This window comes from Lepus europaeus, chromosome 9 (assembly GCF_033115175.1).
Source record: "Lepus europaeus isolate LE1 chromosome 9, mLepTim1.pri, whole genome shotgun sequence".
Taxonomy (NCBI): domain Eukaryota; kingdom Metazoa; phylum Chordata; class Mammalia; order Lagomorpha; family Leporidae; genus Lepus; species Lepus europaeus.
In genome coordinates, this window is record NC_084835.1 from 103,364,668 (window position 1) to 103,436,756 (window position 72,089).

Consider the following 72,089-nt stretch of genomic DNA (forward strand, 5'->3'; position numbering starts at 1 on the left):
CAGGTCTCTTTTCTTTGCAAAGATTCTTTGGGTCTATCTTGTGAGCCTCATCTCACTTGTGTTGTGAGGGAAAGCTAAGCGTAACTTAAGTTAAGGGTCTGAAAGTATCTGAGACAGCTGACAACAGGATGGAGAGTGGTCTAAGGGAGACACTTAGGTTGCATGGCTATTTCCAGTGACGTTGGAGGCACAACCACAGCTTGGACAAATGGAAGAACACAAGAGACATGACTTCTCCTTCCAGTAGGTTACCTCTAACATGTTAGGAAAGGGGCAAGAAACGTTGACAGTGGTCTGAGGGTTGATCATCAGGCCGGCAGGGTACTCAGTTCTTGAGATGCAAATGTATACATATTTTGACTAAGTTGTGACATTTGTACCTACAAGTGGATAAAGTTCAGAGATATGTTGGGTGAGTCACCCCTCCCTTTAGACTTTGTCGTGTAAATGCACAAAAGGTGCAGTGTGTTTCCACGCCACTTGAATTTGGACTTGGTCCTGTGACTTGCTTGGCCAATGAGATGTTAACACGTGTGACATAGCAGGGAGTCGGAATGTGCTTCAACAGCCGGCAAGGCTTGTCTACTTGCATTTTTGTCATCCCTATGAAAAGCACATGCCTGGGCTGGCCTGCTGGTCTGGGAATGAGAATGAGAGACAAGTGGGGCAGAGTCACCCCGGCTCCCCGACTGAATGAGCAATAAGCTCGTATTGTCGGAAGCCACAGAGATTTTGAGGTTGATTGCTATGAGGCAATAGGCAGACTAGTGCTGGAGGATGCCCGAATTATAGCTGGGAAGCTCAGCAGTTGCTCTGGGATGGGAAAACGGGGATTGAGATAAACTCATCCTCAGCACACAGAAAAGACAGAGCTCCTTGTGGGGAGTCTTCAGTGGTGGCAGGAGAGGGGAACGAAGGCAGGCCACTTCCTGCAGAACAATGAGGCGGTGGAACTTTCCCTAAATATTATGGATTTGGAGACGAGAGCCTGCATGGACGAGGCTTCTTCACTGTCATTTTAAGTGGATGAACTCCAGTAAAAATGAACAAATACGCAGACTTGAAGGAGAAAAGAAGAAAGACTGAAAAGAGAAGGAGAACAGTTCTACCTGCTTTATGGTTATAGCTTTAGGGAAAGAATAGAAGTTTCTAGAAGATTGCCACCTGGGAGAGGTCCTGCAAATAACCCCACTTTTCAAATCCTAAGTTCCTGTCATCTGATAACTCATCCGGCTGCAAACTCCATTTGCTGCCTTGCTGGGCTCTCACCCATTAACAATTGAGCATTCTCTTAGAGGCAGATTGGGCATTCACTGGGCAGGTTACACTGGGGGTGGTGAGAACAGAGGGGAGGCACGTTTCTTCTCTGTGGTGTGCTCCTATTTGATTTTCTCATTGTTAGAGAGAAAGGCCCTTGTTAACCCCACAACTAGGGATTAATGTGAAGACCATGACAGGTGGACGGCACAGAGAAACCTCCCTTCTGTTCCCGTCTAAAACTAAAGCAGCTGAAACAAACAAAAGGGGGCATGTGAAGAAAGCAAAGGCAAAGGTGGATCCAGGAAACAGGAGTTTGGCTGTTTCTACAATTTTTCAGTGTTTTGAAAACTGCTGCCATTATTGTGGAAAAATAAATTAGTACCTCCTTTACTTCTCCAAGTGGAATAATCCCAACTAACATCATGTATGAGGGTACTGAATGGCAATACCAGGCAATGGAAAATTCATTTTTGGAAGATAATTAAGTACAGACTTTTTGTGATATATTTATACTAAAGTACGATTCTTGGACAAAATAAATATATTGTATAATATTCCAAGTTACTTGTGCAAGAAAAGGATAATACATGTTTTTTTGTTGTTGTTGTTGTTAAAGATTTATTTATTTATTTGAAACTCAGAGTTACAGAGAGAGAGAGAGAGAGAGAGAGAGAGAGAGAGAGGTCTTCCATAAGATGGTTCACTCCCCAGTTGGTTGCAATGGCCGGAGCTACACCGATCTGAAGCCAGAAGCCAGGAGCTTCCTCCTGGTCTCCCACGTGGGTGCAGGGGCCCAAGGACATGGGCCATCTTCTACTGCTTTCCCAGGCCATTCCAGAGAGCTGGATCAGAAGTGGAGCAGCCAAGTCTAGAACTGGTGCCCATATGAGATGCCAGCACTTCAGGCCAGGGCACTAACCTGCTGCGCCACGGCACTGGCCCAACAATACATGTTTGAGTTACTTTTCTTTTTTCACATTAAAGTAAACAATCTGTGATCTTTTTCCAAGTAATCTTTTGGAGAGCTTACACACTTACTTAGAATACACAACTTTACTCAAAATATTAAATACATTTCCCTTTTAGAAACACCTTTAGAACTTGTAGTATACTAATATGAATATTCTTAATGAGGTATATGTTTATGCTTTAAGGGTGAATTTTATTTCTGAAAATAACTACTATTCATTTTGAGTTAAGTTTTTGGGTGTTCCAAAATAAAAGTTTTTAGGCTGAATTTCCTCATATTTTGAACATATTCGTTCAGATGCATTTGTGGAGTGAGTACCCTCAGGGAGACAAGCTTCATATCTCTGTTTATTTGTTAAAATGAAATTCGTCTCATTCTGGGGTCAGCTTTTGTATCTGAATCAACAGAGATCAATGATCATTTGCACTTCTTTTCAATTAGGACTCTTTTTTTAGTTAAATATAATACATTATTGCCCAAAGTATCTGAAGGACTCTAGTGATTAGAATGGGGTGGGAGAATGTCCAGCCCATTTGATATGGCCCTAGCAAAGTGACTGCAGATAGCTCTTAAAATTTATTAAGTCTAAAGCAGGCTAATTTTTTAGGTCATTGTGTATGGTGTGCAAATGATGTTATAAATATCCAGAAGGCCCTTTTCAGACAAGAGGTGCTCCACCCCAGAAGTTGGGTACTGTGTAGGGCAGGGGGCTGGGAAAACTTACCTAGAAGTAGGCTCACCCTTGAGTGACCCCAAACACAATCCAGTGTTCATCTTCCAAAGGGAACAGTAAGTTAAAGCTCAAGTTTGATGAGAACTGGTATTCAAGGAGGAAGTTTTAATACGTTGGGAAAGGCCAGGCATTCCGAGACAGAACACAACAGAAGTTCCAGCTGGGAGAGGAAGCAGCATGGGAGGAAGGATGTGTCACCCACAATGATGTGTCAGAACAGGGTCCAGACTTGGTGCAAAGCTGGCACGTTAAGTGGTGGAGGGGGAATGGAGATGCCTTGAAGAATGAACAGCGTAGTTGGGGGAGGGACGGTTGATCTTAAGGTCCAGGGCTTTCCTGAGACCCTTGGGTCCTGGGTCCTTGGCAGTTGAAGGACTTTCAGTTTCATCCATCAGACAAGTTTTTGAGCTCTCACTATGTGCTCAACACTGTACTTGTCAGTGAGGATGCACACGTTTGTAAGACCTAGCCTCAAAGTCTATTTCAAGGGGAAAGAGTTGAGTACCAACTAGATCATCACAACTCAGAGCACAACAGAGGCATTTCATTCAGGCTGGCCATGGAGAGTGAGGGTGAGGGAAGAAGTCCCTGAAGCTACGACAGCTAACCCAGGGCCTGATATACCAAAGAGGCATCATCCAGGAAAAGAGGTTAGGGAGAGGTGTCTGAATCAGAGGAAGAAGCAGGTGCCAAGGGGTGAAGATGTGAGAATGCTGTGTACCCCAAGAATTAAAAGCAAATGGCCCTGTATGACCGAAAAGCAGAATGCAATGGGGAAAGGTGCTGATGGCCATTCTAGTCACAAGTGTCTGTCACTCCATGGGGTCTGGGACCTTGCAAGTCCTACTTCTGTGGGATCAGGCCCTCGGTTTAGCTCTCTGGCTCAGTCTGAGGGAAGTGAACCATTGGATGCAGGGCATAAGTAACTTCATTTGGTAGATTTGGATAAGTCTAGGCATGACATTTGGTTTTCATCTTAGTAACTACTATATTGAGAATAGCATAATACTAAGTTATGTCCCTGAAGATTTCTGTTTAAGCAAAAGAAGTGAGTTGTCTTGATTTAGTGTCTTGGTTATCTACGATTTCAGCACATTAACTTTAACTGAATGTCTGCCAAGTTTATGTGTTATGGCTTCATCTACTTGTTGATAGATCTGTAAAATTCAGAATATATCTTAAACTTAGACACTACTCAGTGAAATTTTGCAATTTCTCTAACAGCTTAGTAATAGTTTTTTCCATTGTTTTTCAACATTAGGTTTATAAATAAATTTTAAGTTATAGTTTTGCCATATGGAAAGACTTTATTTCAGCTTTTTTAATGTAGAGACAATTGGACTAGTGTTAATAAAATATTCAAAGTGCATTTTGTAATTGGTTGTTCCTTTATAAAATTTTAGCATTATAAGCAAGAGAAGTAAGTTAAGTTTGAAGGAGAATTGCCAAGGTCATTTCCAAGTTTATGTGCTCTGGGGTTGGGAATTGAGACTAGATGTTTTATTGAGGAAATGCCTTCTCTCTAGGATAGCATGGCTATATTAAGAAGGCTTATGTGTTCTGATAACATTTTAATAGCAAATCATTCTGAATATTTCTAGAAGGTTGTTGTTCCAAAGAAATTTTCTAAATTATGTACTAACTTGTTTCTTTGCCAGCTTTTCAATTTTATGTCATTAAAGAAATAAATGCTGACACAGTAGCAAAATACAGCAGCATAAAACCCCTTTGTAACACCACATTCTACAAAGTTGAATGCAGAATAAAATAGAATAAGATATACTAGATAAAGCATAGTAAATAGTAAGTATATTGAATATATTGAATCTTGCCTAGAGAATTAAAGAGTGATTCTTGAATGGAAGTATTTTAGTGTGCAAATTATCTGAATAGTAAAAAACAAAACAAAACAACCACCAAGGCAACACTAAAAGGATTCACCGCTAACACATTACTCAGAAACAGTTTAACAGATTGTTTTATTCCAAGGTGATATGATAGTTATTCTGTTTCTCTTTGCACATCAAGGTGCCTCAAGGGAGCAAGGCTGTACAGGAATGTGTTTTTCACTGATGTACAACTCAATTGCTTGGATATGTCCAGCTGAAGGTTGAGGCAGGCCTCCTGAAGGTTATTTGCATGATATCCTGAGCACCATCTTGGGAGGGACACCATACAAAGGGCAGAATGAGCTCTGCGTACAAAACTAGCCCTGCAACAAAGACTTGGAAGAAGGATTCCTGCTTCTAAGTAGAGCAGGAATCCGCCTTTTGAATTTGGTTTCTGGCCCAGTCTTCCATGCCCTCTTGCGTGATCCTTATTTGGAAAATATCGTCTAGATGCTAAAATGGAAAGAGCTAAAGTCCTTGAAATATTTGGGCAACCGGGGCATTCCTTTGGTGGTCCCTATTAATCCTGATCAATTGTGAGGCCAACATATACTCTCCATTTGACCACTAGATAAGGTTCTATGAGTCTAGTGGTCTAGAATTCTGGATGGTATACCTGTTTCCTGTTGTGGCCCGAGAATCCAGCATCATACCAGAAAAATCAATAAACATTGGTTGAATGACTGCCTGAGTGCTGGAACTGGTAGCACAAAGGTCCCTGTCATCTAAAGTAGGCTTGATGGCAGAGGCAAGGGAAGCACCCAGAAGCGTGAGTTGGTGCCCTGGAGGTAGGAGATCCCTACTTTCAGGAGATCTTGTGCATAAAGGGGAAAGAAACTGGGAAGCCATCAGTGATGGTGGTAGGTCTTGCTTGTGAAAGGTCTCCTGGGTCTCTTGGAAATATTCATGGAAACTGTCACAAAGTTGCAGTTCCTTCAAAAGCAGGAGGGAATAAGAGCTGTTGAAATACAGGCTGTTAACCTAAGTGCAAAGTAAAGGGTTGTGGATGTTGCCTGGGAAGACGTGAGTTGCATAGTGGTTTGAATTGCAGTCATCATTCAGGTTGTGATAAACAGACTCCAAGATAGCTGCAGTAATCTCTGCTTCCTGGCATTCATGCCTTTGGGTAGCCTCTCCCAGTGTGATAGGGATAACTTGTGTAACCGCTAGGATGTTGTGAAATCATGCTCTGTGACTTCTAAGGCTGGATCATAAAAGACATCTTGGCTTCTTCCAGGCTCCTTTTCTTGGAACAATCCCCATGTTGTGGGGACCTTTAAGGGGCCCTATGGAGAATCGTGTAGCAAAGAACTAGGGCCACATGCCAATAACCAGAGAAGAACTGAGCCCCTCTAGTGAGGAGTCATCCTGCCTTCAGGTGAATGTGGTCCCAGCTAAAACCCTGCCTACATCCTCATAGGAAACTGTGAGCCACAGCCACATAGTTAGAGCACTCCAAAATTGATTGCTGTAAACTAATAAGTTTTAGAGCAACCAGAGACAAATAATACATGGGTAAATAAGTAAACTCTAAAAGTGACTATGTCCCATGTGGTGTAAATTTATCTTGCATTATTGCAAGATCCTAATATAGGCTAAAAAAGGGCAATGATGAGAACCCATAAAACATAGACTCTGATGTTTTTGTGCACTTACTATATATATATATATATATATATATATATATACATACATATATATAGTATATATATATATGGTAGACGGATGCCCCAATGTATTACAAAGGCTGAATTTTAATTTGCTCAGATACATGATATAAATGACTGTGGTTTGTTTTTGGATGATGTGGCTGCAAAAAAAACCATGAGTAAAGCAAATTAACTCCACAACATGAGATAATATTAGCACTCTTGACTAGGTGCTTTTATGAGAGTATAGGACACCAAGACCCTATGTGAATAATTACTAAAATATGTATCTGTGTTCCATATATTTTTACACATTTATATATATTTTTTATTTTTATGGGTTATGCAAGGGTTGAAATGCTGTTACTCATTTTATTCTTTTTTTTAACATGACCTGACAGTTTATTGTAGAGGCTATGCAGATGACATATAAGCATATGAAAAGATGTTTAACATTATTAGCCAGTAAGGATATATAATCACTACACACATCGTTTAGGATGGCTGAAGTAAAAATTATTGGCAGCACCAAATGCAGAATGCAGGAGAACTGGCCCACTCGTTCATCACTGGTGGTGATGTAGAATGGGTCGGTAATTTGATAGCACAGGTTTGCTATTTCTTTTTTTTAACTTTTATTTAATGAATATAAATTTCCAAAGTACAATTTTATTCTTAAAAATTCTTTCCACCAATCTGTTAATTTGACCAGGAAGAATATTATCACTCCATTTTATTCGTTTTTTATTTTTAAAAATGTATTTAAGTTTTACAAGTTTCATATACACAGATTTAGGAACATAGTGGGACTTCCTCTCCTTCCCACCCACATTCCAATCCTTCCCTCCTTCCCTGTTGGATTCATTTTCTTAATTTTTACAATAATCTTTTATCAGTATAATTAGTGATCATATAGTTAACCCTGCTCCAAGTAAAAGAGTTCAGCAAATAGTGTGAAGAGAAAGAAAACAACATAAAACTGTCTTCAATGGGAGAGACGAAAGCTATAAACAATCATCCATTCTCAAAAATATGTATTTCACTCCAATACATTACATTTCAGGTATTTTATTAGTTGCATCAGATCAGGGAAAACATATGGTATTTGTCTTTGGGGGTTGGCTTATTTCACTAAATTTAATGGTTTCCAGTTGTGACCATTTAGTTGCAAAAGACAGGATTTTTTTTTTTTTACAGCTGAATAGTGCTCCATAGTGTATATATATCATAATTTCTTTATTCAGTCAATAGTTGATGGACATCTGGGTTGATTCCATATTTTAGCTACTGTGAATTGTGCTACAGTGAACATGGAGGTACAGATAACTCTTTCATATACTGATTTCTTTTGGTTTATCATCCCCATTTTAAATAGTGGAAAACAATCTCAGGAATGGCCATCTCACCTGGTAGGCTGAGCTTTCAGACAACCCTCCTTAATGAGATTTTTTAGTGTCGTCATGATTGTTGGAGGCTCCCCTGTCCTCCAAGTCTCCCTTGTATCCAATCAGACTTTGTACCTGGCCCCTGGGAACTATCTACTTATTGTTTACTCTTCCATCTTTTGTTGACAGCCTTGTTCTCCTCCTCTCACCACAGTGCACCTGTCCTTACCCCTGATCCTGGGACCACAATCTCCCTACTGTCCCCACATCCACCTTCCTTTGCCTTTATATATACCTCTCCACTCTCTCTCTCTCTCTCAGACCTTTGACTTCTCTGGGTGCAGCAGATTTCTTCTCTATAATCTTGAACACAGAGGCGATCTAGTGGGCCACCTACATAATGCGTTCGTCTGACTTCTCAATACCTTACTGAGAACCCAGTCCGTACTGTGAGGTCATCCTGTGAAGTACTGAGAGGGATGGCACAGCACAGATTAGATTCCTGTGGCCAAGTAGGGAAAGTCCCACAGGGAGACACGATGTGTGCAACGATCACATGTTAAAGCTCGTTGTGATCAATGATAGAGGGTGGCCCTGCATATGGTGAAGAAGCCTGTGTGTACTCCACGCCAGAAGAGCAGGAAATGCTTCATAGAGATGGTGATGTTCCAACTGGGCTTTGAGGAATGAAGATTTTGATAGGTGAAGATGGTGGGGATGTTGGGATGGATGGGAATGGCAGGAAGGGGGAAAGCAAGAGTAAGGCAAGGGCTTGCATAGCTGGGGAAGAATGCCAAGACCAGACATGAGTTCAGAGAGCCCCATGGAAAGAGCATGGGATGCGCAATGAAAATTCTGGTTTTTAATTCAGATCTGGGCACTAAGTGGCTGTGGCAGCTTCATTTCATCTGTGAATTATGAGGACAGAGTGAGAATAAGGTGGCGAGTATCTGGGAAGTGCTGCTGCAAGGTAGCCATGCAATAAGTGCTAGTAAAATGCAGGAGAGAAATGGGAAATTGGGTTAGAAAGACAGGAGGAAGTCAGGTGATGGCCAACCTTGCCTTGCCCGTCAGGATGTGGAAACGTGGACAATGGAGAGCTGCTGACAATCAGAGGGAGAACTTGTGAGGATTTCAGTGGCAAAGGCATGCAATATGGTTTGTGGGAGGACTATTACCAAGGTGATTGTAACAAAATACCTGTGAAATTATAAATACCTGAACTATTTTGGTGAAAGTAGGAATGGAAAGAAGGGACAGATGTCCAAAGATACTGTAATAGAAGAGTCGGGAAATCTTTGCAAAACCCAGGATTCTTCCTCGATTTGCTTCTGTGTTTAGACTGAGACGGACAAGGAGAACAGGCCAGGTTGGATTCTTGAGATAATAACTGAAACCACAGCAATTTATTGAGCAACTACTGTTTGCTGGGTGTGGTTGGAAGCACCATGTGGGAATCATTGAATCCCTTACCACTGCCTAAGGAGGTAGATGCTAGTATGGCTCCCACTTCACAGATAAGAACACCGAGGTCTACAGAGGCAAAGGATGTTGCCCAAAGTCTCATACCTGATTAATGGCAGAGTCAGGACTTGAATCCAGGCCTGTCTGACTTTAAAGCTCACACACTGAGTCATTATACTCCCTTCAATTGCAAAACCAAGGTAATTACATTAAAATGATTCTTGCATTTACTTAATGCTGACCTTGTAGTTTATGGTTTATTAATTGTTGGGAGTTTGGATATTTAAAAACCATACCTCCTATGATGTACAGTTCGGCACATACTTACTCGGACTTATCCCTAATGGTAGAGCTAGAAACGTGCCAGGGGATTCCAATTCAATGCCATCAAGGTGGAAGTACCAATGCCATCTAACTTGTTAAAGCGATCAGTTTAAGTTCATAATTGATCAAAAAGATAGGATTAAGTGTCAAAGGGATTACATAAATAAGACCAGTGTCTGCAAATAATTGATAGAATTAAAAAGGAGAGAATGATTCTACATGGGAAGCAGGATACACAGCAGACTCATAGAATGGCAAATGCCCTGAACAGCAGCACTCTGGCCTCAGAATCAGCCCTTATGGTATTCGGGTCTGGCTAAAAAGCCCATGAGAGTATTTCAGGCATGGAAAGCCAAGACACTGTGGCAAAAAAAAAAAAAAAATAACCTAAATGAAAGTTCTCTGTGGGTGAAATCCCAGCGGAAAGAACGGGCCATCAAAGAAGGAAGTACCTTTCTCTGAAGGGAGGAGAGAACTTCCACTTTGAATATGGCCTTATCTAAATAAGATCGGAGTTGGTGAACTCCATAGCCTTGGCAGCTCATGACAAGAGCCTCGGGTCATAAATAAGAGTGTCAATTGTTAAATCAACAATGGGAGTCACTGTGCACCTGCTCCCCTTGTAGGACCTCTGTCCTTAATGTGTTGTACTATGCGAATTAATGGTAAAACTACTACTCAAACAGTACTCTATACTTTGTGTGTCTTTATGGGTGCAGTCTGTTGAAATCTTTACTTAGTATATACTAAGTTGATCTTTTGTATATAAAGATAATTGAAAATGAATCGTGATGCAGAATGGGATGGGAGAGGGAGTGTGAGATGGGAAGGTTGTGGGTGGGAGGGAGGTTATGGGGGAAAAGCTGCTATAATTCAAAAGTTGTGCTTTGGAAATTTATAATTATTAAATAAAAGTTGAAAAAAATGGGTAGGAACGAAATGGAAAAAATGTAAATTCAAAAAATAAAACAAATATTTTAAAAAGTGTAAAAAAAATCATGCCTCCTCTACTTCTGGCATTCAGGATAATAGCTACCATTAAAAGACAGGCAAAAGTAATGAGTTTTTTTTTTAATTTTCTCCAGAATCACTGCAGTCACTTTTTTTAAAAAAAGATTTATTTATTTATTTGAAAGGCAGAGTTACAGAGAGGCAGAGGCAGAGAGAGAGAGAGAGAGAGAGAGAGAGACAGATAGAGAGAGAGAGAGAGTCTTCCACCTGCTGGTTCATTCCCCAGATGGCCACAGTGGTTGGAGCTGGGCTTCTCCGAAGCCAGAAGTGAGGAGCTTCTTCTGGGTCTCCCACATGTGTGCAGGGGCCCAAGTATACGGGTCATCTGCTGCTGCTTTCCCAGGCACACTAAGCAGGGAGCAGGACTGGAAGCGGAGAAGCAGGCGCTTGAACTGGCGTCCATATGAGATGCTGGCATAGCAGGTATAGGCTGCTATACCACAGCACCAGTCCCTGGACTCCAATCTTTACCCAGGATCTGTACTGCTTTGTAGCATACTAAGCACTGCTGCCTCTTTTATAACTCAGGACCCACCCACCCTGCCAGGATCAGAAGCCTCTCCTCATCCCTTAGGAAGGAAGGAAACATTGGAGGCATTGATTCCTCCACTACTTCTCACTACCTCTTCTCCATAGAGACTTCACAAGCAGCCTCTTGACACATATATTGTGTCTATTTCTTTAAAAAGCCTGCCAGGAAGGTATTTTTATAGTCATCTCTGTGACTTCAGAGGGAAAGTACAGCTCAGAGAGTTTATGTGATTTTTTAAAAGATTTATTTATTTATTTCAAAGGTTGAGTGACTTACACAGAGAAGATGAGAAACACATACACACACATGCACGCACACACACATGGATCTTCCAGTTGGTTGGCTCTCCAAATTGCCACAATGGCAGGGGAAAGGCCAGGCTGAAACTGGGACTCTCATGTGAATGTCAGAGGCCCAAGCACTAGGGCCATCTTCTGCAGCTTTCCCAGGCTATTAGCCAGCAGGTGGATAAGAAGTGGAGCAGCTGGGACTTGAACTGGCACCGATATGGGATGCTGGCCCTGCAGGTGGCAGCTTAACCCAGCCCTAGCGTTTATGTGAGATCCTGGGTCTGTATGACTTTCTCTCTTTCTCTCTCCCTCTCTCTCTCTCTCTCTCTCTCTCTCTTTTTTTTTTTAAGATTTATTTATTTTAATTGAAAGGCAGAGTTACAGAAAGGGAGAGGCAGAGTGAGAAAAAGAGGGCTTCCCTCCAATGGTTCGCTCCCCAGATGGCTGCAACGGCTGGAGCTGCGCCGATCTGAAGCCAGGACACAGGAATTTTTTCGGGTCTCCCACATGAGTGCAGGGGCTCAAGGGGATGGGCCATCTTTTACTGCTTTCCCAGGCCATAGCAGAGAGCTAGATCAGAAGTGGAGCAGCTGGGACTCAAACCAGCACCCGTAAGGGATGCTGGAACTGCAGGTGGCAGCTTTACCAGCTATGAAACTGTGCTGGCCCCCTGTATGGCTTTCAAACCTGCACTCTTCCCCATACTCTGCTAGACCCTCCAGTAATAGTTGTCATGCATGGTGCTGGCCACTATGCTGGGCCTTTTGCCAATGCTCACTTCAAACTTCACATTAGCCCTGAAAGATGCCATCATTCCCATTTTAAACATGATGAAAATTGCTCCTTGAGGGGGAAGAAATGAAGGATATACCCAGGGTTTGGACTTGGGTCTGTTTCACCCTGGGTCTGTGGATTTTCCACATCGTAATATTTTGATTGTCCTTTATTACCATTCTAACGACAATTAAGGTATATTTGTATTATGCCTGACAGCTTATATTTGGGTATCTCTATATCGAGATAAAGATCATCTCTCTTCCATTTTTGAATGTTGCTAACTTATCACGTGACTCTTTGCGGTTGTTTGAACAAAGCATACACATTCTTATTTCATAGACACTATTTCGGAATGTCTGAGCTTTCTGCTTTAGGTTGTAAAGCTCTATTGCCTGGCTGGCGCCGTGGCTCACTAGGCTAATCCTCCATCTGCGGTGCCGGCACCCTGGGTTCTAGTCCCGGTGGGGCCACCGGATTCTGTCCCAGTTGCTCCTCTTGCAGTCCAGCTCTCTGCTGTGGCCCGGGAGTGCAGTGGAGGATGGCCCAAGTGCTTGGGCCCTGCACCCGCATGGGAAACCAGGGGAAGGCACCTGGCTCCTGGCTTCAGATCGGCGCAGTGCCGTCCGTAGAGACTATTTGGGGGGTGAACCAACAGAATAAGGAAGATCTCTCTCTCTCTCTCTTACTGTGTAACTCTGCCTGTCAATAAATAAATAAAATTAAAAAATTTTAAAAAAGCTCTATTGCCATAGAATCCCGCTATGAGGTGTGTGGGCTGTACCTAACTAGTTCACATAACCGCCTTTGCTGTAGCAATAAGGACACATTGTTCACAGATTAAAACCTGGTAGTTGAGTGAGGTGCTCGTACATAGTCTGGTGCATCGGTAAAATTCTGCAGAGGCTGGAGTGAAATCACCAAAATGACTTTTACAATATGTGAGACCCTCATTACCCAAGGGTCTTCAAAGCAAAGCAGTCCTTCCCCTGATGATGAAGTCCCCGCGAGGGGCTTGGTAAGACTGCCAGCAGTTCCTAATTGACATTTTCCCTTCCTGCTTCAGGTTTTTGTCACATCACAGCCTTGTTCTAAACATAACTGTTTGGTTCTCAAGACATTTCTTTTGAGCAAGTGGGAATCACCACTTACTGAAGCTTAAGTTAACTGCAAATTAAATTGGCTTTATACGGAGTAAAGTAACGTGTTTAAGATAATGTAGAAGAAGCATAAGAAATCACAGCTTTCTCAACACATAGGAAGATAGAAAGTTCTTCCTGGTAGATATTATTTTACATGGAATTTGTGCTACAAAGTCTGTACTAACCTGAAGAAAGTGCGTATTGTACAAAAGAAAGCTCAGTCATTATCAAGTGATGTGTCCTACAGGAAATCTGCCACGTAAAAGACTTTAAAACACATCTGGGAACTAGAGCCTATATATTTAAAATTTCAGATGATAGATTGAATATACTAAATAGAAATATGGGGAATATAATAATAGGTCAAATCAAACTTTTTGAGTTAAACCACAGTGTCAGAAGTGAAAAGTCACCAGTTGGAAATTGCAGCAGCTTAGACAGTGTCAGAAAACACTGGTGAGTTGGAAGACATAGCATAGCCACTACCCAGAAGGAAACCCAGGGGAAAAAGGACCAGAAAAATGAGTTGTGCATCTATGAGCTGTGGGAACACTTCAAGTGGTGTAATGTATGTTAGATTTGTGGGGGGAAAGAAAAGTCACTTAAAGAAATAGTGGCTGTAAATTTTTCCAAATTTTATGAAAATTAAAAACTCACAGATTCAAGATGCACAGTGAAATCCAATCATAAGAAACATAAAAAAAGATACCAACACAACATAATAAAATAGCTTATAAGAAGTGATAACTAGACATTTTAAAAGCAATGTGAGAAAAGCCAGGTTAACTACAGAGGAACAGAAGTAAGGATGCTAGATTTCTCATCAGAAACAATGCGTGCCAGAAGACCATTCATGTACCAAAAAACATAACCAAAGTCAACTTACAATTCTGTATGCACCAAAAATAGTTTTCAAAATGAAAACAGAACAAATAGTTTTTTTTTTCAGATATACAAAGGAGGTATGAAGAAATTGGACTTGTTGGAATAAGATGAAGTCTGTGTGATACAGGGGAGAGAATAAATGCTTTTGTTTAGCCTTTCAAATTGATAAGAATATTCTCCTTCATGGCATCAAGGACTGTGTGTATTTCATTCAGAGGTTTGGGTTCAAACTGGGATACAATTAAAAACACATTCGTGTGAGTCAGAATTCAGTTGTAAGCCTGACCTGCTCCAGGTATCTTAAGTGGAACGGGAATTAGGGGTTTCCAAAAGTGTTGGGAAGACTGGCACCTGCTAGCTCAGGGGTCACCACCACAACTATGTGCATTTTTACTTTATGGTGGAAAAGAGTGCTAGACTTTTTGGATACCTCTGTTTGCCTAGGAATCACACACACTAGGCACCCCCCACCCCCATGTAGAATAAACAAAAGAACCTATGTGAAGGTCAAGATTCCATTCATTCTTGAATCACTCAAGAGCCTTGCATAATGATGTACACATAGTAAAAAAGCTCATGAATATTAATGAATGGATTTCAGAAGAGATCTGATATTTATTATTATGGTAATTCTAAATAAATCAGATCTCTTTTTTTTGTTGCTCTTTATGAAGAATGATGTATATGTAGACTTGCAATCCTGTCGAATGCGTTCCATGATAGCATGCTTCCCCAGGAAAGTGAGGCTCCTTGTTTTTTTAAATCCAAAAGTGATGTCAAGGAAAAAGACTTGTAAGGCACTGAATGTTGATGTGTGCTGGTTTAAGAAATGTGCCTGAACACATTTGATCTTTTTCAGGTTGGGTGGCTGTCTCAACACAAACCCAGAAATGGGGGAAAACACTTGGCTAATAACATCCTAACTCCCCTTAATGTTTTTGTTTACTCCAGCCTTGCATGACCAGCAGCAGGGTAATTGTGTTAAGTTAGGGTAAAATCGTTCTCATCACACAGCCCCCCAGCAGGGCACAGGAAGTTACTTTAACTAAACTGTATCTGTTTTGGAACAGAAATACACATGCTAAAATAAAAAGAGAGCACCGTTTTCACATTAATCTGGGGAGTGGACCAGCTGATAGAAGATCTTTATCTATGTCTCTCTGTCTCTTCATCTCTCTGTCTCTCAAATTAAAAAACAAAACAAAAAAATAACTAAGGGAAAATAAGGGATGTCGAAAAGCCAAATAGATTTGGCTGGTGGATCAGTTTATAAAAGGTAAATGCCACTACTTAAAACTCATTATTTAGGAATTTTTTTTTTTTTTTGACAGGCAGAGTGGACAGTGAGAGAGAGAGACAGAGACAAAGGTCTTCCTTTTGCCGTTGGTTCACCCTCCAATGGCCGCTGCGGTAGGCGCGATGCGGCCAGCGCACTGCGCTGATCCGATGGCAGGAGCCAGGTGCTTCTCCTGGTCTCCCATGGGGTGCAGGGCCCAAGGACTTGGGCCATCCTCCACTGCACTCCCTGGCCACAGCAGAGAGCTGGCCTGGAAGAGGGGCAACCAGGACAGGATCGGTGCCCCAACCGGGACTAGAACCCGGTGTGCTGGCGTCGCAAGGCGGAGGATTAGCCTAGTGAGCCGCGGCGCCGGCTCATTATTTAGGAATTCTGAGAATTCCTCTCACATGTGACACACACACACACTTTCAAATTTATACTGTATATAAAACATATATCATATTTGATACGATATATTTTATATATAAAGCCCAAAGTCAAATATCAGCTTTTTAATATCCTTCGTAGTATCAGGGAAAAGGTCTCAGCGTCTATTTAGAAGAGCATTATTTCTAAGTAGCCCAGCACAGTGTCAGAAACAGTCTTTGAACTGGGAGTCAAAGCTAGTATGTAGTCTGGCTTCTCTCCACTTCCCTCAGTGATTTCAGCTCCTCCACTAAAAATAGGATAAAATGGAGATGGCATCACGTGCTTCCACCTCCCACATAGGTCCCAATCTCCTCCATCATTGGGTTTAAAAAAAATCTATCTGTAAATGAATCACTAAATCCTTGAAGGAGTCTTCTGTTTTCCTCCACACAGGTAATTTTTCTTTGCACAGATTCGAGTCACTAAGTATTTCAGGTTTGGCTTTTCTTATAATAAACCACATTGCTCATAAATATAAACGACGCTCTTGGTTGGTCGGTCCAATTTGTTTTCCTTTTTTGAATCGACCACTTTACTCTTGGCTTCAGCTTAAACCTGACACGCTGGACCCATCGGGTACCCCTGAAGGTGCAGCCCTTGCCACTGCGTGCTGATTGTGTGTGTATTTAGCTTCTCAGAAGCCTGGGAACATAACTGCTCTATGACTTTTCAAATCGTCTGAGTCAGGCTCAGATGATGTGTAGAGCTGAGTTTCCAACGAGGGAATTTGTAAATACTCCACGTCCCTCTCTCCCTGGCACTCAGGACCTCACCAGGGGAACTGACCAAGGAGGCAGCTTTCCCAAGCGAGTCTGGGCGCCTGTGTCCCTCACCGGGTTCACAGAGGAAGGGGGCCATTAGCTGGGCGCTCTGTTCGTTAGGAATACGGTGGGAACATCTCTATTAGGAACCAGAGAGCTCTGATGTGCTCAGTTGTGATAATGAGGGGAAGGGTGTGAACGGGAAGATAAGAGGCGCAAGTATTTAACTGGAAGCTTTCCACCTGGCTTCGGCTTCATTTGATTTAATTGGACGAGGAACATTTTCTGCCTGTGAAAACAGCCAAATGTCCCAGATTGGGAGTCAGGAAGCCAGGATTTGAGGATATCACTGACAGTAAAGCTTTGTGTCCCTCTACCTTCTCCCTGTGGGTGGCTTAGTAGCCCCAACTTTTAAAAGACCGCATGGACTCTGGGTAGGATAGTTGGAGTTTAGGTGGAAAGTTTAGGTGGAAAAGACAATTGTGGTCTTTTCACTGCCAGTCTTGAACAAAATTGTGAACTGGATAAACCCTGGATTCCGGCCTTTTAAAGTTGCCTGTGTTTCCGTTCCACTTTCAGCATCTCTTGGCTATATATCTGTGTTATTCGTACATCTCTCCTATTTAAAAAAACGTGACCCTTCCGTGTCCCATCCCTTTCTATTTGTGCCCTATCATGTTACAAATTAAGGGGTTATCAGATTTCGTAAATAACAGTAACTGGATGCCCAGGTGAATTTTAATGTCAGATACATACCAAATACAATTTTAGGTGAAATTTCCTCAGTGCAATATGATTTACTGTGTGTTTGTGATTCAGATCTAGCCAGGTGATGCCCTGTACTTTATCTGATGACCCATCCTATAATTGGCGTCTGCAAATTCATTTTTTTGGCTGCTATAATTTTTTTTATTTAGTAAATATAAATTTCCAAATTACAGTTTATGGATTATAATGGCTTCCACTCCCCATAATTTCCCTCCCACTCGCACCCCCCCATCTCCCGCTCCCTCTCCCATTCTATTCACATCAAGATCCATTTTCAATTATCTTTATATACAGAAGATCAATTTAGCATATATTAAGTAAAGATTTCATTTGCACCCACACAGAAACACAAAGTGTAAAATACTGTTTCAGTACTGGTTATAGCATTACTTCACATTGGACAACACATTAAGGACAGATCCCACATGAGACATAAGTACACAGTGACTCCTGTTGTTGACTTAACAATTTGACACTCCTGTTCATGGCGTCAGTAATCTCCCTAGGCTTTATTCATGAGTTGTCAGGGCTATGGAAGCCTTTAGAGTTCACTGACTTTGATCTTATTCCGATAGGGTCATAGTCAAAGTGGAAGTTCTCTCCTCCCTTCAGAGAAAGGTACCTCCTTCTTTAATAGCCCCGTTATTTCCACTGGGATCTCACTTGCAGAGACCTTTCATTTAAGTCTTCTTCTTCTTCTTCTTTTTTTTTTTTTTTTTCCCAGAGTGTCTTGGCTTTCCACGCCTAAAATACTCTCATGGGCTCTTCACCCAGATCCGACTGCCTTAAGGGCTGATTCTGAGGCCAGAGTGCTGTTTAGGACATCTGCCATTCTGAGTCTGCTGTGTATCCCGCTTCCCATGATGGATCGTTCTCTCCCTTTTTGATTCTATCAGTTAGTATTAGCAGACACTAGTCTTGTTTGTGTGATCCCTTTGACTCTTAGACCTATCAGTGTGATCAATTGTGAACTGAAATTGATCACTTGGATTAGTGAGATGGCATTGGTACGTGCTACCTTGATGGGATTGTATTGGAATCCCCTGGCACGTTTCTAACTCCACCATTTGGGGCAAGTCCGATTGAGCATGTCCCAAATTGTACATCTCCTCCCTCTCTTATTCCCACTCTTATATTTAACAGGGATCACTTTTCAGTTAAAATTTAAACACCTAAGAATAATTGTGTGTTAAGTACAGAGTTCAACCAATAGTACTAGAACAAAAAAAAAATACTAAAATAGATAAAATATTACATTGTACATCAACAGTCAGGACAAGAGCTGATCAAGTCACTGTTTCTCATAGTGTCCATTTCACTTCAACAGTTTTCCCCTTTGGTGCTCAGTTAGTTGTCACCGATCAGGGAGAACATATGATATTTGTCTCTTTGGGACTGGCTTAATTCACTCAGCATAATGTTTTCCAGATTGCTCCATCTTGTTGCAAATGACCAGATTTCAATTTTTTTGACTGCTGTATAGTATTCTATAGAGTACATGTCCCATAATTTCTTATCCAGTCTACTGTTGATGGGCATTTGGGTTGGTTCCAGGTCTTAGCTATTGTGAATTGAGCTGCAATAAACATTAATGTGCAGACAGCTTTTTTGTTTGCCAATTTAATTTCCTTTGGGTAAATTCTAAGGAGTGGGATGGCTGGGTTGTATGGTAGGGTTATGTTCAGGTTTCTGAGGAATCTCCAGACTGACTTCCATAGTGGCTTCACCAGTTTGCATTCCCACCAACAGTGGGTTAGTGTCCCTTTTTCCCCACATCCTCTCCAGCATCTATTGTTGGTAGATTTCTGAATGTGAGCCATTCTGACCGGAGTGAGGTGAAACCTCATCGTGGTTTTGATTTGCATTTCCCTGATTGCTAGTGATCTTGAACATTTTTTCATGTGTCTGTTGGCCATTTGGATTTCCTCTTTCGAAAAATGTCTATTGAGGTCCTTGGCCCATCTCTTAAGTGGGTTGTTTGTTTTGATGTTGTGGAGTTTCTTGATTTCTTTGTAGATTCTGGTTATTAATCCTTTATCTGTTGCATAGTTTGCAAATATTTTTTCCCATTCTGTCGGTTGCCTCTTCACTTTCCTGACTGTTTCTTTTGAAGTACAGAAACTTCTCAATTTGATGCAATCCCAAATGTTAATTTTGCCTTTGATTGCCTGTGCTTCTGGGGTCTTTTCCAAGAAGTCTTTGCCGGTACCTATATCTTGCAGTGTTTCTCCAATGTTCTCTAATAATTTGATGGTGTCAGGTTGTAGATTTAAGTCTTTAATCCATGTTGAGTGAATTTTTGTGTAAGGTGAAAGGTAGGGGTCTTGCTTCATGATTCTGCATGTGGATATCCAGTTTTCCCAGCATAATTTGTTGAATAGACTGTCCTTATTCCAGGGATTGGTTTTGGATCCTTGATCAAATATAAGTTGGCTGTAGATGTTTGGATTGATTTCTGGTGTTTCTATTCTGTTCCATTGGTCTATCCATCTGTTTCTGTACCAGTACCACGCTGTTTTGATAACAACTGCCCTGTAGTATGTCCTGAAATCTGGTATTGTGATGCCTCCAGCTTTGTTTTTGTTGTACAAGATTGCTTTAGCTATTCGAGGTCTCCTGTGTCTCCATATGAATTTCAGCATCATTTTTTCCAGATCTGAGAAGAATGTCTTCGGTATTTTGATTGGTATTGCATTGAATCTATAAATTGCTTTTGGGAGAATGGACATTTTGATGATATTGATTCTTCCAATCCTTGTGCATGGAAGATTTTTCCATTTTTTGGTATCCTCTTCTATTTCTTTCTTTAAGGTTTTGTAATTTTCATCGTAGAGATCTTTAACATCCATGGTTAAGTTTATTCTAAGGTATTTGACTGTTTTTGTAGCTATTGTGAATGGGATTGATCTTAGAAGTTCTTCCTCAGCTGTGGCATTGCCTGTGTATACAAAGGCTGTTGATTTTTGTGCATTGATTTTATATCCTGCTACTTTGCCAAACTCTTCTATGCGTTCCAATAGTCTCTTAGTAGAGTTCTTTGGGTCCCCTTAATAAAGAATCATATTATCTGCAAAGAGGGATAGTTTGAGTTCTTCCTTCCCAGTTTGTATCCCTTTAATTTCTTTTTCTTGCCTAATAGCTCTGGCTAAAACTTCCAGAACCATATTGAATAGCAGTGGTGAGAGTGGGCTTCCCTGTCTGGTACCAGATCTCAGTGGAAATGCTTCCAGCTTTTCCCCATTCAATAGGATGTTGGCCATGGGTTTTTCATACATTGCTTTGATTGTATTGAGGAATGGTCCTTCATACCCAGTTTGCTTAGAGTTTTCATCATGAAAGGGTGTTGTGTTTTATCAAATGCTTTCTCTGCATCTATTGAGAGAATCATATGGTTTTTCTTCTGCAGTCTGTTAATGTGGTGTATCACATTGATTGTTTTGTGAACATTGAACCATCCCTGCATACCAGGGATAAATCCCACTTGGTCTGGGTGGATGATCTTTCTGATGTGTTGTTGCATTCTATTGGCCAGAATTTTATTGAGGATTTTTGTGTCTATGTTCATCAGGGATATTGGTCTGTAATTTTCTTTCAATGCTGCATCTTTCTCTGGCTTCGGAATTAAGGTGATGCTGGCTTCATAGAAAGAATTTGGGAGGATTCCCTCTTTTTTGATTGTTCTGAATAGTTTGAGAAGAATTGGAGTTAGTTCTTCTTTAAATGTCTGGTAGAATTCAGCAGTGAATCCATTTGGTCCTGGGCTTTTCTTTGTTGGGAGGGCCTTTATTACTGTTTCAATTTCTGTCTCAGTTATGGGTCTGTTTAGGTTTTCTATGTCTTCCTGGCTCAATTTAGGTAGGTTGTATGTGTTTAGGAATCTATCCATTTCTGATAGATTTCCCTGTTTGCTGGCATACAAGTCCTTGTAGTAATTTCTGATGATTCTTTTTATTTCTGTGGTGTCTGTTGTTACGTTTCCTTTTTCATCTCTGATTTTATTGACTTGGGTCTTTTCTCTTCTTTTTTTTAGTTAGTTGGGCCAATGTGGTGTCAGGTTTTTTTTTATTTTTTTTCAAAAAACCAGCTCCTTGTTTGGCTGATTTTTTGTAATTTTTTTTGGATTCAATTTTGTTGATTTCTTTTCTGATTTTAATTATTTCTCTTCTCCTACTAGATTTGGGTCTGGTTTGCTGCAGATTTTCTAGATCCTTGAGATGACTTGAAAGCTCATCTATTTGGTGCCTTTCCAATTTCTTGATGTAGGCACCTATTGATATAAACTTTCCTCTTAACACTGCTTTTGCTGTATCCCATAAGTTTTGGTATGTTGTGCTATTATCCTCGTTTACTTCCAGAAAATTTTTGATTTCTCTTTTGATTTATTCTAAGACTCATTGTTCATTCAGGATCATGTTGTTCAATCTCCATGTGTTTGCATATGCTCTAGGGATTCCTGAGTTGCTAATTTCCAACTTCATTCCTTTATGGTCTGAGAAGCTGCATCATATAATTCTAATTCTTTTAAATTTGCTGAGACTTGCTTTATGGCCTAGTATGTGGTCAATCCTAGAGAAGGTTCCATGTACTGCTGAGAAGAATGTAAATGCTTTATGTGTAGGATGAAAAGTTCTGTAGATATCTGTTAGATCCATTTGGGCTATAGTGTCATTTAAATCTACTGTCTCCTTGTTGATCTTCTGTCCTGTTGATCTGTCTATTTCTGAGAGTGGAGTATTGAAGTCCCCCAGTACTATTGTATTGGGGTCTAAGTCTCCCTTTAAGTCCCTTAACAAATCTTTTAAATAAACCAGTGCCCTGTAATTTGGTGCATATACATTGATAATCGTTATATCTTCCTGTTGAATGGATCCCTTAATCATTATATAGTGCCCCTCTTTGTCTCTCTTAACAGCTTTTGTGTTAAAGTTTATGTTGTCCAATATTAAGATGGCTACACCTGCTCTTTTTTCATTTCTGTTGGCATGGTATATATTTTTCCAGCCTTTCACTTTCAGTCTGTATGCATCATTGTTGGAAAGATGTGTTTCTTGTAAGCAGCAAATAGATGGGTTTTGTTCCTTAACCCAATCAGCCAAGCGGTGTCTTTTAACTGGACAGTGCAGGCCATTAACATTCAATGTGACTATTGATAAGTAGTATCTTTGCCCTGCCATTTGCCTAAGATATTTTCTAATATATGCTTTGAGCTTCCTGTGATTTTTTGCTGTGAGGTTTCCTTCCTTTACCTTCTTTCATATTGATGACCGTGTTTCTGTGTTTCTGTGTGTAACACATCTTTAAGCATCTTTTGCAGGGCTGGATGAGTGGTGACAAAATCTTTCAGTTTCTGTTTGCTGTGAAAGGTCTTTATTTCACCTTCATTCACAAATGAGAGCTTTGCAGGATATAGTATTCTGGGCTGGCAGTTTTTCTCTCTTAGTACCTGGGCTATGTCTCGCCATTCCCTTCTAGCTTGTAGGGTTTCTGCTGAGAAGTCTGCTGTGAGTCTAATTGGAGATCCTCTGAGAGTAATCTGGCATTTCTCTCTTGCACATTTTAGAATCTTTTCTTTATGTTTCACTGTGGTGAGTTTGATTACTACGTGTCATGGTGAGGATCTCTTTTGGTCATATTTATTAGGGGTTCTATGAGCTTCCTGTACTAGGATGTCTCTGTCCTTCTCCAAACCTGGGAAGTTCTCTGCAAGTATCTCACTAAAAAGGTCTTGTAATCCTTTCTCCCTCTCCATGCCTTCAGGAACTCCTAGAACTCGAATGTTGGGTTTTTTAATAGCATCCTGTAGATTCCCGACAATATTTTTTAGATTTCTAATTTCTTCTTCTTTTCTTTGGTTTGACTGTATACTTTCCTGTGCTCTGTCTTCTAATTCCGATATTCTCTCTTCTGTTTCACTGACTTTGTTTTTAAGGCTCTCTAATGTGTTTGTCATTTGATCTATTGCATTCTTCATTTAATTTTGATTTCTCTTCACTATCACACTATCACATTTTTCTGTTCTACTAGTTTCTGCATTTCATTTTGATTCCTCCTTAAAATTTCATTTTCTCGAAGGAGATTTTCTATCCTGTCCAGTAAGGAATTCCGTAGCTCAAGCATTTGTTTTTGAACACTTTGAACACTGGGGCCTCCGGGGAGCTGGCTGTCCATAGCTGGCTCTCCTGTCCTCAGGTACCTGGAGAACTGGGAGTGATAGGGCAGGGAGGTTGCTAGCAAGGATGGGCTAAGGCTGCCAGCCCCTCCTTGCAGCCCTGCTTGTATCACCTAACCACCACCCCCACGACCCCAGCTGTGCAGGGGAAAACCCACAGCTTCCACAGCTTCTCTGTTTATGGTTTGCACTGGCTAAAAATAACCACCATGGCAGCCAGCATCCTCACAATGACATTTGCCAACATTGTAAGTTCATTATAATAGAATTACCACGGCTGATACACCTATTCCGGTGTTTCCCACCTGATACCCTGAAATTTCTGAGCTTTTCACATAGGGTAAGGAAATGAGTAGCACTCAAACCCTGTCCCAAACTCCACTCTCTTTGAATACTCAATTAAGACCCGCCCCAGACACCACGCCCTATGTCTCATTTCATAGGGATCTCTCAAAACCCCATAGGGTGCAGCTGTCTTTTGGACATTCCTGCACACAGTCTTGAGTGTGTGCTTTGATTGTACGTGCAACTAAACCTTGCTTTTCTGCAGACCTGTCTACATATGTCTTGTCCTTGAATTCTTTTCCTATGTTGGAAACAAAAACCTGGAGTCAGCCACCCCACCACAGGGGAGATTGAAGACGAGCAGAGAGGAATAAAAGGCCAGGGTATGTATTTCCCTGGTTCTTTTCCTGTGCAAAAATTCAGAAATTTAAAAGTTTTGTGTTAGAAAGGAATTCTAAAGAAAGAGAAACATAATTCACTGGGCTCAGGACATTAAAAATGCAGTTTTCTCATATATTGAAACTCCAAGGGGAATGCAGATGCTTGTGGTGTCTCAGTGGCTCTACGTCAGGGCAGTATCTCCGAGATAACGTTGATGCTTCCCTCATAGTTATAAAATGGCTGCCACAGCTCCAGACATCAAGTACATGTTCACAGCAGAAAGAAAGGAGGAAGGAAAGCTTCAATGCTTATCATTTGATTAGAAAAGCAACAATTTCCTCAAAATCTCCCTGTAGATTTTATTTATGTTTCTTGCTTAAGCAGCAAAATGCAAACATGAGAAATACTGCATTTACCATCCTTCCATTTTTCCTAGCTATATTTCCCAATTTGTGGAAATGCGCAATCTTACTGCGGTATATGTTATATATAAACTAAAACATCAGTAGGGTACTGTGCTGGGATAATTGAGGATCTCATCTCTCTTTCACAAGCATAGCATTTCTGAGCAACAACTACTTAAGAGCCTTGGAAGTTTGCCCTGGTTGATTCTGGGGGATGGGTTCCCTGATGGGGCTACCCAGAGAGCCCATGGCTGCAACCCTGCCTTTCACAGATTTATCAGCCACATGCTCCGCTGTTACACAGTTGATCTCTAATACTTTAGAGTAAGTGAATTCACTGTCTGTCATATTCATTTACTGAGGGTCACTACCTAGTGTCACTGCTATTTGCCAGAAGTGTAATGGTCCCTCCTTGTTATATCCTGGGCGTGGTCTCAGGCTTTACTTCCCTAATGCCTGATGGTAAATGAAGCATCCGTCTGGGGTTGCCACTGGTCCCTGATGAAGTTTGCACGACTCTGCAGCAAAGTAGGAAACTGAGGCCTGTGAAGTCATTTTTCACAAAGCTAAATTTATGCCACTTTGTAAAACCATTTTCCCCCTCTGAGATGAGGTTCTTCCTAATTTTTTTGCATTAAAAGGAAAGGTTCCTACAATTATACAGCATAACTATTTCCTTTGGGAAAAATATGGTATTTGTAAGCTTATATCAGAAGCCCATGTTTTTCTCTAATAGGATTTTGCTGGGCCCTGAAATCCACCAGCCTGGAGCCATGGAATTGGTCAGATTACACTTGTCGACACTTGTAGAGCCTCATGTGTGTCTCCCCTCAGAAACCCTGGGAATGGGGACTTATTCTCCTGTGGTTTGGGCACCAGTGATGTCAATGCGTGTGTGCGGAGGGAAGGTTTCTATGCTCAACGGCAGAAAAGGCGTTGTCATCTCCAACTCCTGTCTGTATACTTTTGAGGGCTCACTCTTCATATTTCTGGTTTTATCTGCTAGCAATGTATTTAACGCTGAGCTGAAGTACAGCAGAGGCTTACATGTGTGCTTTGCTCTCACATACACCTCGTGAGATCTTGTTCCTGCTGAGCTTATTGGCAGTGTTAATTTATGAGGTAGTGGCTTGGAGGTTGTCTTTCCTCTTCTTACTTGGTAAATACACGAATGCATACATTATTGTGTTCACCTTTACTTTATTCCTTCTGTGTCCTTATTCATCCATTTGCTGAACACTACCAGAATGCTAAATCCTGATGTCAGGGCATTGAAGGTCTTTGTGAGGAAGGCTTATTCTTGCCAACGGATCTACCCAAGAGGAGAGAGGTGTACCAGGTGTCATGGGAAGACCCCTTCCTTCTGCCTAGGGAAAGTCATAGAGAAGATGCAGTGGGGAATCAGGGACACTTCCGTTCTCTATTCTCCTTCCTGGGGGGAAGCTAGACCTCTCCCACCATCCAGATGCTGTTGGCAGCAGAGTTTGGGGTTATGCCTTGGAACTTGGTCTGAGATCTCAGGATTGAGACTGAATCTGCTGCTATCCAGTCATGTAACCACCAAGATCAGCCCTTTGAAGTATTCTATGTTTGTAAACCAGGGCTGAGGTTCCTATTATCTCTTCTTTGGATGGAGTCACTGGTGCAAAACAGAGTGAGATGGATCTAACAACAGATAAATTACAACCCAGTCTCTTCCATTTTAGAGGAATGCCTGTCTCACAAGGTTCCTGGAAATCCTTGTGAAAGTATTTTTGAAAAGGCAGAAAGCAAGGGGTAAGGTAGTGGTGATGGTAAAAGAGAAATGGGATGAAGCGTGGAGATGAAGTGTGGAAGACCAACATACCAAGACCTGGGAGACTCATGGACCACCTGTAGAGACTTTGAGGGGAAAACCACCTTCACTGGGCAGTCATTTCAACTCCCAGAGTAGGATTCTGAAATTTTCAGTCTTTGTACTTAAGTTACCATAGAAGAATATGGACTTCAAGTGCTTTGAAGAATAAATTTCATTTGTTAGAATCAAACCTAAAAAGCACAATCAGAAGGAACACAAACAGAAGAGATGCTGTCACGGTGTCCCCTGGAAAATTGCTCTTAAATCTTCAAAGATGAGCAGAGCCATGGCTGTGTTTCATCTTTTCCATGTTGACTTTGGCTGGAGCACATCTTTAAACAAAGGCTGTGCTTGGTGCCCTGGAATTCTCCCCAAGATCTGTTACCATTCACAATGAAAGACAATGCAGTCTAGCTTTGGTCGTACCTCTGCCAGTACACGTGTGTGAGGCCAGATCACAGGATCTAGAGATTCTTGGGTTAAAAGCTTTTTGGCAGAGCTGGGGAGCAGAGTTGAAAGCACACCGAGTAGGGCTCAGCTCCGTTTGTGTTCTTCCTCTGAGGATTTCCTCACTGCTTTGAGTTCTTGACACACCTGAGAACTTGCTGGAACACATCAGTGTACTCTGCCTTTCTCAGAGAGCTTCCCTCTTTTTGGTCAACCAGTGATCTTATCTTTTACCAGTCCTTTCAGACTCTCCACTCTCAGCCTCATTAAGAGGGCTGAGGAAATGTCTGGACAGGGAGAGAGTCAGGAAGCCTTGTGTGGAGTCTGGCTTAGCATCTCATTTTCTGTTGTAGCCTGGACAAATCTTTGAACTCTCCGCGCTTCATTTTCTTTAGTCATCAGCAGTCATAGTATCACATGTCTTGTGTTTTCACAGCATGCTGTAAAAATCAAAATGAAAATAATTTGTGGAGTAACATGTTTGAAAAATATATTAAACATGATCTAAACCCTCATATATAAATAGTGTGCTTAGTCATACTACTTCATGGTTACATCCCATAATGCAGATGCACACAGGGACGTGCAGGTGCTTGCCACACCTACCTCTCTCTATGTATGATCGTAATAGGCATGGAGAATACGAGTGCTTTAATAATCCAAAAAGATGTTTTCTAAGTCATAGGTAGGAAACTGTGTTCTTGGTTTAGTGCACTCTGGCCTCTTCAGGAAAGAAAAAGAGAGAAATTCTTGGTCTACTCTTCCACTGTTGTCCCAGATGGTTGGTCAGTTAACTCGGGACTTTCTGATCTAGTTTAGCCAAATAAGGCATGGAGATCAGACAGAGGGCAGAGAAGTCTTCCTTTGTTCTGTGGGGCTCTCTTCGCCCCCACTCTTGATTGACCCCCACCCTTGATGGACACAGGGAAACCCACTTTGAAAACCCAGGTCCAGTACACCCAAAGAGATGGCTGGTACTTCTCCTTTCTAGCCCATATGCTAAGCATGACTGCAAGAATGATTCTGCTCCATGTCCCTTTGACTTAAATATTCTTTTGTGCTTCCATAGCAGTTAGACACAACTTTTATTTAATATGTATTGCTCTATACCCAAAGTTTTCAAAATCTGAGAAGCCTACTTGGCTATTCTTAAAGGTAAGGTCTGAGTTGTATTTGTGTCCCCATACCTGGAAGGTTTCCAATTGTTGAATGAGTTGCTGAATGAATAAATGAATGCAAATCATTGGAGTGGAGGGTTGATGTCTGACTTATGGGTCTTTCTTTTTTCCAGTTTCCTTTCTTTGTCCCTTTATTATCATTTGGATGTGCTTTGTCTCCAAAGGTTCTTGTGTTGTCAACTTGGTCCCCATTTGTGTGTGAGGAGGTTAAACATTTAAGAGATAAAACTTGGTACTTTGGTCATGGGGAGCACTGCCCTCAAGATGAATTGATGCTGGTCTTCTGGGGTGAGTTAGCTCTTGGGAGAGTGGGATTTTTATAAAGGAGTGGACCTGACTTCTGAATCCCTCTGTCTTCTTATTTCACCACTCAATCTTTCCAACTCAAATGCACTCCCTGCATAACAAATGGCGTCATCCACCATGAGGCCCTCACCAGAGGCCTGATCAGTGGGGCTAGCCAGCCTTGGACTTCCAGCCTTCAAACCTGTGACCTACATTACTTCCTTTCTTTGTAAAGTGTCCAGCCTTGGGTATTTATTATAGCAACAGGGAACTGCCTGCTATATCCTTCTAACAGAAAATATTCCTAGCAGGCCCTCAATAAACATTTGTGTTCTTAACACATGAAGAGCCTGTGTTGCTACATTTGATAACACTGAGTAGCATTATTCATCCAGTTGACTTTCACATCTGCTAATGTTGGGAATTAGCTTTCTTCGCTGTTAGCTACCCTGGAGCGCATCACTTATTTTGCAGTAGCTGGCGGAGCCCTGATCTGGAGGTTTAGGGTATGTGACTGTTTTTAGCCACAGCATTGAATTATGTCCTAGTCTTCAGCAATTGCTATCCCATCCATTATGTGAATGTGGAGACCACTCCCTTACTCCCTGTCTAAGAAATATTATGAGGTTAGAGGGTAATGTTCACAAAGAATCCTGGATGGAAGGTACCTAATATTGAGTGGTATGCTACTGATACTTTTATCTGTGTTCTTCTTTGGTCTGTGCATGAACAAGCATGAGGAGCAAGTTGGAGAGTTGCAGGAGAGAGGTGTCTGAGACCCTGAGCAGGGCTCATCACTGATCCTGTGCTGTGAGTCTTCCCTCTGCTTCCCTTGCTCTGTCTACAACGAGTTGCAATAACACAGCACTTACCCAGAATCAAAAGGGTGTGTGGAAAATTAATGAATTTGTTTTTGTAAAGTGGATGGGTCCTTGGATAAAAAGCTTTGTTAAGCCACGAGATATTATTTCAATCCCAGGTTTCTGTTTCTCTTTCTTTCTTTCAAAAGGATATTCACTAAGCTTATCACTTCCTCAGGATTTTTTTAATTACTCTTAACACGGTCTTTTATGCACAGCTGTATGCTTCTACTGAACTGCTTTGTTTCCCTCCAGAGAGGTTGCTGTTTGAAATTTCTGTCACTTTTCTGTTTGTTTGCTTGTAAACCAATAATCCAACAAACAGTCTTTGGACAATAGTCAGATTCTTTTTTTATAGCAAGGCATTATTTTTATAAGTCACAGTCCTTTTGAAACGTGTTTATTTATTAATTTATAAATGGCTCCCATCACACATTGCACCTGTGTGACTTATATTAATTAGAATAATAATGCAATGAGAAGTGAATAGGCAGTTTGCAGCTTTGATGTAAAAGCAGTGCTCCAAGTAAACACAGTACATGGCATTGGAGAATGGAATTGTCTACTATAAACTCAGAATACACTGGAATGAGAACAGCATGTGTTGTCCTGTGCTTAGAAAGATTTGGAATTTTATTGGATAAATATCATTCAGAGTTCATATTATTAAAATTTTAAGCAAACATTAAGCCAATTGTAATAAATAGCATGTAAATAAGAGAGTATTTCAAAAGATTAATGGGAAATGAAATTAAAAGATAAGCTTGTTTTAATGCAAAATTTTGTGAAATTCATGCATAAGAGGAATCTTCAAAAAGTTGATGGAAAATGCATATTATAAAAAAACTACACATGGATTTCAAATTTCCTTTTGTATCAAAGTAAACTTATGTTTTTAAAAAAGTTATTTGAGAGGCAAAGAGAGACATACACATACAGAGAAAGACAAACAGAGGAAGGCAGAGAGAGAGAGAGCACTCCTATCTGCTGGCTCACTCCCCAGATGTCCCAAATGCTCAGGGGGCAGGGTCTAGGCTGAAGCTGGGAGCTGGGAACATGATCCAGGTTTTCGCCTGGGTGGCAGGAATCCAATTACATGAGCCATCACTGCTAACTTCCAGGATTGCCTTTGCAGGAAAGAACTGGAATCACGACCTGGACCAGGAACTGAACCCAGGTACTTTAATGTGGAATGCAAGTGTCTTAACTTCCAAGCTAAAGGCTTGCTCCCAAATTTATCTTTCAGTTCCATTTTGCATGAACTTTATCTAGTATGCTTGTAGTATACATTGTTTAGTATCATCTTTTTCCTCACTGTAAGCCACTTGGAAAGGCAAGATCTGTCTGTGCAACAGTAAAGCTAACTAATGACTTGGAATTTTGAAGACTGTAAAACAATCTGAAATTTTTAAGTTCTCAGTTTTGTGCCTGGCACTGTTTGGCCTGTATCCTGTAAATCCACTAGATAATTGCTGCACCCAGACTCCTGTGTTTCAGTGGGAAGATGAAGACAATGGGGCAGTTGTCTGGATCATGCTGACAATAGGTCTTATCTACCAACTTGTAAGATAAGGAAAAGATTAGTTTGTCTGAAATTGCCAAATAAAAGGTCTTCACTGATAAAGGATAAATTCCACTTCATCCACGTAGACAGGCTCGATCTGAACTCACAAAGAAGATTGCTATATTAAAAGAAGAAATTCTATCTCTAACTCTAAGGCTCTATGAATATACTATCTAAACAGAACCCATTATTTTCTAGAAAATAAAACTGACATACTGAAATGTCATGAGGTTAAATGATTGCCAACGGCTCTTTCTTGCTGCTCCCTATGGAGGTGGCTGCCTTTTATTTGGTATCATGGTCGCCCTCAGACTCCTGGTGAAGCTCAAGAGCATCAAAAAGAGGACCAAGAAGTTCATCCAGCACCAGTCCGACTGAAATGTCAGGATTAGGTGTACTGGCGGAAACCCACAGGTATTTGCAACAGGGTGCAGAAAAGATCCAAGGGCCAGATCTTGATGCCCAACACTGGTTATGCAGACAACAAAAAAACAAAGCACATGCTGCCCAGTGGCTTCCGGAAGTTCCCAGTTCACAATATCAAGGAGCTGGAGGTGCTGCTGATGTGCAACGAATCTTCCTGCGTGGAGATTGCTCAAAACACTTCCTCCAAGAACCGGGAAGCCATCATGGAGGGAGCAGCCCAGCTGCCCATCAGAGTTACCAACCCCAGTGCCAGGCTGCACACTGAAGAAAGTAATAGACAGCTGGGGTCCACATTTTATTTGTGTTTAAATAAAACCTTAAAAACTGAAAAAAAAAAAAAAAGATTGCCAATGACATATGGCTTGTTACTAAAATAATTAGGATCTACATACCCTGGTTTCTGGCTATGAGTGATACCAATAGTATTAAATTCAGGATAGAAATATCCAGCCAATATCTTATGCTCATGGGATGGTTGTATAGTGCAATAGGGAGACAGACCTGGCACTTGAGTACGAGTAGGTACCCTGATTCCATCATGGCATAATTATTTGTATTTAGGAATATTAACTGCTTCTTTAGTTTTCTTATTTTAATATTTGGGCATTTCCCTGGTTAATCTCTAACTTGCATCTTAATTGTGGCATTCTCATTTTATGAGTGAAATTGAAATCACAGACATCTCTGTAGAAAGTTTCATTCATTTCCTGTCTACGAATAAATTTTTTAAAAAACACAATCCTTGTGAAACCTGATATTAGTCCTAGTGCCTCTTGAGAGCTGAATTCTTTGCAAAATCACACAGTATTTTGTCTTGGAGCTTGGCTATAAGGAGTCCATTTGAGAAACATTTACCACTTGCAGGAATTTTTGTCAGCACTAACCAATATCAAATAACTGTTATGTTCAAGATGTTCTTCCAGGTGCTGATTGGCAGCCAATGCTAAAACTACTGCATCTACTGAATTTGAGCATGTGCAATAACATAGACAGCATTTTTATGATCAGTCCACTTTGAATCTGCCCTCACGCTCAAGCCACAGCGTTCAGAGGTAGAAGGGATCTCTTTGGTTTTCCATTGCACATTGTTCGTTGTACATTTGAAGAGGCCAAAGCCTTTCATCTGGCAGCTTAGCTTTATTCCTGGCAGAATGTATAAGATATTTATAATGTATACAGATAGACACACTTCACAGTAACTGTGTTAGAAGGGGAGATAATCTTTTCTCTTCGTGGTCCACACAACTGTATTTCATCCTTGATATAGGGCTTTGTGTTTGGTGTCTTCTTTTGGAACACTTATCTCTTGAAGCTGCCATTTTGATGCAAATCTTGGCTGACAGGAAAATACGTAGAGGTCACTAATCTGTTTTGTTAGAAGAAATCAAAGAAAATTGCTATCTGGAGTTTTCATCAAATATCTTCCATAAAAGCAATAACATTAAAACATTTTGGTGGTCTAATATACATTTTGATTGGAAAGGGTACTCTGGAAGAGTTAATTAGACATGAATTACTTGGGATATTCTTGTCTCATGTATTGAAGCCAATGATGTTCTCACGCTGCACTTGCAGATAGAGCCTCCCGTGTTTCTGGATTTTCTTTAAAGTTAGATGCTTTTTTTTCCCCTTAAGAATGCACACTGGGGCTGGCACCGTGGCTCAATGGGCTAATCCTCTGCCTAGCGGCACCAGCACACCAGGTTCTAGTCCCGGTCGGGGCACCGGATTCTGTCCCGGCTGCCCCTCTTCCAGGCCAGCTCTCTGCCTTGGCCCGGGGGGTGCAGTGGAGGATGGCCCAAGTGCTTGGGCCCTGCACCCCATGGGAGACCAGGAGAGGCACCTGACTCCTGCCTTCGGATCAGCGCGGTGTGCCGGCCGCAGCACGCCGGCTGCGGCGGCCATTGGAGGGTGAACCAACGGCAAAGGAAGACCTTTCTCTCTGTTTCTTTCACTGTCCACTCTGCCTGTAAAAAAAAAAAAAAAAAAGAATGCACACCTGATGGATCTCAGGAAACTTATACTTGTCAATTAAAAATAGCTTTCAACAGAACCCTTTCAATCCAATCAAAGTTCATCCCCTTTGTTTAAACCATCTAGATAGCTTATACTTGATCGCTTTAGGAAAATATCCAGACCTTGTGAGATCTGCCCCACTCATCACCTTTTCTGCAAGATGGTGCCAGTATGGACGTCTAATTATTCACTATATGCTTGGGGGATAATAGCAGGGTGGGCTCTTGTATTTCCTTGTTTTAGAGTGGCTGGGATATTGGCCACTGAGTTGTTTGGAACAAGCTCCTTGGCTGCTGAGTGGGCCCAGCCGCTGGGAATGGTGGCTTCAGTCCCTTGCAACTGATGTGTGAGCTTTCATTCCCAGCATCTCCAGGTCTTCTAGCACTTTCCATATTTCTAGGACTCTAGGCGTAGCCAGGAGAACTTCTGCTTTTCTATGTGGTCTGCTTCAGGGACCTTTATCCAAGCTTCCACTCACCATCACCTTCATGTTGGACAAAGTGAGCACTCAAATGCTGCCATCCTTCCTGGAGCCCTCAGCATCCAGCAGCTCCGATGCACTCTGGCTGTTTCTTACCTATCTTCACATTTCCAAAGCCGTCTTCACAGCCCAAGGCTTGACGATGAGTCTTGTGGGACTCTTTTTTTTTTTTTTTTTTTTGCTTCTTAGTCCAGGCGTTTGGTTTTTATTTGACTTCCCCTAAGCTGCAGCCCTCTCCTACTGATTTTAGTTTTATGGCTCAATTCTAAAAGCCAGCTAATGTGCAGAGTGAAAACAGTACTCTGATTAAGTAACCCAACTACAGGGCATTTCCAAACCACAATATCTGCTGTTTACAGACCTTTACAGAGTATCCTCTTCCCAGTCCTGCCTGTCCCCTCCGTTCTTTTCTTCTTCCCCCTTCATTTCCAGTTCCACTTCCCTCCCCATTTTTCTTCCTTCTTCTTTCTCCTCATTCCGCTTTCTTCCTCCCCTCATTCTCTCATCTACCACTTCTCTTTCTTCCTTTTCCTCCTCTTCTTTCCTTCTCCTCATCTCTTCCCTCCTCCTCTTCTTCCTTCTCTCTCCTCCTGATCTGTATCTATTATCTATCTATCCATCATCTATCTATGTATCTATCATCTATCTATCTATCTAATCTAATCTATCTATCTATCATCTATCTGTCTTTATCTTCATCACCTTCTCCTTTTTTCTCTCTTCTTGGGAGTACTTGTGAAAATCAATCCAATTTTTATTTCTCTGGAATCATAAAGGAAAATTGACAGCATGAATATTGTGAATATTTCTCAAAAGATCACACCTTGAAGCAGTCCATGAGGCAATGCATGACTTCCAGGTGAATGTACTTGGAAGATGGATAAGGTGTCTTCTGATCTGGATTTCCAAGACCAAAGAAGGCACAAAAGAACTCAGCAAGCATGCAAAATCATTCTTACTTAAGAAATATTTTGAAATTTATGTTCTTTATCAGGGAATAAATTTATTGTTCAACTTGTGAGATTTTTCCTTAAAAACATTTTAAAACTTTAAAATATATATATATATTATTTTGAAAGAATAACACAGAGACAAAGAGAGGCAGAGAGAGAAATCTTTGATCTGCTGATTCACTCCCCAGGTGACTGCAATGGCCAGTGCAATGGCCAGGTTAGGCTGAAGCCAGAGCCAGGGGCTTCCTCCAGGCCTCCCAAATGGGTTGCAGGGGCCCAAACACTCGGGCCATCTTTTGCTGCTTTTCCTAGGGCATTAGCAGGGAGCTGGATTAGGAGCAGAGCAGCTGGGAAATGAACTGGTGCCCCTAAAGGATGCCAGCATCACAGGTCACAGCCTATTTAAAAATTCTGTATCTCTAAAACACACGTACAGAAATGTACACAAAAATGTGTAACATGATGAATTGGCTCATATTGAACACATGTAACCAGCTCCCATATCAAGAAATAAAACACTGCCTGTACCATGGAAGTCCATTTTCTGTTTCTTCTAAGCGCCACTACTTGAATGTGACTGTACTTTGGTTTCTAATACTAAATATTAATTTTGCCCGTTTTTCAGCTTGATTTGGGTAGGATCATGCACCATGTCTTACTCTTGTGTCTGTCTTCTTTTGCTCAAGATCTTGTTTAAGAGCTTCCTTCATGACTAGCTGCGGCTCATCCATTCCCATTCCTGTATGAAGTTGTTCCAGGTTTTGGCTCTTCTGCAAAGTGCTGCTGTGTACATTTGTGTATGTGGCTTTTGGTGAACACATATGGTCTCATTCCCCAGTTTATATATGTAGATTGAGAAGACAAAGGAGAGGCCTGTTCTGGGAATATAACAGATTTGTCCTTGGGCAGAGCAGATTAAGCAGGGAGATAGCATAAAGGGTTTAGGTCAAAGCTGTGGCAAAATTTGAAAGCTAAATCTCTAAGGAAACAGTTAATAGTGGATACGATTCCTTCTTGCATTTATATAACAGAAGTACAAGGACTTTGAATGACCTTCTGAGTTCTCTTCCTTTCTGTTTTCCCCAGTGACTCAACTTTGATTTCTCCTCCGAGGGATGCCCAGTGCCAGACTTTTTCCAGCTCTGTTGCTTGCCCACATAGAACTACATCTTTTTCCAGGCAGATCTCAGGCTGTGTAATGCAGTGTTTGCCAAGGAGGCAAGAACACATCTGAAACTAATCTTTCCTAATGAGAGATGGAATGAAACCAACACCATGGAGGAGTATTAAAATGCAACTATCCTTTAATCTTTCTATCTTTCTATTTATCTATCACCTCTACCACCTCTACCACCTACCTTTTATCTACTATCTGTCAATCACATATCTATCTCTTCTATCATTTTTCAACCAACGTAATCTAGGCTGGTTGTGAAAATTCAAGCATTAGAGAGATTGTCACTACAGAAATTAAGATTCCTGTGTTTTTCCTCTACACTTCCATAACCACTGACAGACATTATTTCCAGATTGTTTTCTGTATTGTTGATACTTCAGCAAAAATAGTTATCACACTACATTTATATAAACTTTTGTATTTGCATAGAGTAGCTGGAATATATGACTACTTAAGGATCTTGCTTTGGGACCAGCATTGTGGCATAGCGGGTAAAGCTGCCTCCTGTGATGCCGGCACCCTATATGGGCACCAGATCGTGTCCTAGCTGTTCCATTTCTGATCCAGCTCCCTGATAATGGCCCAGGAAAAGCAATGGAATATTTCAAATACTTGGGCCCCTGCAACCCTCATGGGAGACCTGGAAGAAGCTCCTGGCTCCTGGTTTCAGCATGGTCTAGCCCTGGTTGTTGCAGCCATCTGGGGAAAGAACCAGCAAATTGAAGATTGTCTCTCTCTTTCTCTCTCTGTAACTCTTTCAAACAAATAAATACACCTTTTTATAAAGGGATCTTCCTTTCATATGCTGATCTTTATTATCCTAAACAGTGATTCTTAAGGTAGATACCTTGGAACAAATAGCATGAGAAAATAACACTGTTGTGGACCATGAAATGGGAATTTAGAGTGCTTGCAGGATTTCTATCCATTTCTCATGCCTTGCTGGATACACGATAATAAACTCCATGATTTTTTTTTTCTTATCAAGCAAATTCACAAATTTTAATCTACACTCAATGTACTCTTTTCTACTTTACTTCTTGAATTAAGTTAGTTGGCTCACTTTCCTTGTTTCAACTCTGTGGTCTTCAGAAGTTATTATTATTCATACTTGCTGTGGAGTGGTTCTTTGTCCATGAGTATTTTGTTAGATCTGTTAATAGAACCAAACCAGTGATTAATGCTTAGGTTCTGGAGCCAGGAATCCGGGTGTCAAATCACAGCTGCAATATATTCTAGCTTTGTGACCTTGAGAAAATAATAGCCCTTTTGCCTCAGTTTTGAGAGAGGTGGAACTCATAACAGTATTTACCCCATAAGGTGGTTGCCTTACAGAGCGCTCAATAATGAAGTCTATATTTTGTCTGTTGGTAACTTTTCATGATAATCTTTATTATTTTCAAACTCTTCTCACTGGTCTGGTAGCACGGTCTGTGAGCCGCACAGACAAGTACATGAGGCAAGATACCACAACACTGAGGGAGCAGGTGCTGAAATCAGATCACCTGGATTCTCCCTGAGTCTGCCACCTCCTAGCTTGATGACCTTGACGAGCTTCTTGTTCTTCTTGTGTCCCCTTTTTCTAGTGGAGTACTATTCTTTAGATGTGGCTCGTGTGTTGAGTGCCTGGTCCTCCCGGTGGTGGTGTTGGGAGGTGATGAGGAACTTTTAAGAGGTGGACCCCTCTAGGAAGAGAGGTCTTGGGTCAACTGGGGACATGCCTTCAGAAGGGATTAAAGTATTTTTCATGGGACCCTGGTTAGTTCTCATGAGAGGGTTGTTATAAAAGTCAGCCTGGCTCTACCAGTCTTTCTCTTGCTCTCTTGCACTCCATTGAGTCAGGTGATCTTTTCCTTACACTTGTGCTACTGCCAAAATGGGATCTGCTATGAGGTAGTACAGCCATGAAGTCCTCACCACAGCCAGGCTGATGCCAGCAACAGGCCCCTGTTTCTCCAGAAGTCTGAGCTAAATAAAACTCTTTTACTTAGAAAGTTAGTCTGCCTCAGGCATTTCATTATAGTGACAAAAATTTGTATCTATTACCCTATCTGATATCCTTAATCCACAGAGTAATAATTATTATATCACATGATTATTAGGACAATTAAATTCTATAATCCATGTAAATAATTTGGAACCACAGTGTTCAATATGGAAGACACTTGCTACATGTGGCTACACATTCTTGAAATGTGGCTAGTTCAAACTAAAATGTGCTGTAAGTGTACCTGACTTACCAGATTTAGAAGACATTATAGGAAAAAGCATTGAACATACCTCATTAATGAGTTTTTATTGATTACATATCAAAAAGATGTTTTGGATAGACTATGTTAAATAAAATATGCCATTAAAACTAACTTCCTTTCTAAAAAGAAAAAAAAGAATGTGGCTACCAGTATATTTCATTCTTTATGTGGTTCATATTTGATACTTGAGTTATATTTAATTTGGACAATGCCAATCTAGCATATAGAAAACACTAAAAGAATTTGGCTATTATTTTTGAGTATGTCTTACTTTCAGGGAAACCAGAAAAACCTTTGTTTTATAGAATACTCTAGGGCCCATTGTCATTGTGACTGTATTTAAAAACTCATCAGATCAGCAGGTGTAGAGGAGGTGAGAGTTCTATTTGGATTTGGGGAGAGAATTGTCTTGAATTTTGCTCACTCACCGGAATGCTTCTGGTGTGATCAAATCCAGGTTTTGCTCCAACAGTGGACTGAGTAATGATTGCAAACTAATTACAGCATGCATATTGCACTTTGCTTTGCAGTAACAGCTTTCAACCAGCTGTTTCCTTTAACAGTTGTTCATTTCAAGTAGGTACCAATGCTGCTGGAAGTGTGGGATGCCAGAAAGCAATTTCAATTTCTTGCTTCAAATTGAAATCTGTATTTTTTTTACATTTTTTTTTCTTAAGGGCCCTTCAAAATCTACATAGCTCTAAGGCTAATTTCATAGCACCCTTTCTGGTCTATCTTTCCTGAAAAAAAATCTTTTGAAGATTATATACAGAATGGTACAAAATCTGAAGTTTAATTAAGCCTCAGCAAAAATATCCTTTAACCATTACATTTGTTTCTTGCTTTATTCCCTCATAGCCTGCAACTCTTCTGAAGTACACTTTTAAGTAGAGATTCAATAGAGCCATTTAGAGTAGTCGTTACTGTAGTTAAATAACTATTCCCATCTGGCTCATGAAATATATAATCTGTATTCCTCTCTGGATAATAAATACAGTAAGTAACTACTCATCATCCCTTAGACCATCACTAGTCTGTTGTGGTGGGATTTTCTTTATTATCTATCACTGAAATCTTTTCATTAACTCTTTCCTTGCAAAGGAACATTCCCTGTGGGCTTATTTCCACAGAGAAAGGTATTATTCTGTTTCTTCTGACCTCAGCGAGCTTCAGACCAACAATAGCAACTGTTAACAGTGGTTGGCATTTATTGAGCATTTACTATGTGGTAGGCACAAAAACATAAGGGCAAAGCCAGATGATTTATAAGCATCATCTCATGTAAATTTTTTCAAAGACCATTTAAGGGGCATTGTCTGGAAAACTGAGATTTAGAGTCTCACAGCCTGTAAATGGCTACATTGAGAGTCTAATCCAGATTTATTTGATTCCAAGTCCTGTGCAAAGATCTGCACCTGCCCTTCTTCCCATGTCATTTTGGTCTCCTGTGGGGAACCCTTGCATGTAATGCACACACACACACACACACGCCCACCCACCCACACACACACACCCCTAAAGGGTGAACAGTAACTCTCCAAGATGGTAGAACTTATTTTGATACTAAGCAAGGGAAGCATTATTCAAAATTCATATTGTCAGCAAAAACTGTCCTTGTCACGAAGTAGCTATTGTTTTAAAAAACCATTGCAGTCATTGTTTTCTCTCATACCATTCCCATCCTAGCAATTTAAATCTGATTAAATTTAAAAATGTAATCAATTTAAAAAAATTAAAAAAGGAGTTTGATGCAGCATTTGACTTGCCGCTTAGGACACCTGCATCTCTTATCATGGTGCCTGGTTTGAGTTACAACTGCTCTTCTGGGCCAGCTTGCTGATAATGTGCATCCCGGGAGGCAGTAGGAGATGGTTCAAGTACTTGGGTCCTCCCACCCACGTGGGAGACCTGGGTGCAGCGTGGAAAGGAGAGAACTTTTCATAGACCCTATGTAACCAGTCCTGGGGGCACTCAGTGAGTTATGAACGTGGCTGAGCTGGCTCAAGGAAGGTAGCAAGACTCAGGCAATCATACCATGGAGTTGTATGATTATGTCACAAATTGCTTTCAAGAACATACATGTCCTTTTTAAGGCCATAAGATCTGCTTAATAGGAAGCAGGGTAGACTCACAGAATGTTAAATCTGGAAAGAGTTGTCTAATTGTCCTCCAGCTTAGCATGTATCGGAATCTCCTGGAGTAAGGATAGGATAAAAGGTACTGGGCTCCATCCCCAGAATGCCTCATTTAATTGACCTGGAGCCAAGCAATAATTGAATGTGCATTTCTAACAGGTTCTTAGATGATGCCAATGCAGCTTGCTGAGGGAACACACTTTGAGAACCACTGCTTTCTATAAATGGTGTTCAACCCTGGCTGTGCATTAGAACCATCTAGGAAGCTTTAAAAGACAGCCCCAAGCCCAGGCTGCAGCCCAGACCAATTAAATATAAATTAGTAGGAGGGGAACCCTGGTGTCAGAACTTTCTAAAGCTCCCCAGGTGATTCCAAGAGAGCCAGGATTGAGAACAGGTTGATTACAAGAGCAGGCTGTCTTGATCCCATGGGAATCTATTGCTTGCTCTGAGAATGGGGAACGTTGGGCTATTTATTGCCATTGTTAAGATACATTCTCCGCTTACAGTTGAGGAAACTGAGGCGTGGTTTTTTACAATCATTTCTATACTGCAACAGTAGACTTCAGGACACTTCGATGCTCTGGAGGTGGCTGAACATGTTGAAGGTAAGAGTTGTCCTAAGATTGGCCAAGAAATGTTTAGGATAGCGTATCGACAGTAATAGAATGGCCAATCTTGCTTGGTTCAAGGGTAAAAGTTGAGAAGGAGAGAACAGATTCAGATCTCCGTTCAAATCCAAATGAGATTCCAACATTCACTAAACCGTAACTTGTAACTTCATCTGAATGTAGGCGTTCTATGAATGTTTAATTACTGTGTGCACATTGAACTGGTTCTGCAGTAGAGGAAGGGCTCCGGCCTCAAGGAAAGGTGGTCAGCCAAAGGGCACCATAAACATTCTACTGGATAAAGAGTCTGCAGACAATGGAGAGCAGCACGCCCTATGTGAGAATACTAGAGTTTAGGATCTTACTATGTAAAAAGTTGTCTGTCTGTGAGATGCAAGCAGCAACCACTTACCAGTCCTACACATCATGACAATTAGAGGTGGGAAAAAAGCCCACAGCCATTTACCATCATTGAGGGGTCATGTAATGCGTTCCACTGAGAGCAAAATCACCACCAATTTCGGCAGCAGGGAAGTCATTTGCTGCTTAGCACTTATTCTACAATCACTGTGCTGCAAACCAAGAAATAAATACAGTTTAGTGATGTAGAGAGCAGTAAATAGCACGTAAAGAGTGAGAATTGCTTTAATTTCCTCTGTGCTGGTCCAAAAGTCAGCAAATGTTCTTGAGCCTCTTAAAGGGGGCCAAGGATTTGGGAAGCTGGCTTTGACTTGTGGTGGTTTTCAATTTGATTTTCCTTTACAGGTTGAAAAAAAAATAACCCAGAGTGAGATATTCATGCAAGAGTAAAATGAAAAATTAATAGATCTTTAAGAATCAAATTTATTTTCTTGATGACTCAGTGTTGCATTCAATTTTTTCTTGTATTTTACTTTCTTGTATTTTATTTGACAGGAAGAGAGAGCAAGAGTGAGGGCAAGAGTGAGAGAGACAGAGAGCGAGCACGCCCATTCATTTGTTCACTCCCCAAATGTTTGCATCAGCAGGAGTTGGGCCTGGCCACATCTGGGAGCATGGAACTTAATTTAAGTCTCCCATGTGGGTTGTGGCAACTCAATTACTCGAGTCATCGCTGCTGCCTCCCAGGGTCCACTTTAGTAGGAAAGTGAAGTCGGGGGCCAAAGTAGAGAATCAAACCCAAGTACTTCAAAGTGGAAGATGGGCTGCCAACAAGTGCTGGTTTAGGTTGTGTGTTGGTCTCATTTCTCTTGTTGATGAATTATGGGCATGCGATGCAATTCTGGAGGAGTCTGCTAGGAAGCATTAGCTGACTACTTAACAGAGGCGAGCAGAAAGATATGACGGCTTTTCCTGGATGTGATCATAGCTACTGTCACTGTCTTGGAGCTTTGAGATGTGCTGCTCTGAGGAGAAATTCAGAATAGAAAGATGATACCAATGAGCCAGCAAATGAACTGTCCCTGGAGATCACCTAGTTATAGGAGATAAGAAATGCCTGATTGTTTAAGGCAGTCAAATCAGGATTTCTAACTCTGTGCAGCTGAAGGCAGAGCGGTTCCATTTGGTTTCCTTAGTATGTTTCGGAGAGTTAAGCCCTACACACATTTGCCAAGATGGAAAGATATTATAGGAAAGTGAATATATCATAGTGCCACAGTGCTTTACAATTCCTTATAGAAACTTCTTTAATTTAAAAATAACTTCCTGTCCTACGTGTTACTTTTATTTTTCTTTCCATTTAACTTAATCTCAGCAATTATCTTGACAGATTTAAGGTAAAGTACTTCATTCACATAATAAAATTTGATTGACAGTTTTAATGTGTGGAGAGGTTAAGATGTGACTTTAGCATTAATAAGCTTTTAAGCTTCACATAATACAAGCCAAACACACATTAGAAAAATGAATCCAAAACCATGAAAAGTTACCTAAGTATTACCAAGAGAAATTGTCTCCCAAACAAGTCTTCATTGCTTTTAATGTTTATTTTAATTTTTTGTTTCTTTTCTATTTAAAAAAATTATTTTATTGGAAAGGTAGTGTTACAGTGAGAGAGAGAGGGAGAAAGAGAGAGAGAGAGGGAGAAAGAGAGAGAGAGGGAGAAAGAGAGAGAGAGAGGGAGAAAGAGAAAGTATTTTATCTGATGATTTGATAAATGTATACGTTCAAGTATCTATCAACCCCATGAATCACCCCAGAAAATTCTTTGGTTCTTTTGGGGTCAATTTGTCCTCCCCACACCACAACTATCCTCATGCAAATCAAGCAGTATAACCCACCACTGTGAGTTTGTTAGGCTGGTCGATGAATTCATACACTCAAACAAGTAGTACTCTTCTGTATCTAGCTCGCTCTCCCTGCATAGTGGAGAGTTCTCTGTGGTATTGGGTGTATCATGCATTGACTCCTTTTGGTGATTAATATTCTATTGTATGAACAAAGCAATTCACTTATATGCCCTTCAAAAGGTGAATGGATGAGTTGTTTCTGATTTGGTACTATTATGGGCTGAACTGCTATGCAACCATGTACAAATTTTTGTGGGCATTTTTTTTCTGGGATACATACTATGTCTACGTTCAACTTAGTAAGAAACTGAGGATCTGTTTTCCAACATGGTCCTACCATTTTCTATTCCATGAACTGTGTCTTGGAGCTCTGACCCACAACCAGTATGGTGAGACTTTTTGCTTTTTCCCATTCTAATGAGTGTGATGTGATATCTCATTGTGGTTTTGTTTTTCATTTCCCTGATGACCAGTGACATGTATTTTTTCTTAATTTTTCCTTGATCATTCATATATTCTCTTACTGAAGCCTTTGTTTACCCTTTTGGCTTTTTAAATTAGATTGTCTATCTTATTAATAGTGCATTATAACAAAAGAAGTACAATTCCTTTTCCAAATGGTGTTTAGAAAGTATTTTCTCCTAATGTGTGGCTCTCATTTTTTCTTTTTAAAATGTTTTATTAATATAAAGAGAACAGTTCTAAGATAACCATACTTCCCTCCTTCCTCCATCCCTCCCTCAAACCCCCTCCTTCCTCTTTTCTTTAATTTTAGCAAAAATATAATTTCTATCTATTCTACAATCACAGGTTTAATGCATAACTAACCATAATATTCAACAAGTAAGAAGTAGAAAGACCACAGTTCCACAGGAGTATAAACAAGGGCTAAAAACACCAGTCAAAGTCACAAGATGTCTGCAATATCTTTTGAAGAACAGAGGTTTAAATTTTAATGAAGTCTAGCCTACCAATTTTTAAAAATGCAATCTGACTTTTGAGTGCAAAGAAATCTTTGCGTACTACAAAGTTGTAAACATTTGTGTTTTTTTTCTTTGGAAGTTTTACTCTAAGGGATAATATCCAAAACTCAATTTTTACAACTCAATGGAAGAAAAACAAATAACTCAATTAAAAATGAGCAAAGGTGGCAAATGTTTGGTGTAGTGGTTAAGGCGCCCAGATTCCATATCTGAGTATTTGGTGTTAGTCCCGGTTGTGCTTCCAATCCCAGATTCTTGCTAATGTGCACCGATGAGGCAGCAGATGATGGCTCATTGAGCCCTTGCCACCTACTTACGTGAGACACACAGACTGAGTTCTAGGCTCCTGGCTTTGGCCTGGCCCGGCTCCTGCTGTTGCTGGCATCTGGGGAGAGAGTCAGTGGGTGGATGCTCTCTCTCTCGCTCTCTCTCTCTTTCAAATAAAATGAAAATAAATTAAAAAAATTAAATAAAAACTTTTTAAAAATGAGCAAAGGACCTGAACTGCTTTTCTGTTTAGGCTTATTGTTCACTTTTAATGAAATTTTTGTATCTGTGATTAAGTGAGGGTCAGGATTGAACTTAAAAAATATGGATGCCCGATTGTTTCATCACCATTTGTTAAGAGATATCCTTTACTTACTGAACTATGTTGGCAGATTTGGGAAAATCAGCTTATAGGGGTAGGCATTCAATGTGTTTGTTAAGATGCTGTTTTGGATTCCATCTGGGAACCTGTGTCAGTCACAGGTCCACTGTCCATTCCAGCTGTCTGCCAATGCACACTCTGGGAGATAGCAGGTGATGCAGAAATACCTGGGTTCCTTGTCCCCCACATGGGAGTTCTCACTGCAGCTCCTGGCTCCTGGCTTTGGTTTGGGTAAGCCCTGGTTGTTGTGGCCACTTGGTGAATGAACCAGTACATGGAAGATCTCTTTATGTTTCTGTCTCTGTCTTTCAAAAAAAAAATTATAACAGAGGCGGAACATTTCTATTAAAAAGTCAACTGAACATACATGTATGAAACTATTTCTGGACTTTGTCTGGTCTTCTATTGGTCTGTTAGTCTCTTCTTATGCTAGTGCCATTCTTCCTTTGTGAGACTAAATAAAACAAATTCTGAAATCAGGTAATTCCGTTCTTCCAGTTTTGTTTTTCTTTTTCAAAATTGCTTTGGCTAACTTAGGTTCCTTGCATTTCCCTCTAGGTCATAGAAACACCTTGTCAATTTTTAAAAGGATGTAAGCTTAGAATTAAAAACAATTATCTATTTGAGGGGGTTGGAGAGAGAGGGAGGGAGGGGGAGAGAGAGAGAGAGAGAGAGAGAGACAGGTGTCACTCCCTAGATGGCCACAGCTGCTGAACCTGGACCAATTGAAGGGCACCAAGAACTGGACCAAGGTCTTCCACATGAGTGGCAGGAACCCAGTGACTTGAGCCATTACTGCTGCCTCCCAGGGTCTGCATTAGTGGGCAGGTGGAGCCAGGAATCAATCACAGGCATTCCATTATGGGATGCAGGCATCTTAACTGCCTTTGCAACTGCCAGGCTAAATGACTGCCACAGGTCTGCTGGAAATTTAGTTGCCATTCAATACATTTATCAGTCAATATGGAGAGAACTGAAGTCTTAACACTGTTAATTCTAACTTGTGAACGTGATAAATATCTTCATTTATTTGACAACTTCATTTAATTTCTGTCATACACAGTATTTTTATACTTTTCAGTCTGTGTACTTTTCATATCTTTTATTAAATATATTCCTAAATATTTGATGCGATTGTAAAACCATTTCCTAATTGTTTTCTGCTTATATACAGATGCAACTGATTTTATATCTTGACTGTGTGTCACAGAACTTTGCCAAATTCACTTATCAGTGTGAGAATTGTAAACAAAAAATATAAAAAGTACATTAAACATCCATGTGCCCAACCCCACCCAGATGCTATGATTACCATTTAGATATATTTTCTTTAGCACAGATACATCATCTAATATGTATTATTTGTCTTATTTTTTATATGTTTTAAAATAAGTTGCAAACATCAGTACTCTTCTTCATTCCAAACACGCCAGCATCTGTGTCATTAAGTGTAATTCAATTACTCCTTATAGTTTTAAAATTTTAAGTATAGTTTACATATCATGAGATGTATAAGTTTTAAGTGTACCAGCTGATATCTTTTGAAAAATGCATAATTCCTACGTCCTTTTATGTCCCTTCTAAATTAATCCCTGTCCCCATATCTCCAAAGCAATTGCTGTTCTGACTTTTAACAAATGAGACTATACATTACTTTTGCCTATTCTAGCTCTTTACACAAGACAATCATGTAGTGTACATTTTCTTGGGAAATGTTTCTTTCAATCAGCATGATATTTTTAAATTTCATTAATGTAGTTGCATGGATCTTTTTAAAAAATTGCTTAAAGTATTTTACTCTACGAATACACCACAATTTGCTTACACATACTCCTATTAATGGACACTTGTGTTTCTAATTTTTGTGCCATGATTAAAACTTATGAGCATTTTGTACAAATCTGTGGTATATGCTTTCATTTCTCTTGGGTAAATACCTGAGAGTAGAATTGCTGGGATACAGCTATGCTTGGTTATATGAGAAACAGGCCCATTTTCTAAAGCAGTTTAACATTCTGTACTCCCACCAGCAATGTATGGAATTTGAGGTTGCATTACATCTTTGCCAACATTTGGTGTTGTCAGTCTCTAATTTTATCCATTTCAGTGGGTGTATAATGGTAACTCATTGTGGTTTTAATTTACATTTCCATAATGACTAATTATGTTGTGTTCTTTTTCATGTGCTTTTCTTCTGTATGAAATGCCTATTCAAGTTGTTTATTTTTAAAAATATAGTTGTTCCTTTTTTTGTCATTGACTTGTATACATTCTTTATATTGCTTGGATACCAATACTTTATTAGAGATATATTTTATAAATAAAACTCCAAGGTTTTGACTTGTCTATTTTCTTAATCCTACCTTCCAATAAGCAGGATTTAAAACTTTTTTATGAGTTCTAATTTATTATTTTATTTTGTTGCTTGTTATTTGCTAGACCCCAAGTAATAAAAATATTCTCCTATGTTTCCCCCTATAATCTTCATATTTTATGTTGAGGTCAATATTTTACCTCTAATTTTTGTATACAATGTTAGATAAGGGTTAAGTTTTTTTCTTTTTGCCACAAATAGATGTATATTTATTCTAGCATCTTTTCTTAAAAATATTCTACTTTCCCATTGAATTCTGTTGTTATCTTTGTTGGAAATTAATTGATTATTCATTTTGTGGGCCCATTTAGGGCTTCATATTCTGTTCTAATGATAGATATATCTATTTTGATATCTCTCCCAGACTTTCTTGATCAATATAAGTCTGCAATTAGTCTTGAAGTCAAGTAGTATAAGTCTTCCACTGTTTTATTTTTATTTTTTTGACAGGCAGAGTGGACAGTGAAAGAGAGAGACAGAGAGAAAGGTCTTCCTTTGCCGTTGGTTCACCCTCCAATGGCCACTGCGGCCGGCGCACCGCGCTGATCCGAAGGCAGGAGCCAGGTGCCTCTCCTGGTCTCCCATGGGGTGCAGGGCCCAAGCACTTGGGCCATCCTCCACTGCACTCCCAGGCCACAGCAGAGAGCTGGCCTAGAAGAGGGGCAACCAGAACAGAATCCGGCACCCCGACCGGGACTAGAACCTGGTGTGCTGGCGCCGCAAGGTGGAGGATTAGCCTATTGAGCCGCGTTGCCAGCCCTTCCACTGTTTTTTAAAGACTATTTTGTACATCTAGAACCTAAGCATTTTCACGGAAATTTTAGAATCAGTGTGTCGATTTCTACAAATAAAGGTTGATAAGACTTTTTGAGATTGCTTTGGCTGTATAAAACACTATGGGGGGATAGATATTTTAATCTATAAAGAAGGCATATCTCTCCATTTATTGAGGTTTCTATCGATTTACCTCACCAATATTTTGCATTTTTCAGTGGGAAAAATCTTTACTTCTCAACATTTTATTTATAAATAAAATATTATTTAAAATAATTTAAATATAATTATTAAATATATCTTATGTTTGTAATAAATATAAGATATAATTATAAAATATAATCACTTAAATAATTTTATATGTAGCATTCTTTAAACAATTTTATTTTAAAAATGATGGTAGCTAACATATAGACATGATTGATTTCTATAAATTGGCTTTATATCCTCTAAACATGCTAAATTCACTTACTAATTCTAGTAGGTTTTTGTAGATTTCTTGGGATTTTTGGTAAACGCATCCTATCAACTGCAAACAAAGTTTTGCTTATTGTTTTTCAGGCTGTATGCCCCCTTATTTTTATTTTTTTTTTCTATTGCCTAATTACACTGCTAGAATGCCAGTCCAATGTTGAATAGAAGTGGTAAGGTTCTAGGGTTCTAGTCCCGGTCGGGGCACCGATCCTGTCCCGGTTGCCCCTCTTCCAGGCCAGCTCTCTGCTGTGGCCCAGGAGTGCAGTGGAGGATGGCCCAAGTGCTTGGGCCCTGCACCCCATGGGAGACCAGGATAAGCACCTGGCTCCTGCCATCGGATCAGCGCGGTGCGCCGGCCGCAGCGCGCTACCGCGGCGGCCATTGGAGGGTGAACCAACGGCAAAAGGAAGACCTTTCTCTCTGTCTCTCTCTCACTGTCCACTCTTCCTGTCAAAAATAAAAAAAAAAATAAAAAAAATAAATTATATATAAAAAAATAAATTATATATAGAAGTGGTAAGAGTGGACATGTTTTTGTATTCTTCATGGTATAAGAAACTGTTCAAATTCTCACCAATAATAATTGCAGAGTTTGTGTTTTCTTTTTTTTTTTTATTAAACTTTTATTTAATGAATATAAATTTCCAAAGTATAGCCTATGGGTTACAATGGCTTCCCCCCTCCCATAACTTCCCTCCCGCCCGCAACCCTCCCCTTTCCCGCTCCCTTTCCCCTTCCATTCATGTAAAGATTCATTTTCAATTCTCTTTGTATACAGAAGATCAGTTTAGTATATATTAGGTAAAGATTTCAACATTTTGCCCATATAGCAACATAAAGTGAAAAAACTACCATTGGATTACTAATTATAGCATTAAATAGCAATGTACAGCACATTAAAGACAGAGATCCTACATAGTTTTTTTTTTTCAAATTAATTAATTTTCTATGCCATTTCCATTTTAACACCAGGTTGTTTTTTTTTTTTTTCATTTCCAATTCTCTTTATATACAGAAGATCACTTCAGTATATAATTAGTAAAGACCTCATCAGTTTGTGCCCACACAGAAACGCAAAGTATAAAAATACTGTTTCAGTACTAGTTATAGCATCACTTCGCTTTAGACGACACATTAGGGACAGATCCCACATGGGGTGTAAGTACACAGTGACTCCTGTTGCTGATTTAACAATTTGACACTCCTATTCATGGCGTCAGTAATCTCCCTAGGCTCTAGTCATGAGTTGCCAGGGCTATGGAAGCCTTTAGAGTTCGCTGACTTTGATCTTATTCCGATAGGGTCATAGTCAAAGTGGAAGTTCTCTCCTCCCTTCGGAGAAGGGTACCTCCTTCTTTGATGGCCCCGTTCTTTCCACTGGGATCTCACTCACAGAGATCATTCATTTAGGTCTTTTTTTTTTTTTCCCATGATATCTTGGCTTTCCATGCCTGCTATACTCTCATGGGCTCTTCAGCCAGATCTGAATGCCTTGAGGGCTGATTCTGAGGCCAGAGTGTTGTTTAGGACATCTGCCATCCTATGAGCCTGCTGTGTATCCCACTTCCCATGTTGGATCTTTCTCTCCCTTTTTGATTCTATCAGTTAGTATTAGCAGATACTTGTCTTGTTTGTGTGATCTCTTTGACTCTTAGACCTATCAGAGCTATCAATTGTGAGCTGAAATTGATCACTTGGACTAGTGCGATGGCATTGGTACATGCCATCTTGATGGGATTGTGTTGGAATCCCCTGGCACATTTCTAACTCCACCATTTGCGGCCAGTCCGATTGAGCATGTTCCAAATTGTTCATCTCCTCCCTCTCTTTTTCCACTCTTAGATTTAACAGGGATCACTTTTCAGTTAAAATTTAAACACCTAAGAATAATTGTGTGTTAATTACTGAGTTCAACCAATAGTACTAGAACAACAACAACAACAACAAATACTAAAAAGGATAAAGTATTACATTGTACATCTAAAGTCAGGACAGGAGCTGATCAGTTCATTGTTGCTTATAGTGTTCTGAGTGGATTTACTTTATTTCCTTTTATGCTTAGTTTGGTAAGTTTTTATCAGGAAAAAATGTTAAATGTCTTCAAAGGCTTTCTCTGCGAATATTAAGACTATCATAGATATTTGTATTTTATTCTGTTAAGATGGTAACTTATATTGGTTGCTTTTCTAATGTTAAACCAGTAATCGATTTCTGGATTAATCCCACTTTTTCATGATGTAGTATCCTTTTTGTTGCTGGATTGCATTTGTTATTACTTTTAGAGACTATTTTCTCTTATTAATTATATTGAACTAAAGATGTTCTTTCTGTGTGTGGGGGGGTTGCTGGCATTGTAATGTTTTGATGTTCTATAAAATGAGTTGATGTATGATTGTCCTTTATTTTACAAAATAATTTGTGTAAAATTGGCATTATTACTTCTACCTTAAATAAACAATGAGCTAACCAGGGAAACAGTGTGGCCCTGGAATTTTCTTTGCTGGAGGATTTTGAATATGACATTAATGTCAATGGTTGATATAGTTAGCAGATTTTTTATCTGGTAACTTGTATTGTAGAAAAAATTTATCTAATTCATCTAAGGAAAAAAGAGCAGAAGTTAGTGCAAGGAAATAAATATTAAAGATAACAGCAAAAACCAGTGAAATAGAAAACAGACACATGAAAAAAAGAATTAACAAATCTAAAAGGCAGTTGTTTGGATTATGAATAACCTTGATAAATAAGGAAAAGAATATAAATTATGACTATCAAGATTGAAAGAAAAGATACCACTAATGATTTCAGGCATTAAAAAACTGATAAGGATATGTGATGATTATATCAACAAATTTGACTTGCTCTTAAATTTTTGGTTTTGATCCATTTTAAGTTAAATTTTGTATAAAACAAGACTTCAACATTATTCTTTTGTATGTGGATGTTCAGTTTTCTCAGCACCATTTGTGGAAACAACTGTCCTATCTGCACTGAATGGTCTTGGTGTCTTGGTTGAAAATCAGTTGGCCATGGAATGTGGGGGTTCATGTCTGGATTCTCTATTTTCTTCCATGGCTACATACATTTATCCTTATTCCAGTCCTACATTATTTTGATTAGTGTAGCTTTATAGTGAGTTTTATCATTGCAGAAGTGTTTGTCCTCCAACTTTGTTCTGCTTTCTCAAAATTATCTTGACTCTTCATGATCCCTTAAAATCCCATATAAATTTTAGGATAGATTTTTCTATTTCTGTGAAAAAGAAATTTTGTTGAGACTTCTGATAGTGATCACCCTGAATCTGTAGATAACTGGGGAGATAGTATTGTCTTCTTAATGTTAAGTCTTCTAATCCATGATCACAAGACAGCTTTCCATTTAGTTAGGACAATTTTTTTTTGACAGGCAGAATTAGACAGTGAGAGAGAGACAGAGAGAGTTATAGACAGTGAGAAAGGTCTTCCTTCTGTTGGTTCATTCCCCTAATGGCCGCCACGGCCGGCGCTGCACCAACCCGAAGCCAGGAGCCGGGTGCTTCCTCCCAGTCTCCCATGTAGGTGCAGGACTCAAGCATTTGGGTCATCCTCCACTGCCCTCGCGGGCCACAGCAGAGAGCTGGACTGGAAGAGGAGCAACCGGGACTAGTCCCCCGCACCCCAGCTGGGACTAGAACCTGGGGTGCCGGTGCCGTAGGCAGAGGATTAGCCTAGTGAGCCATGGCGCCAGCCTTACTTAGGACTTTCTTAATTTCTTTCAGCAATGTTTTGTAGTTTTCAGAATATGTTTTGTACCTCCTAAGTGCTTTGTTCTTCATGATGCTGCTGTGTATGAAATTATTTTCTTAATTTTCCTGTTACATTGCTTATTGCTAGTTCATAGAAATACAATTAATTTTTGCATGCTTATTTTGCATTTGGCAACTTTGCTGAATTTGCTTATCAATTTTAACAGGTTTTTAAAAAATTATTTATAAAATGGGAACAAACTTTATGTATTTCATATATATAGTTTTAAGAGTATAATGATACATCCCACCCTACTCTCCCTCACTCCTACCATCCCTCCTTCTTTTCTTATTTTTCTTTTAATTTTTACAATGATAAACTTTCAATTTTCTTTATAACCATGAGTTTAACCCTCCTCACCAAATACAGAATTCAGCAAGTAGTAAGTAGAAAAGCCACTGTTCCTCAAGAATATAGACAAGAGCTATAAACAATAATCTCAAAATGTCAATTTTGCTCACATAAATTACTTTTTTTGTACTCTTTACATTAGTTACCAGAAATCAGGGAAAACATATATTTGTCTTTTGGGGACTGGCTTATTTCACTAAGTGTAATAGTTTCCAGTTGCACCCATTTTGTTGTGAAAAACAGGATTTCATTCTTTTTTATAGATGATTAGCATCCCATCATGTATAGATACCATAATTTCCTTATCCAGTTATCGATTGATAGACTTGTAGATTGATTCCATATCTTAGAGCTACTGTAAGTTGAATGCTAAAAATATGGGGGTACATGATTTCATATCATTTCAGTAAATTCCCAAGAGTGGGATGGCTGGGTCATATGGTAGATCTATTTTCAGATTTCTGAAGAATCTCCATACTGTCTTCCATAAGGTTGTACTAGTTTACATTCCCATCAACAGTGCATTAGTGTACATTTTCCCACACATCCTTGCTAGCATTTGTTATTTTTTGATGTTTGGATGATAGCCATTCTAACTGGGGTGAGGTGAAACCTCATTGTGGTTTTGATTTGCATTTCCCTGATGGCTGGTGATCCTGAGCATTTTTTTCATGTGCCTGTTGGCCATTTGTATTTAATCCTTTGAAAAATGCCTGTTCATATCCTTAGCCCATGTCTTAATTGGATTGTTTATTTTGTTGTTGTTGATTTTCTTGAACTCCTTATAGATTCTGGATCTTAATCCTTTATCAGTTGTATAGTTTACAAACATTTCCCCCCATTCTGTTGGTTACCTCTTTACTTTGTTGAGTGTTTCCCTTGCTGTGTAGAAGCTTCTTAGCTTGATGTAATCCCACTTACCTATTTTTGGCTTTATTGCCTGTGCTGGTGGGGTCTGATCCAAGAAGTCTTTGCCTCTGCCAATGTCTTACAGAGTTTTCCCTATGTTTTCCTCCAGTAATTTGATGTTTTAAGTCTTAGATTTAGTTCCCTAATCCACTGTAAGTAGATTTTTGTATAAGGAGTAAAATAGGGGTCTTGTATCATACTTCTGCATGCAGAGATCCAATTATACCGACACCATTCATGGAAGATACTGTTTTCTTTAGGGAGTGATTTTAGCTTGTTTGTCAAAGATAAGTTGATTGTAGATGTGTAGATTAATTTCAGTGGTCTCTAATATGTTCTATTGGGTGAAAGGTCTCATTTTGTGCCTGTGCCTAGCTGTTTTGATTATAACTTCCCTATAATATGTTTTGAAATATGGTATTGTGATACCTCCAGTGTTATTTTTATTGTTTAGGATTACATTACATTTGGTGTTTCTTGTGATTCCATATTAATTTTAGGGTCATTTTTTCCAGATCTGAGAACATCTGTGGTATTTTGATTGGGATCACATTGAATCTCTAAGTTACTTTGGGTACTATAGGCATTTTGATGATATTAATTCTTCCAATCCATGAATATAGAAGATTTCTGTGGAGTCCTTAGGGTTTTCTGCATATAAAATTATGTCATCTATGAACAGAAATAACTAAAAATGGAAGAGCATGCCTTCAACACAACAATGGCCATGCATGGAAACCCTACATTGACATCAATGGCAAAAGACTGAAAGCTTTTCCTCTAAGACTGGGAACAAGACAAGAATTATAGCTTTTACCAACTCTGTTTAGCATAGTGCTGGAAGTTCTAGCCAGAGCAGTTATGAAGAAAAGAGAAATAAAAAACATTCGAATTGGAAAGGAAGGTGTGATGGGATTTGTGTCTACCATCTTCTTATTTACTTTCCAAAACTGCCTTTTAATTTTTCTCTGTTGCTTCTTTTATGCTTTATTTTAGGTTAATCACGAACTTTAAGTATTGTGTTTTAGCTATATGTTTAAAGTTCTTATTTGTTATTCTATGGCAAGCTTACCAAAATCAATTTATAGTCACTATTGTCCCACTTTCTGCTTCCCACTTCACACCTGATTCTTCACACTTCCTACTTTTGCAATCTGCATTTTGCAGTTCTCACTTCCCTCTTCCCACTTGCCTCTCTATTGACTTCACACCTCACACTGTCTACTTTTCACTTCACAATTATAATAATGTTACAACATTATCATTCCATTTACCTACCTTTCCTATGCTTTGTATTATTGTTGTCACATCTTGCTTCAACATACTTCACACATCCCACCATATAATGTTGTTTGCATTAAATAGTCACTTGTCTTTTAAGGAATTTGTTAGAAGATACATAACATAATCTTCATATTTATTCATTTAGCTGCAATTTTTGAAACTCTTCTTTCCTTTCTATACTCATGTATTCAAGTTTCCTCCCACTATCATTTCCATTCAGCTGAAAGAACATTTATAGAATTTTTATAGTTTTGCTGCCACAAATTCCCTCAGTTTTCATTTGTATAAGAGATGTCTTCATTTTTTCCCTCATTTTTGAAGAATATTTTCAGGGGGTGTAATTGTGGATTATTATTTTGTACTTCCAGCACTTTCTGGGCATCATTCCTGTCTTCTGGCTTCTCTATATCTTATCTCTTGTGTCCTTTTCTCCTTTGAATTCTTTCAAAATTTCCTTTTTCTATTTGATATTCATGAATTATCTGTGTTGTGACTATGTATGGTTTTTACTGTACATATTTGAATTTCAGTTCATTAAACTTGGACCTGCAGTTTGATACTGTTCATGAAAATTAGAAAATTTAGCCATAATTTCTTTAAATATACTTTCTAGCTCGTTTTTATCCTTTACTTCTTCAGGAACCTCATTGGATGTACAGTAGGCTGTTTGATGATATCCCACAGGTCACATAGACTCTCATAATTTTTCTTCAAGCTTTTATCCCTCTGTTTTTCACATTAGATAATTTATCTCAATCCATATCCAATTTCATTTAGTCTTCTATCACCTCCATCCTGCTGTTAAGTTGATAAAGTGAATTTTTCATTTTACTTATTATATTTTTCAGAATTTCCATTTGTTTTCATAAGGTGTTAGTCACAGATAACACACTCAGTTTTTGTGTATATTGTAACTGCACTTCCATGAGTTCTCATCAAGTTTCAGAATATTTCTATAATCCCTGATAGTTCTCGTTTATCCCAGTAGTATCCTTCACAGAGCTGTAAATTCATTAATTCTTTGGGTTATTCTAGAATATTATAAATGAGATCATACAACATGAATTATTTTTTGTGTGTGTCCAGATTTTTAAAAAGATACATATTTTTTCATTTTATTTGGAAGGTGGGAGGAGAGTGAGAGAGAAAGGCGAATCTTCCATCCATTGGTTTACTCTCCAAATGCCCACAAGAGTCAAGACTGGGCAAGGTCAAAGCTAGGAACTTGGAATTCAATCCAGTTCTCCCACATGGATGGCATGAGCAAAGTATCTGAGTCATCATATGCTGTGTCCCAGGATGTATATTAGTAAGAAGCTTGATGGGAAGTGGAGGAGCTGGGATTTGAACCAGGCACTCTGATAAGGGATGCGGACTTCTTGAGCAGCATCTTTATGCTGCAACAAACACCCACCCCTGTCCAGATTATTTTTAGCCAGCTTAATATTTTTGATACAGCCATGTTATTTTATGTAACATTATTTTACTGTGTTTTATTGCTGAATAATTATCATTGTAGGAATATACTACAGTTTCTTTACAAATTCTATTATCTATTATATCTATTGATAGACATCTGAGCTATATCTGGTTTTTCACTATTATGTAGAAAGCTGCTATGAACATTCTTGTACAAGACTTTTTGTGGTTATGTATTTTAAATTTTTGGATGAATGCACATAAGAATTGACTTCCTGGGCTATAAGGTAGATGCATAGTAATTTTTAAAAATTATTTTGAGATAACTGTAGATTTGCATTCAGTCTAAAGTAACAATATAGAAAGATTTCATTTACTCTCCAGTTTCCCCCAGTGACAACATCTTGCAAAAACAATAGTACAGGGGGCAGGCATTGTGGTGCAGTGTGTGAAGTCATTGCTTGCAAGCAAACATCCTATAATGGAGAGTAGTTTCAAATCCCGGCTGCTCCACTTTCTATCCAGTTTCCTGATAATGAACCTGGAAACCAGTGGAAAATGGTTCAAGTACTTGGGCCTCTGACACCCATGTGGGGACCAAGATGGAGCTCCTGGTTCCTGGCTTCGGCTTGGCCCAGACCTGGCTGTTGCAGTCATTTGGAGAATGAAACAGCAGATGGAAATCTCCCCAACTCCACTCCAACCCATCCCCAATCTCTCTCTCTCTTTGTCACTCTGACGTTAAAATATATAAATAAATCTTTAAGAAAACATAATAGTACATTATATATAAAATATGAAATTGATGTAGTCAAGATAAAGAACAACCCATCACTACCAATATCCTTCATGTTTCTCACTTACTGGGACAATCACCCTCCTCCTCTCTGCTCAGCCCCTGTCCCTAGTCCCTGAAAACAGCCAAGGTCTTCTCCATTTCTATATTTTTGTCATTTCAAGAATATTACATAACTTGAATCATACCATATGTAACATTTTGGGTTTGTCTTTTTTTTTCACTCATCATAATTTTCCTGGAGATTCATCCAAGTGTTTCACTATTTCATTTTTAAAAGATTTTATTTATTTATTTATTTGGGAGGTAGAGTTACAGATAGGGGGAGAGACAGAGAGAAAGGTCTTCCATCTGCTGGTTCACTCCTCAAATGGCTGCTACGGCTGGAGCTGGGCTGATCTGAAGCTAGGAGCCAAGAGCTTCTTCCAGGTCTTCCATTTGATGCAGGGGCCCAAGCACTTGGCCTGCTTTCCCAGGCCATAGCAGAGAGCTGTATTGGAAGAGGAGCACCTGGGACACATTATTTCAATAGTTGTTTCCTTTTTATTGCTGAATAGTTGTCAATATGCATAATTTTTAACAAACTACAAAGCAGTTTCTAAAGGGGTTGTATTATTTTATACTTTCACCATCAATGTATTTCTTATTTATAGTTTCCATTTTTTAGTGAGATTTCTAATTTTTTCACTCATTAAGATCATGCTTTAATTGTTTGAATGCGTTCTCTTTTAGTGCTTTGAACATGCATTCATGTGCCACATAACGGTGTTTCAGTCAACAGTGGACTGCAAGTATGACAGTGGTCCCAGAAGATTACATTAGCTAGTATAAGGGCACTCTGATTTTCGCAGATTGACAAAATCTTCTGGCTATGTACTTTACAGAATATATCTCCATTGTTTAGCAGCACCTAGCTACATTTAAAATAGCTACTTTAGTTTATTTATCTGCTTGTTAAATATCTGAGCCATGGTGGTTTTCATTCCATTGGCTATTTTTTACTTTCTTGTCTATGGGCCATATTTTCTTGTGTCCTTGCATATCCAATAATTTTTATTGTGTATTGGACATATATGGGATATTGGATTCTGTTGTCTTCCTCTGAAAAGTGATGGATTTTGTTCTAGGGGTATCTTCAATTACTGCGTTATCATCCTAGAAGAATGTAAGCTTGCTTTATATGGCATTTTGTTAGAGTTGATCTTTGCTAAGTCCAAGGTGTTTCCCAAGCACTTTTTACTTGGTGGGACCTCTTTCTTCTGTAGATCCTGTTAGGATTTGGATTTAATCTGTAAAGCAGGGGCTTGCTATAGGGCAAGGTCCTTACTATTAGTACAGATTCCTGATGTTTCAGTTGGGTGCCATAAGATGAAACATGTTAAAGACTTTCTGAGAACCAGTGTTGTGGTGCATCCAATTGAACCATGGCCTAGTATGCCAGAATCCCATATCAGAGTGCCAATTTGAGTACTGGCTACTCCACTTTGAACCAGCTGCCTGCTAATGTGCCTGGGAAAGTTGTGGAAGATAGCCCAAGTACTTGGGCCCCTGCCACCCATGTGGGAGACCTGCATAGAGTTCTGGGCTCCTGGCTTCAACTTGACACAGCCCTGGCAGTTACAGCTATTTTGGAAAGAACCAGTGGACAGAAAATGTCTCTCTCTCTCTCTCTCTCTCTCTCTCTCTCTCTCTCTCTCTCTCTCTCTCCTTTTCCTTCTCTCTGCAACTGTGCCTTCCAAATAAATAAAATAAATCTTGAAAAAAGAGATTTCTGCACCCTGACTAAGTGGGTAATTCAACTTCTTCAGAACTACTGAACTTCTAGTGTGTTAGCTTCCCTTAATCCTTCAGCAGTCATTCTCTTCAAAGCCTCATGTAGATTTACCTTGGTCTTTGACCAGGGACTTCTAGGGGAATCCATAAATATCTCAGGAGATCTCCCTTCACCCATCAGCTGGATTCATTTCCATCCTGTTTTATACCCTGATGTGCACGTTCCAGTCCCTCCTGCTGCCCTAACCTCTGGTCTATGCATCTTCATTTCACTAGGTCACCATGCCTATCTTTGACTCCAGCACTCTGAATCATGGATGGGAAGATTCTCCCCTGCAGAGGACTTGGTAGATTGTAGAGCTCCCCTTGTGAGTTACTTAATGCTCAAAGGATATACTCTAGAATTTCCTATTTTCAAGTATTTGCCTACTTTTGTGATTTAATGTAGGTGGTCTAGTCCAATCCTATCTATTCAGTCGTGGCTGGAAGTGAGAGCTCAGAGTTCACATTTTTAATCTCTTGTTTCCTATTTCAAGTTGTCTGTTAGAATTATATGAATTCTTATCTGTTTTGGGGGGACAGAGCACAAATTGCAGTCCAAAGGATAATACTTAGCATGCAATTTCAGTTATAGATTGAGAATTTCAGAGTTAAAGGGAATGTTTTTGTCATCATTGATCCTTACTTTCTTCTGTAGTGAATGAGGAAACGGATCCAGAGAGATTAAGTGATTTACTCAAGGTTGCACAGGTTGTTAGTGATTGAAAGCACCTGCTCGAAGTGGCAATAAATACCGTAAAACTGTATCATGGTAATGAGTGGGAGCTGCCTTATCTTTGCACCATATATGAAAATAAAAGGATTTTGATGCTAAGCATTTTAAGAGTGTAAAGATTGCAAAAGGAATGCTTAGCCTGGCTAAACTGCTTTCAAGTTTCTAAAATCCCTTTAGTCACACTCTTTTACACAAAGCATCAAATGTACTAATTAGAAAAGATTCAGATCTACTAACCAAAAGATCTCTACTAGGCAAAATGGTAAGTGTTAAAATAAAATTCTTCAAATAATTCTGCTTTTGTCCAACACCTATTTCCCTAGAAAGAGTAAAAACTATTATTTTGACAACTTCTGATTTTGACATAAAATAAAATCTATATCATTATACTTGTATAAATTGGTACTTTAATTTTATTCACTGCCATTACATAAACACACTGAAGGTAACCTAAAACTTATTTTTGAAACTAGTAAACATGTATAAATTTCCATTTCCTGATTCTTATTTTAGTGCTTATCTTATTAAACTTCTTTGTAGAAAATTGCTTAATGTATGAATCAATAGGTTCTGTCCTTTTAAAAAACATTGATTTATTTCTTTGAAAGCATTACAGAGGGAGAGAAAGACAGAAAGAGGGAGAGAGAGTCCATCCACTGGTTCACTCCCCAAATGGATGCAATGTCTGGGGCCAGGCCCAGCCAAAGCCAGGCGCTATGAGCTTTTTCCAGGTCTCCCACAGGGTTAGCAGGGGCCTAACCACTTGGACCATCTTCTGCTTCCTCAGGCCATTAGAAGGGACCTGGATTGAATATGGAGCAGCTGGGACTTGAACCTGTGCCCATAGGGGATGCCAGCACTGCGGGTAGTGGCTTTACCTACTATGCCACAGTGTCAGCCCCAGTTCTATCTTTAAATATGCTTTTATCAGAGTGGTATGTTCCATAGTATGTAAGAGCCATACTGCATAATGCAAAACAAAGAATTTGCTTTTGAAAAAACAAGGAAGGCATAAAGAAGAATTTGAATGTGACAGTTTTATTACAGTTTACCTATAGTCAAACTGCTAATGTAACTTTTAAAACCTTGAGAAATTAAAATCAAGTACAAGTCAATAACTTTTTTTTTGGACAGGCAGAGTTAGACAGTGAGAGAGAGAGAGAGAGACAGAGAGAAAGGTCTTTCTTCTGTTGGTTCACCCCCCAAATGGCCGCTATGGCCGGCGCACTGTGCCAATCCGAAGCCAGGAGCCAGGTGTTTCTCCTGGTCTCCCATGTGGGTGCAGGGCCCAAGCACTTGGGCCATCCTCCACTGCACTCCCGGGTCACGGCAGAGAGCTGGACTGGAAGAGGAGCAACTGGGACAGAACCCGGCACCCCAACCGGGACTAGAACCCAGAGTACCAACGCCGCAGGTGGAGGATTAGCCTAGTGAGCCGTGGCACCAGCTGTCAATAACATTTTTAAAAATACCCACCATGTGAATGAAATGGTCTTTTAGAAAAAAAGGAGACAGATAGAACATGACAAAAATAGCAACTATCTAAAAAATACCAAAAAAGCAGTGGAAAGTACATACAGAGTAATAAAATGTCATCAATCTAGGAATTAGAAAATATGTAGGTTCTTTAGGAAGAAGATAACTTTATTGAAAGGCATTAGAAAATGAAAGAAAAAGGACTAAATTACTTAGAATGCTTGGTATTATACCAGTGCCAAATGTTCCACAAACGTTTAAAAAATTTGATAGGTCAAGAGACAGAAGAGAGAGAGAGGGAGAGACACCTTCCATCTGCTGGTTTGCTCCCCACATGGCTGCCACAGTCAAGGCTAAGCCAGGGCCAAAGCCAGGAACTGGGAACTCAGTCCAGGTCTCCTATGTGGGTGGCTGGAATCCAATTAGTTCAGCCATCATTGCTGACTCTCAGAGGCTGTATCAGCAAGAAGTCAGTAGCTGAATGAGGAATTGAACTGAGGGTCTCTGATATGGGACATGGGTATCTTAATTGCTAGGCTAGACATCTACTCCCTACAATCAATTTTTAGATTCAGTACAATTCAGCATAAAATCATAATGAAATAATTCTCTGGACTTTGACATCATTCAGAATTAAGAAACAAATTACAATGCCAAAAAAGGGATTAATAATCCAGAGAAGAATTGACAAACATCACATAGAAGCATTGACAGAATGACTAATTAAAAATACCTTTTAATACTTTAAAAATAATTTTTAAGTTTTATAAAAACTTCATCTTCACAATCTAAAATCTACAAATTAAATAATAACATAGGAGTCGGTGTTGTGGCATAGCCGGTAAAGCTGCTGCTTTCAACACCAGCATCCCATATGGGTGCAGGTTGGAGTCCTGGCTGCTTTACTTCCAACAAAGCTCTCTGATAATGCACTGGGAAAGCAGTAGAAGAGGACCCAAGTGCTAGGGCCCCTGCACCCACGTGGGAAATTCAGAAGCTCCTGCCCTAGCTGATGTGGCTATCTGGGGAGTGAATCAATGGATGGAAGACTCCTCTCTCTCTCTTTCTTTCTCTCTCTCTCTGTAACTCTGCATTTCAAACAGATAAAATAAATCTTTTTTTTTTATTTTTTTTTTAACTTTTATTTAATGAATATAAATTTCCAGTATACAGCTTATGGATTACAATGGCTTCCCCTTCCCATAATTTCCCTCCCACCCGCAACCCTCCCCTCTCCCGCCCCCTCTCCCTTTCCATTCACATCAAGATTCATTTTCAATTCTATTTATATACAGAAGATCAATTTAGTATAAATACTTCAACAGTTTGCACCCACATAGAAACACAAAGTGAAACATACTGTTTGAGTACTAGTTATAGCATTAAATCAAAATGTACAGTACATTAAGGACAGAGATCCCACATCAGGAGCAAGCGCACAGTGGCTCCTGTTGTTGACCCAACAAATTGACACTCTAGTTTATGGCGCCAGTAACCACCCTAGGCTGTCGTCATGAGTTGCCAAGGCTATGGAAGCCTTCCAAGTTCCCCGACTCTGATCATATTTAGACAAGGTCATAAAAGACAGGTTGAGGATAGTAACCAATGATCCTAAGAGTGGCCTTAACCAGGTCTGAACAATTATACAGCATTAAGTGGGGAAGAGGACCATCAGTACACACAGGTTGGGAGTAGAGCCATTGGTGGTAGAGTAGATGTTATGATTACAAAGGAATGAGGCCCAAGTGCACTAGACAGGGTCTAGAACAAAGGACAGAGTCATTATTAGAGGAGCTAAGAAAGGTGCTGTCTAAGCTACAAATAATTTTTCTGATTGAGAGGCAAATAGAACCTGATAGAAGGGGCTTGATAATAATCTGTTGGGCTTTAGGCCTTGTAAGTTAAGAGGCCCAGACCTATCTATCTCTTCACATGGGGTATATCCTAAGGGAGGTGTGAACCTCCTAGGGGAAGGCACTCTGTTGACTTTCATTACTTGGCTGGCCTGGGAGGAGAGCTGGCCAGGTAAAGGCAGGGGGCATCTCTAACAAGAAATTTACAGTTCTGCCTGCAATGTTGCTGACCCTACTTGGCTGTCCCCTCAACTGCAGTGGTCACTTTGGAAGTTGGGCTGAGTGAAGGGCTTTTCAGCTTGGAGCCAATAGGATCTGTGGCTCTGACCTGGGCATCCTTCGACTCCAGGGCAGGTCCATTTCCAGTGATCCAACTCTTGGCAGAGCTGCCAGGGCTCTTCACAAGCTGACTTCTGCTGAAGCCCAGGCTTACCACTTTGAAAGCCACTGCAGTGGACTGGCCTGTTGGGTCTCCTTGAGGGCAGATCACTGTACAGATCAGCCATTAATAGGCCTGCCACCCATTGCTTCTGATGCCTAGCTTTCTTTTCCTCCTGGTTTGTGTTAAAGCAGACCAGACGATGCAAGTCAAGGGAGTGCCCGTGTCCCATCTCTAATCTTCGGTGGCCTGAACTACAAGTCTATAGTCACAGGCATGTTCTGTAGTAGTTTTTCTAAGGTAGACAATGCCCATGAGGAAAATTATATTCTCACTTTAAAACTTTCTTTCCCTTTGGTCTGAAAGGGAGGTTTTTTTTTCCTACTTACTGTATACTTCGCGGATGGCAATGTGAATGTAGCTATGAGATTATTAGTTAAGTTCATATTTTGGCTATGCTATTACAGAAAAATGTTAGCCATCTCTTATAAGGTCTAAAGATTAAATTGTGCATCCTACAGATTCCTTCATAATAGAATTAGTTCCCTACCTTGAAGAGAATAGAGAAGTGAAAGAACAAGTTGGGCTTAGAATAGAGAGATGAGGGAGCAAGTCCTAGATCACTTGCTGACAATAGCAATATTACATGAATACTTAGCAAACCGTTTCAACCTTTAGATAAGAACTTAATAAAACATTTACCGGAAGGTCCAATGCCTTCTATAAATTTTAAGAATCATGTATTTGAAAACACGTCTTAAATATCTAACATGGTGTAGTTTGTTTAACCAGTAAACTTAAGCACAACCATATAAAATGTTTTTAGTTTCTTTCTACCAACAAGTTTAAAACATATGATACACAGATTCAGGTCATACAAATTAAGATGTATCTTTGATTGATTTTAGCAGCTTAAATTTATGGACAATCTTATCTAAAAGCCATTTAAAATAAAACTCTTAATAAAATTTCCCCATGTGGAAATACAATATGTACGCACATATAACATAGCATAATAGACCAATATCAAAATCCAAAATATCTGGTTGAAATAAGATTCCTTAAAATCATGACATAACATAGACCAAATCTGATCATTGTTACAAGGTGATTATTCAAGTCTTTGAAAATAAGCACATAGTTAAATAACCCATAGCTCTTCATCTCCTCCCTCTCTTTTTCCACTCTTAGATTTAACAGGGATCACTTTTCAGTTAAAATTTAAACACCTAAGAATAATTGTGTGTTAATTACTGAGTTCAACCACTAGTACTAGAACAACAACAACAACAACAAATACTAAAAAGGATAAAGTATTACATTGTACATCTAAAGTCAGGACAGGAGCTGATCAGTTCATTGTTGCTTATAGTGTCCATTTCACTTAACAGGTTTCCCCTTTGGCGCTCAGTTGTCACCGATCAGGGAAAACAAATGATATTTTTCTCTTTGGGACTGGCTTAATTCACTCAGCATGATGTTTTCCAGATTGCTCCATCTTGTTGCAAATGACTGGGTTTCGTTGTTTCTTACTGCTGTATAGTATTCTATGGAGTACATGTCCCATAATTTCTTTATCCAGTCTACTGTTGATGGGCATTTGGGTTGGTTCCAGGTCTTAGCTATTGTGAATTGAGCTGCAATAAACATTAATGTGCAGATGGCTTTTTTATTTGCCAAATTAATTTCCTTTGGGTAAATTCCAAGGAGTGGGATGGCTGGGTTGTATGGTAGGGTTATGTTCAGGTTTCTGAGGAATCTCCAGACAGACTTCCATAGTGGCTTAACCAGTTTGCATTCCCACCAACAGTGGGTTAGTGTCCCTTTTTCCCCACATCCTCTCCAGCATCTGTTGTTGGTAGATTTCTGAATGTGAGCCATTCTCACCGGGGTGAGATGGAACCTCATTGTGGTTTTGATTTGCATTTCTCTGATTGCTAGTGATCTTGAACATTTTTTCATGTGTCTGTTGGCCATTTGGATTTCCTCTTTTGAAAAATGTCTATTGAGGTCCTTGGCCCATCTCTTAAGTGGGTTGTTTGTTTTGTTGTTGTGGATTTTCTTGATTTCTTTGTAGATTCTGGTTATCAATCCTTTATCTGTAGTATAGTTTGTGAATATTTTTTCCCATTCTGTTGGTTGCCTCTTCACTTTCCTGACTGTTTCTTTTGAAGTACAGAAACTTCTCAATTTGATGCAATCCCAAATGTTAATTTTGGTTTTGACTGCCTGTGCTGTTGGAGTATTTTCCAGGAAGTCTTTGCCTGTGCCTATATCTTGCAGGGTTTCTCCAATGCTCTCTAATAATTTGATGGTTTCGGGTCGTAGATTTAAGGCTTTAATCCATGTTGAGTGAATTTTTGTGTAAGGTGATAGGTATGGGTCTTGCTTCAAGCTTCTGCACATGGAAATCCAATTTTCCCAGCACCATTTATTGAATAGACTGTCCTTATTCCAGGGATTAGATTTGGATCTTTGGTCAAATATAAGTTGGCTGTAGATGTTTGGATTGATTTCTGGTGTTTCTATTCTGTTCCATTGGTCTATCCATCTGTTTCTGTACCAGTACCATGCTGTTTTGATAACAACTGCCCTGTAGTATGTCCTAAAATCAGGTATTGTGATGCCTCCGGCTTTGTTTTTGTTGTACAGGATTGCTTTGGCTATTCGAGGTCTTCTGTGTCTCCATATGAATTTCAGCATCATTTTTTCCAGATCTGAGAAGAAGGTCTTCGGGATCTTGATGGGTATTGCATTGAATGTATAAATTGCTTTTGGGAGAATAGACATTTTGATGATATTGATTCTTCCAATCCATGAGCATGGAAGATTTCTCCATTTTTTGGTATCCTCTTCTATTTCTTTCTGTAAGGTTTTGTAGTTTTCATCGTAGAGATCTTTAACGTCTTTGGTTAAGTTTATTCCAAGGTATTTGATTGTTTTTGTAGCTATTGTGAATGGCATTGATTTTAGAAGTTCTTCCTCAGCCGTGGCATTGCCTGTGTATACAAAGGCTGTTGATTTTTGTGCATTGATTTTATATCCTGCTACTTTGCCAAACTCTTCGATGAGTTCCAGCAGTCTCTTAGTAGAGTTCTTTGGGTCCCCTAAATAAAGAATCATATCATCTGCAAAGAGGGATAGTTTGAGTTCGTCCTTCCCAATTTGTATCCCTTTAATTTCTTTTTCTTGCCTAATAGCTCTGGCCAAAACTTCCAGAACTATATTGAATAGCAGTGGTGAGAGAGGGCATCCCTGTCTGGTACCAGATTTCAGTGGAAATGCTTCCAACTTTTCCCCATTCAATAGGATGTTGGCCGTGGGTTTTTCATATATTGCTTTGATTGTGTTAAGGAATGTTCCTTTCATACCCAGTTTGCTTAGAGTTTTCATCATGAAAGGGTGTTGTATTTTATCAAATGCTTTCTCTGCGTCTATTGAGAGAATCATATGGTTTTTCTTCTGCAGTCTGTTAATGTAGTGTATTACGTTGATTGTTTTGCGAATGTTGAACCATCCCTGCATACCGGGGATGAATCCCACTTGGTCTGGGTGGATGATCTTTCTGATGTGTTGTTGCAATCTATTGGCCAGAATTTTATTGAGGATTTTTGCATCTATGTTCATCAGGGATATTGGTCTGTAATTCTCTTTCAATGTTGCATCTCTTTCTGGCTTAGGAATTAAGGTGATGGTGGCTTCATAGAAAGAATTTGGGAGGATTCCCTCTTTTTCGATTGCTCTGCATAGTTTGAGGAGAATTGGAGTTAGTTCTTCTCTAAATGTCTGGTAGAACTCAGCAGTGAATCCATCTGGCCCTGGGCTTTTCTTTGTTGGGAGGGCCTTTATTACTGTTTCAATTTCTGTGTCAGTTATTGGTCTGTTTAGATTTTCTATGTCTTCCTGGCTCAATTTAGGGAGGTTGTATGTGTCCAAGAATCTGTCCATTTCTGATAGATTTCCCTGTTTGCTGGCATACAAGTCCTTGTAGTAATTTCTGATGATTCTTTTTATTTCTGTGGCGTCTGTTGTTACGTTTCCCATTTCATCTCTGATCCTATTGATTTGGGTCTTTTCTCTTCTTTTTTTAGTTAGTTGGGCCAATGGGGTGTCAATTTTGTTTATTTTTTCAAAAAACCAGCTCCTTGTTTGGCTGATTTTTTGTAATGTTTTTTTGGATTCAATCCTGTTGATTTCTTCTCTGATTTTAATTATTTCTCTTCTCCTACTTGGTTTGGGTTTGGTTTGCTGCAGGTTTTCTAGATCTTTGAGATGACTTGAAAGCTCATCTATTTGGTGCCTTTCCAATTTCTTGATGTAGGCACCTATTGCTATAAACTTTCCTCTTAACACTGCTTTTGTTGTATCCCATAGGTTTTGGTATGTTGTGCTGTTATCCTCATTTACTTCCAGAAAATTTTTGATTTCTCTTTTAATTTCTTCTATGACCCATTGTTCATTCAGGAGCATGTTGTTCAATCTCCATGTGTTTGCACGTGCTCTAGGGATTCCTGAGTTGCCAATTTCCAATTTCATTCCTTTGTGGTCTGAGAAGCTGCATGGTATGATTCTAATTCTTTTGAATTTGCTGAGACTTGCTTTATGGCCTAGTATGTGGTCAGTCCTAGAGAGGGTTCCATGTACTGCTGAGAAGAATGTAAAGTCCTTAGATGTAGGATGAAATGTTCTGTAGATATCTGTTAGATCCATTTGGGCTATAGTGTCATTTAAATCTACTGTCTCCTTGTTGATCTTCTGTCCTGTTGATCTGTCTATCTCTGAGAGTGGAGTATTGAAGTCCCCCAGTACTATTGTATTGGGGTCTAAGTCTCCCTTTAAGTCCCTTAACAAGTCTTTTAAATAAGCTGGTGCCCTGTAATTAGGTGCATATACGTTGATAATCGTTATATCTTCCTGTTGAATGGATCCCTTAATCATTAAATAGTGCCCCTCTTTGTCTCTCCTAACAGTTTTTGTGGTGAAGTTTATGTTGTCCGATATTAAGATGGCTACGCCCGCTCTCTTTTCATTTCTGTTGGCGTGGTATATCTTTTTCCAGCCTTTCACTCTCAGCTTGTATGGATCATTGTTGGATAGATGGGTTTCTTGTAAGCAGCAAAAGGATGGGTTTTGTTCCTTAACCCAATCAGCCAATCGGTGTCTTTTAACTGGACAGTTCAAGCCATTAACATTCAATGTGACTATTGAGAAGGAGTAACTTTGCCCTGCCATTAGCCAAAGATACTTTCTAATATATGGTTTGAGATTCCTGTGATCTTTTGGTGTGAGGTTTCCTACCTTTACCTTCTTTCATATTGGTGACCGTGTTTCTGTGTTTCTGTATGTAACACATCTTTAAGCATCTTTTGCAGGGCTGGACGAGTGGCGACAAATTCTTGCAATTTCTGTTTGCTGTGAAAGGTCTTTATTTCACCTTCATTCATAAATGAGAGCTTTGCAGGATATAATATTCTGGGCTGGCAGTTTTTCTCTCTTAGCACCTGGGCTATGTCTCTCCATTCTCTCCTAGCTTGCAGGGTTTCTGAAGAGAAGTCAGCTGTGAGTCTGATTGGAGATCCTCTGAGAGTAATCTGGCGTTTCTCTCTTGCACATTTTAGGATCTTTTCTTTGTGTTTCACTGTGGTGAGTTTGATTACGACGTGTCGTGGTGAGGATCTCTTTTGGTCATGTTTATTAGGGGTTCTATGAGCTTCCTGTATTAGGATGTCTCTGTCTTTCTCCAAACCTGGGAAATTTTCTGCTAGTATCTCACTAAAAAGGCCTTCTAATCCTTTCTCTCTCTCCATGCCTTCAGGTACTCCTAGAACCCGAATGTTGGGTTTTTTAAGAGTATCCTGTAGATTCCTGACAGTATTTTTTAGGTTTCTGATTTCTTCTTCTTTTCTTTGATTTGATTGTTTCCTTTCCTGTTCTCTGTCTTCTAAGTCTGATATTCTCTCTTCTGCTTCGTCCATTCTGTTTTTAAGACTCTCTAATGTGTTTGTCATTTGATCTATTGAATTCTTCATTTCATTATGATTTCTCATCACTATCACCATTTCTTGTTCCACTAGTTGTTTCAATTCATTTTGATTCCTCCTTAATATTTCATTTTCACGAGAGAGATTTTCTATCTTGTCCATGAAGGATTTCTGTAGTTCAAGAATTTGTTTTTGAGAACTTCTTAATGTTATTATCAATTTTTTGAGATCTGATTCTTGCATTTCTTCAATCTCCCCATCTTCATAATCTTGAATTGGGGTGTCTTTTTCATTTGGGGGTGTCATAGTGTCTTCCTTGTTCTTGTTAGCTCGGTTTTTGCGTTTGTTGTTTGGCATGTTGGAGATATTTGGTTTCTTCACTGTGGTGTTTTTTCTTGTTACACTATGGCTCTATATTAAGTGGACTGTCTGCTTTCAGTGGTGCCTTAGAGGCTTGGGATGAGTGTGGACTGAGAGCTGTGTTTGGTTCCTCAGGGCTGAGGGTGTGTCAAAGATGAGACTCCCAGGTTAGGTGTGGTAAATCTCTCTCTTTTTTGATTCAAAAGGGAAGTAATTCCGCACAGCTGAATGTAATTGGAGGTAGTTAGCAGGCAAATGATATACCCACAGGAGCCAGAGATCGGAAGCTCTTTCCCACGGACCACACAGGGAATCTCTGCTGCCCTCAGTGTGGGCACCAATTCTCCCGCAATCTCCCACTGGGTTGCCAAGTTAGATGCTAATCTCCTGTTATTTCACCCCTCCCCCCAGAGTCAGGTTTTTCTGCTAGGCTCAGGGCTGGCGCAGACCTGAGGTCGCCCTGCTTATGACGTATGTCCAAAATGGCGCCTGCTCTGTCTTGCTCGCCTTTGAGAGGTGAGCGGAGAGAGAGAAACTCGTGTCCGTATCGGTCGCTTTTTTTTATTTTTTTCCTCTCTCTCTTCAAGTTAGCCTGGTGAACTTTTCCCCACGAAGTTTCAAGCCTCGTTCCCTCTAGCCTCCTCTTTCCGCTTGCCCGCTGGTGTCTCGGGTTATTGTGGTTCGGCTCACCTCGCGTTCCAGCGCTGGTGCGTTGAGTCTGCTGCTGGTGTCCCGATCTTGGGCTCCCACGCTCTCCACGCAGGTACACTGTGAATCTCTAGTTCCGGAAGAGTTTCCTATGCTGTTTTATCCCCTACTCTTCCTTGACCCTGCAGTATCTCCACTTATATTAACCTGTCTCTCTCTCCAGCCTAATAGTGTGCTTCCTGCCTATTCCGCCATCTTGCCGCCTCGCTAGATAAAATAAATCTTAAAAAAAGCAAGGCTACAAAATTTCAAGTACAAATCACCCTCCTCTTCTTATTGTCAACTTGGAGTGTTTGGAAATTGTAGAGTTTTTTACTGGATATACAGATTTCAGTTTTCTTATCATTTTCACTCGAAAACTTGTAAGCTCTTGTTAAAAGTGAAAAGTTGTATCATTTTAATAGGAAATGACTGGATCATTTTTATAAAACAAAGATTTTTGTGATTGCTATTTAAAAAATCTAGAGTCAAAATTTTAGCCCATGATGCTTTATGTATTCACTAATTTCATCTAGCAAATTCTTTATTTTCCATTTTTAAAAATGGAGTAGTCGCGTTTTCTTCATGGTATCAGTATTAAATCCAATAAACAAAGCTAAATTCCTGGGCAATACCTAACTTTGAGACCTGACATTGAGAGGTAGCTTTCAGTGGTTTCCCCTTGTCACCAGGATCAGTTTCCAGCCTTTACCACAACCCTTGATAATCTAGGTTCCGTTATCCTCTCTTCTTTCGGGAGCCACTCTTTGCTTTATACCAGGTAAATTCCTGCTCATTTTTAGGGGTCTCCTGAAGATCAGGCACCCTGAGAGACCCTCTACCTCCTCAGGATTACGGTAGGCCCCTGCAAACACAGCACCCTGTACTTTCCAACACACATTACCTTTGTAATGGATTATTTGTTCAATGTTTGACTTTCCTTTCCAACTCTATGTTATGGTAGACAAAGAAGGAGAGAACATCAGGGATCCCTTATTGATTGAGGCATACCTGGTCCTTTGATCGTGCCTAGGACATAATAGATCCTGTGGCTGAAACAGCACTCCCTGCCTGGCTATTTCATGTATCTTTTTCCTCGTTACTTTGGGGGACATAATCAATTTTCTGAAACCATCAGAAAAATATAATTTGGACATCTCTTTATATAGTTTTTTTGAAATAAAAAATTTCAAAGAAAAGTTACCTAAATCATTTTGACTAGGAATTAATACTGACTTCACTCTATCAGAGAAGAAAGTCAATTTTTTTTTCCTTTCCAACTATATATGCGCATGATTTGGGGTTCTTAGTGTCAACTCTCATCAAAACTGAGAAAAAGAACTACACTGTTGATGACTTAAATCTCCTAACACAGAGCCAAGTAATCCTATACCACCAACAGATCCTACATCATCCCAGGTTTCTTCATTGAGAAACTTAATTTCCATATATATGAGAAGCTTTCAAAAATTTCATGGAAAATACATATTATACAAAAAGCTATACATAGATTTCAGATTTTATACCATGAAAGGATAAACTGATTCTTTAATTCCAGTTTCCCAAGAACTTTTTGAAGTTCACGCAGACATTTTGAAAGTTGAATACCTTTTAAAAACCTTTTATTTCATGTTATTTTTATATTTCATTATTTATTTTCATCGTTAAAGTATGACATTATGTAATGGTTTTAAATGTACTTATGTACAAAAATAAATACAATTTATGCTT

The 72,089-nt window shown here is 39.7% G+C and overlaps 1 pseudogene; it reads left to right on the plus strand.

Moving 5' to 3' along the window:
- Positions 1-31,252: 31,252 nt before the first annotated feature.
- On the plus strand, positions 31,253-59,612 carry LOC133766369 (large ribosomal subunit protein eL32-like; annotated as a pseudogene).
- The last annotated feature ends 12,477 nt before the right edge of the window (positions 59,613-72,089 follow it).